Here is a 72,089-nt window from a genome sequence, read left to right on the forward strand (position 1 = left end):
TCATATTCAATATATCCTAAACATAAAATGAAACGGTAAATTTCGTTAAGACTTTGGCAGATTATGCATTGACAACTATCTTTTCAATGATGTTAATATTTAAAAAAAAAAAATACACGAGAGGAACATGTTGGTGTTACCAAGACCTACCCCCTTAAGATTTAAAAAAAATCCGGAAAATTAAAGAGTGATATCGTTCACTAATTTTCTGAACATTCTCCCTACTGGGAGTAAAATGAGTGACGTTTGATACCAAGAAGGCATTATTTAGTATTTGAAAGCTGAAAGAAACTGAAAACACAAGGGCAAAATGGAAAGACGATGAAACGCCAAAAAGTGAACAAAACACTACAACGATAATCACTCAAGAAAAGTAAGGGAATACAGATTCCTCTGAAAAAAAGACATCTGTAGTGTTTCTCATTAAAAGTGCAACTTCGTTGCTGAGTATCAGTGCTAACATGAATATTGGACAAAAATAACAAATTCAGCTTCGTTTTTTGTCGATATGCGTGTGATGCATTTTGAGATGATAAAATGAGTTTTGATTGAGAATGAGAATGTGGGGAAAATTGTTGATTAACTGAACTTAAAATAGAGTTGATATTGATTATATAGAAAAAAACTAACATAAAAATGCGTGCACCAATAGTTATCAAAGGTACCCGGATTATAGGTTAGCTCGCCAGACGCTCGTTTCGTCTACATAAGACTCATCAGTGACGCTCAGATCAATAGTTAAAAGGTTACATACACTGTTGAAGAGCATTGAGGACACACAATTCCAAAAAAGTTGTGCCAAATACGACTAAGGTTATCTTTATCTTAGATTTTCGAAAGATTCAAAGTTTTGTAACAGGAAAGGAGTAGGTCCAGTAAGATCCATTGTTTGCCCCAAAATTTAGCAGTTTTATAATGTAAACTTTTAGTTATTTATTGGTCAGTAGAATACTTCTGCTACACAAATATGGGCTGTTTTTTACAATACAATGCACATATAATGGGAACTATCACCATTAAGTCATGATAAATTACTAAAATCTACAAAATTCGAGCATTTTAGTTAAATTTAAACGGTTATCGGTCATTGATGACAAAAACCATCTAAAACAGTTACATTTTTCGGTTTATTCAGTATATTTTTTTATACTTGAGTCTGAATCGGATCGTTTTTAATGACTAAATCCGTTAAAATCTTCTACATAAACTAATTGATTCAAATGAAATACAAACGCAAGTGGTCAGATGAACCTGAAATTTGAGGCCAAAATCGGTCCTTACTCCTTTATAAAAATTACCACATAATTGATATTCATGTCAACACCGAAGTGCTGAATACTTTGCTTGTGATACCCTCAGGGACGAAACACGTCCACCAGCAGTGGTATCGACCCAGTGGTGTAAATAGTTCAATGTAAAAAGGTACAAGGATTTTAGTTTAGTACGTTAGACGCTCGCTACATAAGACTCATCAGTGACGATCACATCGAAATAGTCAAAAAGCACACCAAGTAAAATGTTGAAAGCATTGAGCACCCAAAATTCCAAAAACCACTAAGGTAATCTATTCCTGGGATAAGAAAATCCTTAGTTTTTCGAAAAATCCAAAGGTTTGTAACAGGAAATTTTAAAAAATGAACACATAATTGGTAAACATGTCAACACCGAAGTGCTGAGTACTGGGCTGTAGATAACCTCGGGTACGAAATGTCCAGCAGTGGCATAGACCCAGTGGTTTAAATGGTAACCATAGGTACAAGGATTATAATTAAGTACGCCAGTCGGGTGTTTCGTCTACATAAGACTCATCAGTGACACTCAGCATTGAGGACCCAAAATTCCAAAAACGGCTAAGGTTATGTATTCCTGGTGATATGACGAAACGTCCACCATCAGTGGCTAGTCAGACTTGTGAGAGTTAAAATCTAAGCTGTTCGTTTGATATGTTGTTAGCTTTTTATTCTTTCATTTGGTGGACTTTCCGTTTTTCGTTTTTCTCGAAGTTGGTTATATTTGTTATTTTATGTTTACTTGAAGACAAGAAAACATGTTAAATATTACGTAATTTTACAGTTGTTTACTGTTTTAGCAGTTGGAATTTATATGTTACGGTATGAAATAAGTATAAGATACACATTAATGTTTCAAATCGTCAAACAAATATCTTGGTAATCGTTGCTCAAATGGTCGTCATTTTTGTATATGTAACAGGCATTTTCTTAATTCAGGCATTTTTAAAAATGACTGATTTTATGGCAATTTAGAAAATGCCTAACCTTCACAGGCATTATACAAAATGACTAAAAATACCTAATAATTTTGTAAAATAACTGAAATTTGGAAACTAAATTCACAAATTGCCTGTTGAGTTCAGACAATTTGTAGAAGAAGGATATCATTGAGATGCGTATGGAAAACGTTGACAAAAACACAATATCTTGCAAAGAAAATAACTAATAGTTAGGTAGAACTAAGTTATTCTCCAAAAAACAGATCGGATTTTTTTTATGCCTTATGATATGTTCTTTTTAGTGAAACTACGTGTTAAATACGTTCATGAGCTCCTTCTGTATTTATGATACCAACAGTGAATATATGAGTATTTTGTCAAAATAGCAAAAAAGACAAATTATTCTGTCAGTATAACAACATTTACGATCACACGTTAAGAAAATATAGATTCAAAACAGTAGAGTGAAACATATGAAGTAGAAACAAAGTTTTTAATTGACGGATTGCTGTTTTTTTATACAAGATACTCTAATGATGATTGTGGCCAAGTTTGTTTAAATTCAACCTAGTAGTTCCATATGATAGCATGCTTTTCAAAGTTAACAGACGAAGACGGAAGACAGCCGCCCAGATGGGAATAGCTCACTTGACTCCTTTGGCTAGGATGCAAAAAACTTGACATTTTTGTTTATTTCTCAAAATGCTTGCACGACAGAACTGTACACAATATTTGACCTGTTTTTAGGCAAATACATTGTTTGGCGTAAAATCTGTATCAGCACTCTGACCACATAAGAAAAATCGGGATCATCACACTTTTAATTCTTTCAATACCTTTACTGATATTATAACACTTAACGTTAGGCAACATAAGGTTTCGCAATAAGTACACACGTCACCAATGCCTATCTTCTTTTTCATATGTTCCCAAAAAAATCAAACTATATTATCCGCATCTTTAGACTTATAGCTTTAGACGGACTCAAACAGATCTAACAATGTAATACATGTAAATGCAAAAATAAAACAGTTGAAAATTGGGGCTAAGTTAAGATATAAATACATTTTATTTTGCTGAACACTTTTGCTTGTGAGAATGTCTCTTCATATTTAACAGTGTCTGCATAAAAGCAAACATATTACATCGTTTGTATTCAAAGGGCAATAACTCATTATAGAACTAAGTTCACAATTTGTCCATTTGAACGTATCATTGTTCATTAAATTTTCTCGAAGATTTTTTCTATGAACAGATTCTCTATTTTAAAATATTTTTTCCTAAATAATGCAAAAAGGGTAAAAATCTTCATTAAGACCATCAGGTTCAAAAAGGGTCAAAAGATACCATAGGGACAGTCAAACTCGATCGTACATCGAAATAAAACTGACAACGCCATGGCTAAACATTAAAAAAAAGACTAACAGACAAATAATAATCCACAATACACAACATAGAAAATTAAAGAAAAAGCCAACACTAACCCCAACAAAAACTGGGGTTGATCTCACTGAGGTGCTCAAGGGGGTCATTTTACGGGTTCTGATACTAGACGTATTTATAGATTTTATATCCTAGTTCTGGTTAATTTTATTGGTGTATAATTCATTTAATCTGTTATAGTTTTTTCTAAAAAGAGCTAAAACTTAAACTAGCCATATTTTGACATTTCAAGGACAATAATTTCAAAATGGATTGCCTGATTTTCTGAATGTTCTGTTTGGGAGATATCTATTTCACTTGACCTGATAAACAAGTATATTTTTGTCGGATTTACTCTGGATACTTTAGTATTTGAGATATTAGCCTGAACCTGATATTTATTTCAAAAAGTGCATGAAATATAATTATACAATATAAATACAATGATTCGGAAACAAGAATTACTAATTTAAATCCGTCTCCCTTTGAAATGTACTGCTCAATGACATACCAGAGGCACGCCGTCCAATATCTCTGTATTCTGTATTAGAAAGAGTATGATCTGCTGGTCATTTTTACCTATGTTTTTTTTATGTTAAGTAACAGCGAAGTTAGTAACGGGAAAATAATATAAATAAAGGCAACAGTAGTATACCGCTGTTCAAAACTCATAAATCCATGGACAAAAAACAAAATCGGGGTAACAAACTAAAACCGAGGGAAACGCATTAGATATAAGAGGAGAACAACGACACAACACTGAAATGTAACACACACAGAAACGGACCAAGCATCAGACAAAATCCCACGAGAATAACAAATATAACATCAAAACCAAATACATGAATTTGGGATAGACAAGTACCGTGACACGTCTTATAGCAATGTGAATTTACACCCACAAATAAGAGAAAACAAACGACGCAACGTTAAAATGTAACACACACAGAAACGAACAATAATATAACAATAGCCATCTTTCTGACTTGGTACAGGACATTTTAAAGGAAAAAATGGTGGGTTGAACCTGGTTTCGTGGCATGCCAAACCTCGCACTTTAATGGCAATGCCAAATATAACTTTGAAATTGATATAAAATTATTTCTTAACCGTATGAACATGCTACGTACTTAATCATATATAGGTTTACGACAATTAACAAGCAGACGGACATACGACGACGGACGCTTAGTAATGACAAAAGTTTGGAAATTTTATTACTAATATTATCATAGCATATAATAAAAACACTACAAAGTCCATTTGCAAACATACCGAATTTCTAATGAGAACACTAATACAACTCGAGTTATCTACCTTTATAAAAGAAACGAAAGTAGAAAGTGATCACCAGTTCCTGCATATAATTCGATATAAACCCGTCTTAAAGGGATTATTGGATCCAGGAAAGTAGGTTAGTACAGTGTATTCTATTCTTAACAATAAAAGTAACTTGAAATGAAAAGACAATATACAATCTACAAGTAAGTAGATCAGTCATAAACAGTTCATTATGTAGTCTAGATCTATGGCAGGCCAAAGTGGACAAAAATAGATATTTTCTAATCACTTTCATAAATCATTTTCTTATATTCTTATGTAAGAAAATGATATTCTAATATTCAATAATTATAACCCCTCACTGTTTACAAACGGAATTAAAGAAATAAAATTCCAAATGAACTGAAACAGATTTTGCTAAATGATACAAATGACAATAAATTTAAATACCAAATAACATTGACCTAACATTAGCTGTTCTTCTCAAACTTATCTAATCACAAACTTATATACATATATATGTTAACTTATACAACAGCATAACACATACCATTGAACTACAAATGTACCACTAATGGTGTTGGGCGCTGTACATTTAAGGGAAATCTTTTAAACTAGAGGACATTTTAGTGCAGAATTAATTCTTTCCCATGTTTCATTAGCCCATTTTAGCGAAAACTTACCTGGTTGATTAATACTCGTCTCACTATAACCATGAACAGTTATTTATACTGGTTTAATGTTTAAACTGTATATTTATTCATCATGAAAAAACAATAAGAGATGTCGAATACTCCAATTATCTGACCGGGTAATATGTAACTGAAGATCCTATGTTCCCACTTAAGGTTTGGGTAGAAATTCCATGTAATTCTTAGCAAAAATTTAAAGTAACAGGGTCGTTCCATGCCCAGTATAAGCAATTTTGTAGTTGTCCCCCAGCTGTTCGTGCTTTCTTGATAATGTATCAAATTGCAAACAACAACTTATATAGAGTAACGAAGTATACTAGACGAAATTGCATGACAGGAAAAAGAGAAAGAACTGTTCCTAATACAATTTTATGTACAGTATTGTACAGGGGGTATATCCAGAGTCCTTAAAACGAACGTTTTCTAAGATATAAATTCTAGACTAGAACTTACTTTTAACATTTGTATTTTTTAATGAACATGATATATCTTACATTGTGCTGTCTTGAGTCTATTAAACCTTTTTTTCATTTTTATGCCCCTTTTATGGGCGTTATGTTTTCTGGTCTGTGTGTCTGTTCGTCATGCTTCAGGTTTAAGTTTTTGGTGGAGGTGGTTTTTGATGAAGTTGAAGTCCAATCGACTTGAAACTTGGTAAACATGTTCCCTATGATATGATCTTTCTAATTTGAATGCCAAATTGAGATTTTATCCCATTTTCACGGTCCACTGAACATAGAAAATGATAGTGCGGATGGGGCATCCGTGTACTGGGGACACTTTCTTGTTTAAATATTATTTGTTAGAATTAATTAAAAATGTTATTCTAAAATGGGCATTGACAATTTTCATTTTCTCTTGAATGGGTTTAAAATCTGGCCCTTAAATGGGTTTTACTTTAGCGCTAAAATGTCAATTTTTCGCTAAAATGTCCTCTGCCAAATGTATCCCCTAAACTGAACTAATCACAATCTAATACATGCAAAAATTTAAAGTCAGTATATATAAATGAGGGGGTAGGGCCAAATGATCTCCATTTTTGAAGGACATTTTAAACCTTAGAAATTGTATGCAATGGATGTATTAAAGTGTTGAACTATTGGCTGAAAGAAAGGAAACAACAAATTCATTTTAGTGGAAAATTATACAGTTACGCTGGTGGGAATCTGACCCAACTAGTTTTGAAGGCAGATTCAGTTTACCATAGTTGACCTTAATTGACAGGGCTTTGAGAGAGCAGAGAGCAATTTTTTATCCAGTTGATTAACAGAAAGGGGTCGTCCCGATATTTCGACACCCCTTTAGTCCGACACCCCATTGGTCCAACACCCCATTTACCCATTGGTCCGACACCCCATTTGTCCGACACCCCAATAGTCCGACTCCAGCAGGGTATGAATGGAGGTTTATAAAACAAGAGAATAATGGCAAAAGTATAAAGAATAGTAAAATGGGCCAAAAAATGAGGTGCAAAAATAGTACTATTATGGAGGGAGTAATAGACAAAAGTGCAAAGAATAGGGTAACATGGATGCAAAAGACCATGAAAAGACCACAAAAGCACTTTTCAAAGGCTTTTTTAAGCAGTTTTATACAAAAAGAACAACAACCAACAATTATGTTTCATTTCATGTGACTAAATCTGTGTTTTAATTACTTGAAAAGATCACAAAATGTCATTGACAATCACTCTGCAGAAATTCCTATTACCCCAACATCAGGATGGTTTCTTCGCCAAAACTAGACAGCCAGAACTGAAATAGAGTAGAAAGAAGTGCAAACTATGAAAAATATGACTGGGGGGGGGGGGGGTATGACCAATCTGCATTTTGAAGATTAAAGTAACAATTTAGAAGAAATTTAGAATATTTAAAAGCAATCATTTAATATAGTAATCCAAATACAAACATTTCCACACTAGTTTCATAAATGAAGGGCATGAAATTATAAAAAGTTGTCCACTACTTTTTTTCAAATAAAGAAACGCAATGCGTTATGTAAAAATAAATGAATATCTTCATATTATTCAAATTATTCGAGTGTCAAAATACTTGAAAAATGCTTATTCACAACTTGTTCTACAACTTAACACGGTGAAACAAAGCTAAAAAAAAATACACTGTCAAAAGGAGGTTATCCTGATTTTCCGTAAGATTTTACACATTATGAGGGGAAATATGTGCAGAATGTGATGTAAAATGGGGCTAGTATTTATGCCGTTCATTGATATCATAACCCTGAAGTGTAATTTCTACTATTTCTTTCAATCTGAATATACCAAAACTGGGTTTTACCATATACCCCATGCCTCCTCTCACAGTACACTTGGTGCATCTTGGATAGCCGAGTTTAACATAAAATTTGCGTAATAAACAACTTCAAATGGTTCCAAAATGATTCAATTAAATTAATGCATATTTTCCTATAGGGTAAATTCAGTAAAAAATCCCATTGACTTAAATGCTAATCTATATGTCTTGAATTAAATTTACACCTGATTTGCCTTCAGTTTTTAGAAAATTTCATATATCATTCATAAAAGTACAAATGTAGCCCTATCTTTTGCAACAATAAAAACAAACGGTCATGCGGCATTTTTGGGCATTCACATGGCCTTGTTTACAAACACTGTAGATTCACACTTAATTTCTTCACTGACCCCCATTACTTTTCAATCCTGTAGTAAAAAAGTTTAATACATTCATCATTTATTTTTCTAACTTTTTCAACTCTAGTTTTGAATCATTTATAAAAAAAAATACGTATTACAAACATTATCTTCCAATCAGAAGAGCACAAGACTTTAGTTTTGCATATTTATTTACTGAATTTACCCCTATATTTCTATGTCATATACAGTCACTGACCTGATATAACTTTTCATCATGAATATTTAAAAAGAATTTGCCGAAATTATAATTAATTATTCATACGACCTACTCAATCTGTTCTTGTTTCCAATGTATACAACGACTCCGCTCCGAATTGTCTCTTTCAACATTAAAGGCTTTCATTCCAGTAAAAACTGCTTTGGTTTTGCATATTTATTTACTGAATTTACCCCTATATTTCTATGTCATATACAGTCACTGACCTGATATAACTTTTCATCATGAATATTTAAAAAGAATTTGCCGAAATTATAATTAATTATTCATACGACCTACTCAACCTGTTCTTGTTTCCAATGTATACAACGACTCCGCTCCGAATTGTCTCTTTCAACATTAAAGGCTTTCATTCCAGTAAAAACTGCTTTGATGATTTTATAACCTTCTCAAGACAAATTGATGACAATGAACCTTTATCCCCAATCAGTAGACCAAGAGGCCATGTAGGTATTGCAATTTTGTATAGAAAGTCCATGTCAACTATGTTTTCTCACTTTCCTGATGGAGATAACAGAATACAGGCTAGCGAAATTTCAACTACAAAAGACCAAATATGTCTTATTAATGTATATCTCTCACAAGAGGTACCGATAAAGGGCATGATGCATTTAGAGCAGCTTTGGACATCTTGAAAGAATTTTTACTAAAATATCAAAGAACTCCTTCAATTATAATTGCCGGCAATTCTAATGCTTCATTTCATAGACAATACAAGGACACCCAAGATGAAATATTTAAAAACTTTTGTAAGGACAATCAAATAGTGCTACCCTCTACCTACCGTATAGACCATACATACCATCAAGGTGATTCAAAATCACAGATAGACTACATTCTAACAAAACCTAGAGAGAATGATGACGAATCAACTGAATATGCAGGTGAAAATCTTAAGAGAAGGACATAATACATCAGACCATTATCCCGTCTCTGCTGAATTTTCTGTTAGATTACAGACTACTCAAAAACAACACAGTGGGGATAGTGTGACTACGATTAATTGGAAAAAGGGTGATAAAGCAAATTATGAACAAAATTTAAAGGAGAAGCTTAAAGATAAAAAATATCTGAATATGAGAACACCTTACGGTATTGAACAAGCTACAAACCAGCTAATATCTGGTCTTACTAATGCTTTAAATGTGAGCTCTCCACGTAGGAGATTCATATCAGGTGTTCCCCACAATTTGCTAAAGCTGTAGGCGTCTCAAAAGACATTCTATCTGTGGAAAAAGGTTGGTTCACCTCCTTCAAACATAACCTTTACAACCTGACGAGACTAGCGACGAAACGTTCAGTCAGATCAATACAAAGGCAACAAAGCGCTTACAAAAGAATTAAACTTCATTAAGAGAGTATGATGGCTTTAGACAGGGACAAGGATCTGTTATATCCACTTATAAAAACTCAACGATCCTCTTCTTCTCAATTCATACACACCATTAGAACCGATGAAAAAGAAGCATCAACTCCAAATGAGATGAATAATGTCCTCAAAGAACACTTTGGTAAATTAGCTAAGACCAACTCAAACCCTTCCTTCAACATTGGTCATGATAATCTCGTCAAGTTAGACGTGGAAACCATCAATAACATCTGTGAAAACCAAGAAATAACAATTCAACCTGTTACTTCAACAGAAATCACAAAGCGTATATCTGTATTAATGAGAAAAAGGCTGGTGATGTAGAAGCCTTAACTGCAGAGCACCTAATTTGTGGTGGCACAGAATTGACTGAACCCCTGTAAACCTGGTAACTTTAATTACCAATTACTTATACACAAAACATGTACCTGAAGTCATCAAAAAAGGCCTGCTGACCCCAGTCCACAAAAAAGACAAAGACCCTACCTTGCCATCCAACTATAAATGAATCACATTTATTTCCATCATATGTAAGATTTTGGACCTTTGTTTTAGAGCTAGAATCGAAGGTACACTAAATAGACATTAAAACAAGCTTCAGAAAGGTTTCACTAAAGGTGCATCCTCGATTGATATTGCTCTTCTCATCTCTGAAGCAATTAATGAAGACAAAGATAAAAACGAGTGTCTCATTCTAATAACTCTGGATGCAGAAAAAGCATTTGACGTGGTTGACCATTTACACCTATTTTGGAAATTATATCACCAAGGAATTAATAGCGCATCATGGTTACTATTTCAGGAACCATATAACAAAACAACTACACAAGTTTCGAGGTTATTGTTTTGTGTAATTAAATCATTGATTTTGATTTTTTTGTATCAATGTTTTGATTTTTTTCTAGTTCATTTAGGTATTTTGTGTACCTAAATCTAGTATTGCTGTTCCGTTTTAGGATGGCAACATCCCTGTCACAGGAAGATATAAATTTTCTACGATTAGCTTGTTCATTAATAAGAGTTGCACCACGTGCTGTAAGACGAAGGTTTGACTATGAATTCCATCCAGAACAGCTACAAACATTTCTGAGTAAAAATCGACGTAAGATAGATGACCTTACACATAAAAAAAGAGTCATTACATTGGCACAGTATGATCTATTATTTCCAAAAGGTAATCCTCGCAGATATGTAAGCTACATTTCTTTATTTGAGTGTGACTGTCCCTCTGGGCTCTAAATCCTAAACTGTTGGGACTAAAACTACCAAAATCAATCCCAACCTTCCTTGTGTGCTCATAGACCTTATGTTAAAATATCATAGATTCCGGTTTACTAATCTTAACTTATTGTGCGAAAACCGAGGAAAATGCTTATTTGTGCCCTTTTTGGTCCCCAATTCCTCAACTGTTGAGACTCTTGATGACACGATTCGAAAAAGCTACCGGACCAAATACGGATAAATGAAAGTCATTATCTGGAGTTTCAAGTTGCGGGATATAATTTCGAGTCTGGCCAGTGAAGGTGAAACAAGGCTGATAATCCTTTCTTTCAGAATAATATGTGTATGCGTCATTTTTTTGGATAACAGGATAAGGCAGTTTTTGATATGAAAAAAAGTGGTTTTTTTTTAGAGAAAATGCGGGTCACCTGACCACCCCTTTTCAGGACACCAACCCTTTCAACACACATTGTCAGGGACGGAGGAAATAATAAGTTTTAGGAAGGTTCTTCAGAATAATATTCACAACTGTTAAAGGAAATGAACGAACAAAAATCTTAAACATTTTGTAGGATTCCTTAGCTGCTACATGAATCGTGGGAGACGTCATTACATTTGTATCAAAAATCTAGTACAGATGAAAACCATACTGGGAGGGTAATGACAAATCATCCTGATCTCTTGTGAAGATTTGTCACATTGTTTTTCGTGCCACATCTTCTTTTTTATATCGTTTTGTTCCTTTCGGTTGCACCTCTTGGAAACTAGAGTCGTGTCTGTATATTTGTTAAAATTTTCAAAAAAAATGTGAACTAATTTTCAAATAAAATTGAATATGAAAATGGGGAATGTGTCAAAGAGACAACAACCCGACCATAGAAAAAACAACAGCATGGATGCATAACGCACAGATTTCCCATAATGCTAAATACATTGTATGCATATAGCATTTTTACCCCAATCAATATAATTATGAAAATCCACATTTGTTAGAAAGGTCAAAATTTTAATTTTCTTCATTTTGAAAATGCATATCATTAATGAGTTTTGTTTTAATCTGTGTCAAAAAAGCGTATACCAGAACGTAATAGGTGTTTGCACATAACGTAATAGGTGTTTGCACCTAACGTAATAGATGTTTGGACATACTTTAATAGGCATATCCACATAACTTACATGGTGTTTGCACATAATGTAAGCGGTATTTGCACATAACGTAATAGTGTTTGCACATAACGTAATTGTGTTTGCACATAATGATGTAGTTTTTATACATAACTTAAAAGGTATTTGCACTTAACGTAATAGGTTTTTGCACATAAGGTAAACGATGTTTGCACATAGGGTGAACGATGTTTGCACATAAGGTAAACGAGGTTTGCACAAAACGTATTAGTGGTTTGCATAAGTGTAAAAGGCATTTGTACATGACATTATGAATGCTCACAGAGAGTATCAACTGTACGGCAAAACGCATATGAATTATACCATGATGTATTATGTTTTTTCACTGAAGATACACATGTATCAACACAAAATAACGCCAAAAGACTATACTATCATGATATTTACATAGAACAAAGGTGTATCAAAACAAAACGCTTAGAACATTTGACGTAACAATAACACTTGAGACAGGACGCAATTATTAACCGACTTACGTAAAAGAAGAAAAGACACAACATAGATAAAATATGAGAGCATGTAAATGTGGTTGATCATAAAGTTCCGAAGTATTCACCGAATATATAGTAGTTACAGCATAATGTAATACATATTTTACACAACAAAGTTTAGCAATGACATATCATACAATTGTTTGACCAAACAAATTACTAATTTGACATAACACAAAGATGCCATGTCCGGGTGTAAAGGCATCTGCACATAACATAACGTAAAGGCAAAGCGACAAAACACATTAAATATTTACACTATAAGACAGTTCTAACGTTCCATACACATGGGTTCTTTTCATCTTACTTTCACAGAAAGAACTCCATTTGTTGATCTAATACTTATCAATATGTCCTTTTTATTTATAAAGTTTTTCTTTTATAGTACCAATCACTTGACATGCTTTTACAATGTGAACTCTGTCTTCATTTTCGGTATGGCAAAATTAACAGTTTAGTTATGTGTTTTAATTTATTTTAAAAAAGCCAGAAACCTATTGTATAAACTAAAAGTCATGAGAATTGATGAATAAAACAAAATTATATTTGAATTTGACAGAAAAATAGTTCTAGAAGTCATCCAGGCTTTCACAATAGTTTTTCTCGAGCCGAAGCCTCGTTTGACATATTCTATGTTGTGCTGTTTTCCATTTCAAGGCGGTCTATTAAAGTTTTCAAAGACAATTTTAACGAGTATTTGGATGAGATATATTTATGACTAAAGTTAGTATCAAAAGTCGAAGCAACATGCTTACTAAGTAATATGCTGACCAAGTTAAAACGACTGAAATCGAAACTACATAATTTTACCGTGAAACGTTACAAACTCCTTGACGTGTTTTTGCAACTCTGTAGCGACGTCTTTTCGTGTTTAAGATACATTGTAGTTGAACACAAGAGTACGGACGCTTGCGAATTCGAAATAGAAGTTATTTTTTAGTGTTATAAAATATTTATTAGTGTGTTTTAAGCTGTGTCTAGTTTATAGATATAGGAAGATGTGGTGTGAGTGTCAATGAGACAACTCGCCATCCAAATTACAATTTAAAAAGTAAACCATTATAGGTTAAAGTACGGCCTTCAACACGGAGCCTTGGCTCACACCGAACAACAAGCTATAAAGAGTCCCACAATTACTAGTGTAAAACCATTCAAACGGGAAAACCAACGGTCTAATCTATATAAACAAAACGAGAAACACGTATATATTACATAGACAAACGACAACTACTGTACATCAGATTCCTGACTTAGGACAGGTGCAAACATTAATTTGCAGCGGGATTAAACGTTTTAATGGATCCAAACCTTCTCCCTTTTTCTGAAACAATAGCATAACATCACAACATAGAAAAACACACGATAAAATATTTATGTATGTATTTCATGTATTTTAATTTGTGCTTCGAAATATAATAAATCATATAATTTTTCCATTTTATTTTCCAAAACTATACTTACAAGAAAACTATACAATATGCAATAAAAATTTAAAAATTCTTTAATGAAAATCTATCATGTCTGTAACAAGTATTATTCCATATTTATAAACTATAAGTAGATTTTTCTATATGAATTGGATTTTGAATAAATAAGCATATTCACCTGCGGAAAAAAGGATATATTCACCGCGCAAAACGTCGCGCGCTTTTTCGTGTACAATTTTGGTAAAAAAAAGTTTGATTTACAATTGCTTTTGGTAAATATTTTCTATTACAGTCATTTCTTTCGGAATATGGAATAAAACATTTACTGTCTTTTGTTTCGGTAAATATGTGGTTAATTGACTTTTGAAAAACTGATATTCACTTCGGCCGTTGGCCTCAGTGAATATCAGTTTTTCAAAAGTCAATAAAACCACACAATGTCATTTACCTCATCAAAAGACAGTAATTGTATATTATTGTATAGCAATATAACATTTCTTACAGAACGTAACCAAAAGTTAGCATGCAATAAATTATAATATTACACAAGTGCAAAAAATCTTCAAAATTCATGACGTCATCAACGTTAAAATCTTAGTTTAAACCAATTTTTGTTTTCAAATATCATATTGCTATACAATAAAAGGGTTATTGCATGAATATTGGGGAAAATTGTCCCTCGTAGAACATATATTGCAATCACAAGCTCATGCAATATAAAATTCTACTTGGGACAATATTCCCCAATATTTATGCAATAACCCTATAATATCAAGTGTATTATTTTCCTTTTCAATACTATCTAATATATTATAGCTGTTATATTTTAGAATGGCGACATCCCTGTCACAAGAAGATATAAATTTTCTACGATTAGCTTGTTTGTTGATAAGAGTTGCACCACGTGCTGTAAGACGAAGGTTTGACTTTGAATTCCATCCAGGACAGCTACCAAAATTTCTGAGTAAAAATCGACGTAAGCTAGATGACCTTACACATAAAAAAAGAGTCATTACATTGGCACAGTATGATCTATTATTTCCAAAAGGTAATTCTCTCAAATATTTATGCTACATTTCTTTATTTGAGTGTGACTGTCCCTCTGGTATCTTTCGTCCCTCTTTTCTATTTAGAACATTTTTCTGATACATCAATTGTTAAAAACAACTTCTTTATTTTGATTATATATGTATTTTGTTTTTGAATCCTGTCAAAGAGATCAGCAAACCAATTCTAATGATAGAACAATTTTTGCTAGATCAGTGTATACAGATCTTATTATACAGACACAATATTGGTAAACCTGAATAATGCCTGCATTTTAATCCTTGGTATCTATGATGAGTTTATATACTATGTTCATTGCACACAGTAGCACTTCTTTGGGTATATAAACATTGATTTTATCATTTAAAACATGAAATCTGTATGACTGCACAATTCCAATATCAGGCAGTCACTTAAAAGTAAAATTTGCTTTTCTTCTGCTATGACTGGACACTAGGCTAGCACAAACAATTTATTAATTTTCGTTGTAGTGATATAAAATAAACAGATTGTCCTCAAGTGTCATGCTAGGTCATAGGGTAATTAACACAGAGTTACTCAGTTTTCAATAACTTCCTCTTTGTTTTAGACTCTTCGGAAGTATCATCGGACATGTTTGACGTATCATTGATGGCATGTTTACTCAGAAACTTAACAGATTTACAAATTCAAGATAGTCTTCCATTCGAAACTATACAAACTGTTGCTGCTGATATTTCCAGGATTAAATTTTACAGAAACTTCATTGTTCATTCTGAAAGCGGTAAAGTTAACGAAAACAAGTTTCCAGTAATTTGGAAGTGTGTAGCTGAGGTAATTAATTAAAAAAAATTCAAATAGTCTCAAAGAAATTCCAACATTTTACTGTTAGATGACATACACAGATCTTTAAAATATACATGTTTTTATAAAATAGATATCATTATTCACGCGAAAAAGTAAAAATGTTATAAAGCTGTATAGTGCACGTGGTTAAAAAAAAGAATCGAATTTAATACCTTTCTGTTTCATTGACTTACTTCAACCTGTAATAAAAGTTATGTTGTTTTGCATTGTAAAAATGATTTTATTTAATTTGATGTATTTAACATGTAGAATGAATAATTATGTGTTTTATTATTTGTCATTGTCAATGAGACAACTGTCGACAAGAGACCAACATGACACAGAACAATTATAGTTTGACGTATGACCTTCAACAATGAGCAAAGCCCATACCACATAGTCAGCTATAAAAAGCCCCGAAATGACAATGTCAAACAATTTAAACGAGAAACTAACGGCCCTTTTTATGTACAAAAAGAAAACGAAAAATAAATATGTAACACATAAACAAGCGACAACCACTGAAATGTATTCCAGCCAAGGATTATATCATCCTTATAACGTTCCGACATTGCTTAATACATTTGAGGCCTGAAATACTGATTAAAGATATGTATACTGTAATTGTACTTATTTTTGAGGTGAATTACTTTCACAAATTTCGAGTTTGGTTTTTTTATCACGAAAATAAATACACGCAAATCTAAATCCAATAATTTTATAGCTGAAAATTCACTGTTTATCTTTGCATACATCTCTGACGTGATATGACATGTTAATGCCCTGTTAATCCGATTAGAAAACAAACTAAATTAGTAATGCTCTTCAACTTCGTACTTTATTTGGTCTTTTTAACCTTTTGAATTCGAACGTCACTGATGAGTCTTTTGTAGACGAAACGCGCGTCTGGCGTATATACAAAATTTAGTCCTGGTATCTATGATGAGTTTATTTAGTATCAACAGGTGACAATTAAAAACCAAATAAAGATCAAAGAAACAATAATGACTCGAAATTACCTTGAATCATGTAACTTTCTATTGTTGTTGTTATCGATTGATTTACAAACATGTGTATATAGTAGCAGACAATGTTTTGAAAGATTTTCATTTCATAACAATTAAAACTGTAACTATAACTAAATGTTATGAAAATAAAACAAACATGAAAAATACACACGAAGATTATTTCAAATAACCAAAGTTACTACAGTTTTTCTTTTACCGAGTGCTACTCCTGCAATACCCGTCTTAACCCAACCTGTTTTCAAACTGACATGTTTTACATTCTGATATGCCTGCACTAACCACCCATTGTAATACAATATAACCGACGGCTATATATAACTATATAACTTTTTTTTTATTTTTGAAAACAAATTCCAATAGTTAAAACCCGCGAACTTGTTTGTAATACATAATAAGTACTCGCGAAAATAAGAACAAATACAGTATTTAGTGCTATGTTTAACTATCCTGCAAAGTACAAAACAAAACATAATCTTGCGTCATTTAGTCTGGGATTGAATAACCGAAACTGTCTTCATTATCAAACGAATACACAGCTGTTCTGTCTTTTTGAAGTTGTTAATCAATTTTACAATAAAACTGAGAATGGAAACGGGGAATGTATCAAAGAGACAACAACCCGACCATAGAAAATACAACAGCAGAAGGTCATCAACAGGTCTTCAATTTAACGAGAAATTCCCGCACCCGGAGGCGTTCTTCAGCTGGCCCCTAAAGAAATATATACTAGTTCAGTGATAATGAACGCCATACTAATTTCCAAATGATTATATTCCTATTAATATATTTTGATTTATAGAAATCGTCATGCCGTTGTTAAAACTCAATTATGAGTCTTTTTTAAATTTTGTTGCCAGTTTTGCATGTATCGAATTCAATGTATATGGCCAAAACTGAAGTTTCCACTTTTAATGAGATATACAAGATCATCTTATTAATGAATACATGTTTGTTCATATTTTTTTTTTGTCTGCCGTTATTTTTATTTTTGAACAAAAACATCATTTTAAACCGAAAACTACTACCCTTGTTTTTGTAAAGTTGAATATGTGTACACGAAAAACTCATTTAATGAGCGGTTTCCATTTTGTGATATGAAAAAAGTAATAAAGAAGAAACTGGATTAAAGTTTTCAACCATTGAACTATTAAAAAAGTATTCAAATTGGAATTAGACATTCAGTTTTGTTTTTCATTGAGAACGAAATGTGACCTTTGATCTTGATTTCTGAAACACTGCACCAAATGTGATCTTGACGACCAATATAATCACAAAGTTAACATATTTCCAAATCGACAGATATATGATATAGCCGTGTACTATTGTTGACGATTATTTCTTAATTCCGACTTTGCCACTGGCAGATAAAAACATGCATTGCTAAAATATCCAACAATGTTGAGAAAGCGTACGGATCTTCCATTTAACTATCCTTTATTAAATCAGTGTTATGTTGCTGTGGTCAAAAAATGTTTTGCGACCTCCGGTTCCGTAATTGTCCAATAGAAATTAGATATGATTTATTTTTTGTTTTTGTCGTCTTAGGAAAAATAGTTATTTACGTCGGAGGAACATCTACCAAAATGTCCTATAATAGTTTACTTCTGTCATGAATCATAACCTGGTTATATGTTTTATTGTTTAAACTAAAGTACTATTTTGTACAACAGGCAATACTCAGGTTAGCACCAGACATAAGGTCAGAGATTGACACGTTGATAGGTTCATTACCTAATGTCATTGATATCATAGATTTTATACGGCTTGAGAAACAGTTGGAAAAAACAAATCAGCATGTGGATACAATCAACAAGAAGTTGGAGACGTTAGAAATAGAAAAAAATAATATAACAGGTATTTCTGATTTATGTGGAAAATGTCACTTTATGGTCCCTAATTTATCTCTTGGAAATCAAATTTCCATGGTTATCAAATATTGTGATACATATTTCTATTCCTACAAACCTTATCAATAACAATAATAATAATAATATTATAATGATAACTAGATTTGTCATTGCAAGCAAAAGCAGATTGCACACTTTCCACATTGCCAAAAGAGCGGCAGCCATTTAGAAAATTCCAAAGTAGTGCATGTGCATCCACCATGTCTCACAATGCCAATTATCATTTTTATAAAGTTGCATTGAGATTGGAGCGTTTTGAAATATGGACATTTTCGCTCTTTCCATGGTTACGGTGGACTTCATAATGCAACTCTGTTCATGCTAGTTACCATTTCCGTAAAGTTTCATCCAGTTTGCAGCATTTTGTTTTAAATATTTGACCTTTTTTGCATGAAGATGGTAACAACAGCAATTTTCTTCCAATGTTGCTCGTCGTTACTGTGAAGTTATGAAAAGTTTGAAATTTTTGGTGTAGTTTCAATGGCAACATAGTAGTTCCAATGTTTGACGAAATCATCCAACACCTTTATATAGTTGGCACCTACTTTATTTTAAAATATAATGATTCTAAATCAACAAATCATTGATATCAGGACTAAATTTTGTATATACGCCAGACGCGCGTTACGTCTACAAAAGACTCATTAGTGATGCTCAAATCAAAAACCGTTATAAAGGCCAAATAAAGAACGAAGTTGAAAGGCATTAAGGCCCAAAATTCCTAAAAGTTTTGCAAAATACAGTTAAGGTGATCTATGCCTGAGGAAGAAAAGCCTTATTATTTCAAAAATCAAAATTTTGTGAACACTAAATTTATGAATATAACCATATCAATGATAATTCATGTCAGCACAGTGTTTTATAAAATTACTCGTTATATCCTTCGCATGATTTGTCCTATTTTAATCGAAGCGATATGAACACTCCATATGAGAGTTATTCCCCCTTATGCATTTGATATTAGTAATATGCATTTCTAACTGGTAAACCATAAGTAATAGAGACCTAGGGTCTTTTGATTTAAGGTCCTTGGTCCAAATAATGAAAATTAGGTCAAGGTCAAAGGTCAAGGTCATATTATAACTTTCGATTTTGGCTTTTTTTCATTTCTTTTCAAAAACCGTATACATATCAACAACTTAGTTTTACTAAATTGTTAGTTATGAGATGTCGTAACTTATAAATTTTGGTTGAATGAGTGCGTAAATAATAAATGGGAGTTTTCGCCCATCTTATATTTAGAATTATGTGTAAAGTGATATAACTCTTTAACCATACACATTATAAGACCTTGCATCTTTTGATTTGAAGTCCTTGGTTTGTGACCTTGAAATTGAGCGCAAGGTCATTGGTTAATTGGACGTTCTAGATTTTGAACTTTGCTTTAAATTCATACTTAAACATCATAAAGACATAGGAACTGACATTTTAGACTGATTTTTAATATTTTAATATCAAAATAGATTTTTACCGGTGGAAAGACCTTCAATTGTTTTTATAATTGTACTTATTTTCGCAGCTAATTACTTTCACGAATTTCGAGGTTGGTTTATTATCACGACAATCAATACACACGAATCTAAATCCATTAATTTTATAACTGCAATATCATTGTTCATCTATGCATAGATCGCTGACGTTATATGACATGTCTACAACCCTGTTAATACGATTAATAATTAAACTAAATTAGTAAATGCTCTTCAATTTCGTACTTTATTTGGTGTTTTTTAACTTTTTGGATACGAACGTAACTGATGAGTCTTTGTAGACGAAACGCGCGTATGGCGTATATACAAAAAAGGGCCATCATTTGTGTGCAATAGACGCGTTTCTCATATTTTTTGAAAAAGGGGGTTGATATTAAAAAAAAAATGGGGAGGAGTAAACAAATCATTTCATCAAAATTTAAGAAATGAAAAATAATCTTTAACCATTTTTGTTTTGGTAAATTAAGGGGTTGAAAAAAAGAATGGGAGCCATTGTCAGATTTAAAAAATTATCAGCTTTCGAAATAATAATTAGGGTCACAATTTATTTTGATAATTCTTTGTGTATAGTCTAAAACACGCAAGTATTGGGCAAGAACAAGCAATCTTCAGTTGCAAATATATTTAAATCATATAATCAATTTTATGTTCATTGACAACATTTATTCTGTCTAAGAAGCATATAATGTGTCAAATATCTAACTACCATTTTAATTCAGACCTGTAGCAAGCTTGCATAGTGCGTCCATATTTGCCTCAACTGTTCAGGGTTGGACCTTTGATGTCGTATCCAGATGCGTTTTATCAAGTCGTTTCAGTAGTAAAATCTGCGACTTTAGCAGAAGGAAGAGTTTCGCTGTTAATGAAGCTTTTATTTCATAGAGCAACTATTCAATTAAGGGAGGGTTAAAGAATGAAAGAACTCGAAGTATTAATCTACAAGATTTACGATTAACGTAATATCTATAATGATAGTATCTCAGTTTCTAATAGCACTAGCGTCAATGTAACTTATTCATAAAGCATATTCTATGTGTGTCATGACATGCTTTATCGAATTAACATTAGTGTTTTAAATTATGAAGTATTTTATACTGTTTAAATAGGAGACACTTACCGCTTACCCTGGGGTTGAAGTCATAACGTTTTGCTCAGTGCTCGTGGCACAAAAATCATGCATTTTGATTTGTTAATTTTGGAGTATTAATACAAACAACAAACTCGAAAATTTAATGACTTCAAGGCCTGATCTGGGTTTGTTTCTGGGTTTTGGCAATTAAGTTATTTTTCATCTCCAGGTTTATCTCTTTAACCTTGCAACGACTAATATATTATCATTTACTCAAACAGATTGAGTATATATCTGTCTATTCAAAGCTATTTTTGCTTACAGATATACAACAACGAACTTTTAAAGAATGGAGAAATACTGACAAAAAATACATTCCTACCTCAGCAACAACGTTTATACTACAATCAGTAAACCAAACGACGGGTGTTATCATTACTGGTTCTCCAGGCTGTGGGAAATCTGTAGCTGCTCATCACATAGCATTAGAATTAGAAAAGAAAAAATACGAAATTATTCCTTGTGATGATCCTACAGAAATCTTTAAGCATTTTACAAAAGATAAATTTCAAGTTTTTGTAATTGATGATGTTTGTGGTAAATTCGCTCTAAATCAACAAAAAGCAGAAACATGGGAGCAAAACGATCGCAATCTAAGTATGCTAATTAATGCATGTGATCAGAGCGATGATGACGACAATGATAGCAAATCAGTGCATAAGTTTATCATAACGTGCAGAGAGAACATATATGTTCACCATGCTTTCCCAAAACTTACTTTTTTATCACTTGTACAATGCAGCTTTAATACCAAATATAGAATTACTCCAGAGGAAATGAGGAATATTGCATTGTCGTATGTACCTGAGAACACAGTGAACGACATAGAAAATATTTGTCTGTACGATTTTTTCCCTCTTTTATGTTCTCTGTACTGTACAAACCTTAATCAAGATCATAGATTCTTTACCCATCCTGTTGAAATAATTGGAAATGAAATCATAAAAATGAAAAAACGATCTACATCATCTTTTCTCTGTATTTCTCTTCTTGTTCTTAGAAATAATAAATTTTGTATAGACGAATTAAGATCCGAGGATGTGCAACAGCTAGTTAATGCTATATGCTGGGAATGTAAAATAGAACCTGTATCCATTGTAACGATATTTAACAGTTTTGAGTGTCTTAAAGGTGTCTATATTACAGAATCAGATGACTTCTACACAGCAATCCACGACAAAATGTTTGACATAATATCAGCAGCTATTGCACCATTTATAATAAAATGTTTAATAGACCACGTTGATATTGCATTCCTGGCAAACCGTGCGTACATTTCATCATTTACTCAAAATAGTGTTACTTTTGTTATTCAAATACCACAAGAGTTCGAAAGCCAATTTCTTCAACGACAAATAAAAGATGCAATGAAGGGCAAATACTGGGAAGTATTTGGAAGCATTCAAACAGAAAATGAGGCATATAGAAAACTACTTCTATCGTTTCTGAAAGAACACGACACATGTCAGCAAATTTCGTTTGATTTCGATGAAGATGGGAATACGCCTTTGTATGTATCATCTCATTTGGGATACATTGATTTTGTAGAACATTTTGTAGTAAATTATCCGTATCACATAGAGGTTAAAGACAATAAGGGAAGGTCTCCCTTTTATGTCGCATGTGAAAAGGGTCAAATTGCAGTCGTTAAATATTTAATGAAATATAATGAGAACATTGATACAAAAAATATGGATAACACAACAGCATTATCGGCAACCTGCCTTAATGGTCACACTGAGGTTGCTCAACTGTTATTAGACAACAAAGCAGATATCAACAGTAGAGATACTTATGGACAAACTGCTTTACATTCAGCCTGCCAAAATGGACACACAGAAACTGTGAAAATATTGATGGAATTTGGGATGAATGCCAATCAGAAAAATAAAAATGGTAGAACACCACTGTATCTTGCCTGTGGACAAGGTCGTCATGATACAGTGAAATACTTACTTGATTTAAATGGTCAAGCATTAATTAGTCGTGTAGATACAACAATAAAAACCGAAAAAGGATCGTCACCTTTACATAGAGCATGTTTCAAAGGACATTTAGAGGTAGTAAAGTTATTGATTGACGTTGGTATGAATCTTAATGACACAACAAATGCAGGTTCTACACCACTTTATCAGGCTTGTCTGAAAGGTCATTATGAAACAGTGAAATTTTTACTTGATTTAAACGGCCAAGTATTAAATAGTCGTGTCGATACTACCATTAAACAGAAAGATGGATTGTCAATTTTACATATAGCATGTTTCAAAGGACATTTAGAGGTAGTAAAGTTATTGATTGACGTTGGTATGAATCTTAATGACACAACAAATGCAGGATATACACCACTATACATGGCTTGTCCGAATGGTCATTATGAAACAGTGAAATACTTACTTGATTTAAACGGCCAAACATTAAATAGTCGTGTTGATACTACCATTAAAGAGAAAGATGGATGGTCAGTTTTACATATAGCATGTTTCAAAGGACATTTAGAGGTAGTAAAGTTATTGATTGACGTTGGTATGAATCTTAATGATACAACAAAAATGAATTCTACACCACTACACATGGCTTGTCAGAATGGTCATTATGAAACAGTGAAATACTTACTTGATTTAAAAAACGGCAAAACATTAAATAGTCGTGTCGATACTACCATTAAAGAGACAGATGGATGGTCAGCTTTACATATAGCATGTTTCAATGGACATTTAGAGGTAGTAAAGTTATTGATTGACGTTGGTATGAATCTTAATGATACAACAACAATCAATTTTACACCACTATACATGGCTTGTCAGAATGGTCATTATGAAACAGTGAAATACTTACTTGATTTAAACGACAAAACATTAAATAGTCGTGTTGATACTACCATTAAACAGAAAGATGGATGGTCAGTTTTACATATAGCATGTTTCGAAGGACATTTAGAGGTAGTAAAGTTATTGATTGACGTTGGTATGGATCTTAATGATACGACAACAATCAATTTTACACCACTATACATGGCTTGTCAGAATGGTCATTATGAAACAGTGAAATACTTACTTGATTTAAACGACAAAACAATAAATAGTCGTGTTGATACTACCATTAAAGAGAAAGATGGATTGTCAGTTTTACATATAGCATGTTTCGAAGGACATTTAGAGGTAGTAAAGTTATTGATTGACGTTGGTATGAATCTTAATGATACAACAACAATCAATTTTACACCACTATACATGGCTTGTCAGAATGGTCATTATGAAACAGTGAAATACTTACTTGATTTAAACGACAAAACACTAAATAGTCGTGTTGATACTACCATTAAACAGAAAGATGGATGGTCAGTTTTACATATAGCATGTTTCCAAGGACATTTAGAGGTAGTAAAGTTATTGATTGACGTTGGTATGAATCTTAATGATACAACAACAATCAATTCTACACCACTACTCGAGGCTTGTCAGAATGGTCATTATGAAACAGTGAAATACTTACTTGATTTAAACGACAAAACACTAAATAGTCGTGTTGATACTACCATTAAACAGAAAGATGGATGGTCAGTTTTACATATAGCATGCTTCAAAGGACAGTTAGAGGTAGTGAAGTTATTAGTCGATGTGGGTATGAATCTTAATGACACAACAAATGCAGGATATACACCACTTTATCAGGCTTGTCGGAAAGGTCGATTTGACATAGTGAAATACTTAATACTTGATTTAAACGGCAAAACATTAAAAAGTCGTGTTGATACTACAATTAAAAACAAAGATGGATGGTCAGCTTTACATATAGCATGCTTCAAAGGACAGTTAGAGGTAGTGAAGTTATTAGTCGATGTGGGTATGAATCTTAATGACACAACAAATGCAGGATATACACCACTTTATCAGGCTTGTCGGAAAGGTCGATTTGACATAGTGAAATACTTAATACTTGATTTAAACGGCAAAACATTAAACAGTCGGGTAGATACTCTCATAAAAGATACTAATGGATGGTCAGCTTTACATACAGCTTGTTTCAATGGACATGCAGGAATACTTAAGTTATTGATTGGTGTCGGTATGGATATAAATGAAAGAGACCATTCGGGAAAAACAGCTGTTCACTTAGCTAGTATAAATGAGCATGGTGATATTGTGAAAATATTAAAGGATAACAGAACTTAAAACATATGATAGCGACAAACGAACATCACTTATGATTGCTAAAGACAATGGTTGTCTGATATTGTGAAACTTTTAATAGAATAGTTTGAACAATATAAAGAAGAACTCAATAAGAAGTGCATAAACATTGTAATTACCCATTCACTAATATTATTAGTTTCATAGTGTGTTAGTAACCTAATATGACATATACAGTGTCAGTAAATTCCATATAAGGTTGAGAACGAAGCTCGAACCCCATATGCAATTTACTTACTCTGTTTATATTATATTAGGTCACTAGCACACTATGTAACAAATTTATCTTACCGAATATCTTTATTTGTTGAATTTATACTAAAGTTGTCTTATTTGCTATCATACACATATTTCTGTATTAAAGTATTCAAGTGTTAAATTTTAAAACCCTTCTTTAATTGGTCTGCACTAAACAACTAATGTAAACGATACATATTTATTATCAACAACCTTGACATCAACAATATTAAACTGAACTTTAATAGATTTGAATAATCAAACAGTGCTGAAGACGTAAATCCACAACTAACCGTCTATTGAAATAAGCCCCGCCTCCCTACTAACCTAACATTGAATATACACGGTCTCCACGAGGTCGCTTTTAACCAATCATATTCCTAGAAATGTTTAGGAGGTAAGATAAACAGGAATATCAAGTTATTGGGATTTAGTTATGCATTTTAAGTTCGACTTTAACATTTTAAACAATCAAGATTGCTTCAAAATTTCAATATACAAAAGCTGGTTTTAATTAATGTAGATAGACGCAAATATTTGACCTGTTGTACAAGTGAAGAAAAGGCAGTGTAAGTTTGCATTTCAGTGTTATCATTGACATGACATTCAGAACTATAAAGGTTTTAAACATTGATAAGGAAAACATGGAAGTTTGTGATTCGTAAGTGCTTTAAACATAAGAGATTTAAACTTTTTATGATTGTTTTGTTGTTGGGTTTCAGCTCACCTGACCCAAAAGGGCCAAGCGAGCTTTTCTCATCAATTGACGTCCGTCGTTCGTCGTCGCCCGTTAACGTTTACAAAAAGATATATAAATAAAGAAATTTAAGTTTTGAATTGACAAATGTGTTGGTTGTCATATCTAATATTGACGGTTTTGTTAGAATAATTTACAACAGCATTTAAATTCTATTCTTTTTGTCCATAAGGGTGAATTGTTTTACGCAAATTTGAGAGCTCTATAAGTCTTTGGTTACTTATATTTATTTCGATAACATTAAAAAGTGACAAAAGTTTTCTTTTTATTGATATTTTTACACTGGCCTGATAATTAACATATAAGAAAGAAGATGGAGTATGATTGCCAATGCGACAACTTCTCTGTTTCAGCTCACCTGGCCCAGAGGGCCAAGTGAACTTGTCTTATCACTTGGCGTCCGGCGTCCAGCGTCGTCCGGCGTCCGTCGGCGTTAACTTTTACACAAATCTTCACCTTTGAAACAACTGGTCAAATAAACTAAACTTGTCAAAAATCATCATTGGGGGTATCTAGTTTAAAAATTTTGTCCGGTGACTTGCGAAAACAACCAAGATGACCGCCATGGCTAAAATAGAAGCTAGGGGTAAAATGTATATTTTGGCTTGTATCTCTTAAACCAAAGCATTAAGAACAAATCTGACATGTAGATCACAAGTATATATTTTTTGAGACAGAATTTTTTTCTAATTTGCCAAAATGAAGATTTTAATATGTTCTTTTCAAAATTTTAATAAAAAGTATGGGTCACCGTCCTATTTTTCAAGCACTGAGTCGTTGAAAATTGCCAAAATTTGGTTAGTTTGTTCATGAAAAAACACATAAGTTTGCATACAAAAAATTCTATGAGATAGAATTTTGAAATAAATTGTAAGAAAGGTTTCATAATATGTTTTAAGAAAATAAAAAGAAAACATGGTGTCATCGAAATTGTTTTCTTGCTACAAGTGAAAATAACAAAATTCTATTAGGCCAGTATAATTTTTGTACTAAAAGAGTTATCTCCCCTTAAATGGCTCATTTGAAAAAAATGATTTTAAAACCCCCAAAAAATGATATTTGTTAAAATATTTTGTATAATACCATTAATTAACAGGTTTTTTTTCGAATAGAAAAAAAAAGTCTAACTATTGAATTGTCAGGAAATTTTGCTGTTTTCGGTTATTATCTTGAATTTTTTTATAGATAGAGATAAACTGTAAACAGCAATAATGTTCAGCAAAGTAGGATCTACAAATAAGTCAACATGATCAAAGTAGTCAGTTGATCCCTTAAGAAGTTGTTGACCTAAATAGTAATTTTTAACCAATTTTTCGTAAATATTTGTAATCTTTTACAAAAATCTTCTCCTCTGAAACTACTGCACCAAATTTAATCAAAATTAGCCACAATCATAATAAGGGTATCTAGTTTTAAAAAAAATGTGCGGTGACTCTGCCAACCAACCAAGATTGCCGCCATGGCTGAAAGTAGAATATAGGGGTAAAATATAGATTTTGGCTTATTACTCTGAAACCGAAGCATTTAAAGCAAATCTTACAAGGGGTTAACTTGTTTATCTAGTAAATACCTATATGCCCTGAACTTTAAAGATGAATTGGACAACTAGTTGTTGGGTTGCTGCCCCCAATTGGTAATTTTTAAGGAAATTTGGCCGTTTTTGGTTATTATCTTGAATACTATTGTAGATAGAGATAAACTGTAAACAGCAATAATGTTCAGCAAATTGAAAACTATAAATAAATAAAACATTTTTAAGTTTTTACAAAATGTTTTTTCTCTGTAACTAAACGGCCAAGTTCATTACAGATAGAAAAAAATTGTAAGTAGCAAGAATGATCAGTAAAGTATGATATACAAACACATCACCATCACAAAAACACAATCTTGTGATGAATCCATCTGTTTCCTTTATGTAATATGCACATATACCAAGATGAGCGACACAGGCTCTTTTTTATACATCAAGAGTCCGATTTTAATCAATAAAATTGAGAATGGAAATGGGGAATGTGTCAAAGAGACAACAACCCGACCAAATAAAAAAACAACAGCAGAAGGTCACCAACAGGTCTTCAATGTAGCGAGAAATTCCCGCACCCGGAGGCGTCCTTCTACTAGCCCCTAAACAAATATATACTAGTTCAGTGATAATGAAGCATGGAACCTAAAATAACATCCGTGATATTCGCAATATATTTTTTTTCGGTTGCACTTCATAGATTGGGATTGCCAAATATTTTTCTTTTTTAAATGAAGAGAAAATTAAAATTCACCAAATTTGAATAAAGGCCCAAAGAGAGTTGAGTAATGATCTCTCTTTCTTATGTTTATTCAATCTGGAGCAAAAATTGAAGATAACATCTTTAGATTTTTTTAAATGGGAACAATTTCTCGCAACTACCGATTTCAACCATGTTGACGTTTTTGTAGATATAAATATAAAATTAATGGGTTTTCTTAAACTGGTGTATTTGTAGGCTTAATTGTATTAAAGGAGTCTCAATCAATTGACAATTCCAGCCATTTTGATGTTATTGTGAACCTTATTTTGATTAGTTTCTTTGCTCTTTCTGATTTACACGTCACTTAATGTAGAATTGTTTCTGCAAAAAATGCAAAGGGATAACTTTCTGTGTTCATCTTTTAAATCTGTAACTATTGTGCTTTTAACAATTTACGTCTATCTGCAAAAAACATAAAACAAATTTAGAATAAGTCTTTCAAGCAATAGCTCCGAAGACAATTCACAAACAGAAAAAAATTCTAAATTAAAACTTAGAAACAACTATAGTCATCTACCTTTTAAAACCAACTTCCTTGACAACACCACCTTTGTTGTATAATCTTGTTAGACGTCAAGAGGAGAGACAAAATCAGGGTTTATTTTAAATGTTAAATTTCCGTTTGATTTTTTTCAAGTAACTAATGAAACTACAATGACCAAAGTTGCTTAGTTAGATACGTCACGGATTCTGTTTTTGGACCGTATCCAAACTTGTAACCTCGTGAATTCAAGAATGATTTGAAAGAAACGAAAGTAATAAAAAGACACGAATTTGACACAAGTTTCTGTATATTTGATCGAAACCTACCTAAAAATCCTGGAAGAAGATTAGTACAGTGTTTTGTTTTCTGTGCAAATATAAAAAAAAGTAACTTTAGATGAAAAGAAACAGTACTAATAAGACAATCAGTGAAATAATGGTACAGCATTACAAGTGTAATAAATAAACATATGAGGCCTATTTGAAAAAAAAATCTAGGTGGAAATGAGTTTAATCTGTATTTGATCTTTGTTTTCTTCAAGAGTTAATGTCAGTGTTTTATAACCTTTCAGTTGACCGTTTCAGAATCTTATTTTCTTTGTCTGAGCTTCCTATCGAAGGTCTATGGAAGATCTGGGAACACATCTGATATACAAATGTGTTATCTCTGGTCAATATTAAAGTATAAAGTTAAAATCGTTTAGACAAAATACTTTGTAATCGTATTGGTTTCAGCAAACTATGTACAGCGCGTAATAAAGTATTATGTTACATTCTTTTGTATTCACAAATCAAACTCATATATACAATCGCGGCTTTTGTTTTATAGCAAATTAACAAAGCAATTGTAATTGTATATTATGGGTATTTAAATCTATAGCGGAGGTCAAAGAACAGACAATTAAAGTTGTGTGTTGATTAACAAAATGAGATAATGTTTCTTTAAATATAAATTATTTGTAAATAATGTAAGGTAGTTTACTGTAGACTTTTTACCTTCACTTGTAGCAAGAAAACAAGTTCATTACTTTATTTTAAAGCATGATAAAAAAATCTTCTCAACATTAATGTAGCATTCTACCACAGTTTTTTTTCCAATACGAAAACATTTTTTTTTCTCTCTCTGGAATTATCTACGCATTTTAACGTAATTAGTAGATCATCACTATAGCCTAATGATAAGATATATGGACAATTAGAATTTAATCTGACTTTGCCTTATTATCATGATTATAAAGATTCATATATTATAATGTTAAATTTTCTTTTGTTTAATATCATTAGCAAATCAATTTACTAAAGTTTTAAATAAGCTTAACCTTGCAATTGGGATATTTTTATAAAACATAATTGAATGTCCTCCTACTTTTTATATTCATGATTCATTTAACTAATTTAATCCTCACTTTTCAAGAAATTCAATAAAATATCTTTTAAATCAAATCGCAACAATGGCCACAATGTACATTTTGGTCATATCTTTTGATCTTATAATTTAATGTTGTTGACATTCAGTTGATATTACAGGTCTGTATTTCAATCTTCATGACGAGAATTTCTTTATGATATCTCGACATTATTTGAATTTATGGCATTCTAGTAACAAACAGTTTATTTTGAACTTGATACTACAAAATGAATGCTATTGTGTTATACCAATTAAATACAAGATGTCCTTTTTATCTATACAGTTCCTCTCTTATATTACTTAGCAAAACATGTTGGTACCATGCATGTGTGCTATGTCTTCGTATGACGCAATTGACATGTTGGTTCTGTTAGTAAAATATATCAGAATTTGTATGATCGTAAAATTATTAAGTCATTATTCTGCTTTTACAATATGTTTTGATCAAACCAAGTCTCGGTTAACATTTCATTTCAAATCCGCTGTTTGTGCAATTTGAAGGGTTTCAATGAGGTTTTTGAATGCCATTAGATCAAAATTAAGATTTTCAGAATTGGTTTATTTCACACTTAGTTTTTAAAGAAAACTTAGAACATTTTTTTTTTTATTTTATTGTCGGGGTTCTGATATAAGCCGTCTTGGCACAATGGGGACACTTTTATCTAAAACCCAAAGCGTGGTAATGTTTATGACAAGTTTGATTTTCCATTGCTAGCTCCAAAAATAATACTAGTGTTAGTCCAAATAATATTTATATTTTAAAAAGAATTTGTATATGTTATAGGTAAAATATAAAAGTTTAATATAAGTAGTTTCCTACCTTTTTTAATACTATCGCATATTATGTCGAGGCAATGTTTTTATACTCAAAGTTTAAATGTTTTGTATTTTGTATTTACAATAAATATATTTTGTGAAGATGTTATCAGTATTGCGATTGTAAACAAAAGAAGCGTGTGGCATACCCAGATTAAAGTCTGGTATATATAATGAGTTTATCAGGTTTATGGAATACATACTGCGACTGTCCCAAGTCAGGAGCCTCTGGCCTTTGTTAGTCTTGTATTATTTTAATTTTAGTTTCTTGTGTACAATTTTGAAATAAGAATGACGTTCATTATCACTAAACTAGTATATATTTGTTTAGGGGCAAGCTGAAGGACGCCTCCGGGTGCGGGAATTCTCGCTACATTGAAGACCTGTTGGTTACCTTCTGCTGTTGTTTTTTCTATGGTCGGGTTGTTGTCTTTTTGACACATTCCCCATTTCCATTCTCAATTTTATACCATTCATTTTAAATGATTTAAAGAATGAAAATAATGATTTTCATATGTTTGTCTTTGATTCTATTGATATTAATGTAACCATGTCTTATATTTGATTACCACCGTTCTAGTTCCTACTATTTATGTTCTTCCTGCTGTGGTCATATTATTTCCTATTGTAAACTCATATTTCTGAAAACCCACTTATTGTCGCTAGCGAATTTTTTTCGCGACTTTTTCAGTAGAAAAATAAATTGTCCCGAATAAATGAAACCCGTATTTTTTCTAATCAAAAATTCATCTAAAGCCAACTTTGCCTGAGGGAGTTGAAACCATTGTTTGTTAATAATTTCAAAATTTATAAACGGAAAATTTTAATTAAGTTTGTTGAATCATGTCAGTACCGAAGGACTGACTACTGCGCTGATGAGACACTCGGGAACTGATAGTCCGACAGCAGAGAAATCGACCCAGTGATATAAAAAATTGAAAACTTCTCTAGCATCCGACGCGCTTTTCTGGTATTTACCTTCATCAGAAACGCTCAAAGCCAAACATTTGAATCCAAAGATGTATAAATAGTCTATCAGCAGAGGTATCGACCCAGTGATGTATAAAATTGAAAACAACACGTTTTATAATTTCTTGCGCCCAATTGCTGGATTTACCTTCAATAGGTACGCTCAATGCCAAAACAATTGAAATCCGAAGATGTATTAGTACCGAAACCGTTGAAGAGCTATATGTAAAATAATACCTATAATAAATAGCCAAATTAATCTAAAGCCACCTTTGCCTGAGGAAGTTGAAACCTTAGTTTCTTAATTATTTCAAAATTTATAAACGGACTTCAGTCTTATGCAAAAAAAATCTCAATTTGAGTTTTGTTTATATTGATTTTGTTGATAGTCATACAATTTGAATACAAAAAAACGTTTTCGCCATTTCAAAGTTTTGACGGATACATATATTTAACATCAGATCTCACGACAACGTCGTGAAATTACGTTTTCGTGCATTAATTTTATTCTGTATCGGTCCCTTTCTCGTTATAAAAAGAGACATGAAAACATACATTTGTATACAATATTCAATTTAATTTATTATAAGATTGTTACAATGAAGCAATACATGATTCTCAAGTTTTCAATCCAACTTTGACCAGTATATGTAAAAGGTTACACCTCTGAAGCACGTAGACAAAATTCGTCACGGAAATTGAACTGAACAAAAGGACGGACTTCATTGTACAGATAACGACTTCCCTCCTCTGTCAGCCCTGTTGGCTGAATAACTTTTGGAAGTTTCGTGAGCAAATCCGGTAGCTTTGCGCTTTCCTTTAGGAGGACCAGTCTTTTCTCCGGTTGATCAAGAGTTTCTCTCGTAAATACGACTCCTACTTCGTCAGTGGTAAATCTGAAGTGATGGAATTTTCCTATAACTCTGAGTGGTTTACAATATGTATTGAAAAAAATATCCCATCTGTACCACCTTAAGCTGTTTTCGTCATCGTCATTTTCATTGTAAACTTCTGACCTATTGCATTTGGCAGAATTGTCAACAAGTTTAACCAGTTGCGATACAGTGTTTACGTCCGACTTTCTAATTTTTTTTTCAACATGCCAAAACAAGTTTACATATTGTGAAAAGTCAAAAGTGTAATGAACATTTTCAAAATTTTTTGAACATGGAGTGTTAAACTGTAATTCCTATTTGAGACTCAGCTATCTTTAATTCATCACGTGATCTTTGTGTACATAATTAATAATACTCACGCTCCGTCCGCGCAGACTGTATATGGTCAAATTATTTTTGAGTTGTCACTAATTTCGCGTCTTCTGAAATAGATCTGGAAATATCCTCCCTCAACTGAAAGTACGTTTTATATATACACAAATCCGTCTTTGGTTTCATAAATTGAATATGAGGGACACATGCATCCCAAACTTCTTTAAATACGGTTAGTTGAACATATTGTTGTTCTGAGTTAACACATGAACTTACATATTTGGAGTTTACATAATTCTTGCTCTCGCTACAAGGTAAAATAATAGGAGGGGTATTGTCGCTTGCCCGAGGCGCAGCCGGGAGAGGGAGACCAAATTCATCAGCACACAGCTTGACAAATTTTATCGTATTTTCAATCACTTGAAACGAATGTCCGTGATTCGATTTTCTTCAACTAAGACCATGTGATCGAGGGGTTACGGCATTTGCATTTAAGTGCTGTTTTAAACTTTTAAATTCGCTCCTCCCGATGTTATAAATATTTCTCCATGTGAACTCGCATATCTCAAGTCCTTGAAAATAATATCGGTATCGTTTTCGTTCTCTCTTTCCTCCTCTGAAAACCGAGCATACATCATAGGCCTGTTCTGTGAATGTGGAAAGCTTTGTAGAACATTTTTTTGTACAATTGCAGTCTTTAGCAAAGAGAGCATTTATTCGAAGCCGGGAAGGATCCTCTTATTCATCTTTTTGATTAAGAGAACATGTATTTTCCGATTAATCTTGAATTACGGAAGTGGAATAAAATTCCCGGGCCCTAGCTTGAATTGTGTCACATGTATTTTCAATATCAGATTCGTCATTTTCAATATTGGAATTGCTGTTATCAGACACATTCAGTTCATTATTGCTTGATGCTAAAACCTCTGGTATTGACCCTATGTATTGTTCAAAATAGGCAACTGCTTCTTTTTTTAGTTCTTCGCATCCTAAGTTATTGAATCGGTCCATTTCAAAAATTTACTACAATATTAAAAAGGAATGAAATTAAAGACAAATTGAACAAGGAATATTTTTCACTACGACTGGTTGTCGCGCTTTGCGCCATTAGAGTTCACCAGTGATTTGTGAAAGGTAGATCACAATCTCAAATACTATCTATTTAAATTATAGTAGTCCAAATTTCAAAATAAACGGGTGCATAGATCGGGAATTTTATTGCCAAAATACTAATTTTAAAGTTGTCGGGATATGAAAAATAAGGTTTAAAAGATTTTATTTTGGAAGTTATTAGTTTTCGAAATGCATGTACACATTTATTATGCAAATGTTTCCCTCTTTCTTTCAATTTCTAAATAAAAATGTCATTGAATATAAAATACACGCAAAACATTTCTAAATTTCTGAATAGATAAGAACAGATAAATTGCACGCAAATAGTACAAAAAATCCACCTAGAGCACGTCTTGGTCTTTGTTTAAAATTGTACATTTGTGTTGTTTTTTCTTTTTAGATTTTCCAAAATGCAACGGTACAATGATATGAATAACATTTGACTTGATTTTGTTTTTGAGTATGTCACTGTGTGTAGCAAAGTTTTGCAATACAGCACAAACTTCGTTTTAAACTACCAGAAATAGTTTTTCAGAATATTACTTTAGTAGTTTAGTACTTTCGTTAAGCTTAAGAATTGTATACAACTATTTTTAAGACAGGTGTTATGCCTCTGAACGAAATGAAAATAAATTTTACTAAAATAGATAGTACGTTCACTTTGTATAAAATGTAAAAATAGATCGTGAACGTAAAAATAGTTCAATATATATATATAGAACGTATTAGGAAATACATACCTTAGCAAAACAATGTATTCCTGTTAGCCAAAACTGATACTAAGGTTGAGAAATATGTTATTTAGGAAAGGACAGGATTGAGGAACGTTTTGTTTTATTAAAGCAGACGACACGCGACACGCAGGTGACGGATCCCAGATAATTTGGGAAATGTTTATGTCGGACCGGATAAAGCGGTTTCCGTGAAGGATTATCGGCATTTTTTACTAAACTTATCAGAAATAATATACTAGTTTTGTCGTATATGTATGGAATACGTTAGCTAAAGGCCCGATTTAATCAGATTAACAATGTATGGTTTCCCCGTATATTTTTTTTTTACAAATTTCATATAAAACCCCATTATAAAAAGAAAATTGCGAAGGCATATTATGTTGGATTTTCACAAAAACGGAGTTAAAAGATGCAGAATCGTCTAAAGTATACTAGTTGAATTTGTCATAGTTTTGTCGTCCATTACTTATGGTTCTCATGATATGAATATGTAAAACAGTTTTTCGTTGAAATACATAGGAAATTTCTGAACAAAAACAATACTGGTTATATAACCAAAAATTAAAAACGTTTTAAAACAAAAATCTATCGAAATACACAAATATGACTGTGACAATTCTGCTTCTATTGGTACCTAGTTCATTTAAATCCGACCAGAAATGTCCCCACAATATTTTTTTTTAAAATACGTAGTTTTGTAAGATAGCGACATGTTATCTTTTTTCATAACGGCAGAAACTACCTGTATGAAAACTTGTGAAACTTTACCGTAACGTTACTCAGTTTGACGTCGAGTTGCATAAGGTCGATTTCTATCCGACGCGGCTCACTTGTAATATCATGTCAACACAGAAGTACTGACTACTGAGCTGATGATACCCTCGGAACTGATAGTCCACCAGCAGAGGTCTCGACCCAGTGATGTTGAAAAATTGAAAACAATACGTTTAATGATTTCTTGCGTCGATCTGTTAAATGTCATAGTTGTATTATGCTAACGATAATTTTGACGACGGATATGGTGCCTGTTTCTTCTGTGGTATATCAGCCTCATCTAAATGGAAGTACCTTTGTAGTGAAAATATGTAGGACTCTAAAGTGCGATGGGGACGCTAAAGTGCGATGGTCACGCTAAAGTGCGATGGTATACGCTAAAGTGCGATGCCGCGACACGCTAAAGTGCTTTTTTTCCGCGAATGCGTGTTTGTTCGCGAATGTGTGAACGTTTTCATTATGACGCTTCAAGCCGTTTGAATATACAAAAATTGACATGCCGGTAAACGAGAATATTTGTGGCTCCTGATGAAGGTTTTTTGCAAGACAAAAAAGAGATAAAAATGAAACAAAACATTTTTAGTAGGCGATATAGAACAAACGTTTTTCTGTCAGACTAGTGGATAAAAGTTTTTCTCATCAACATGGAAAACTGACGACAGTGAGAGGAAGGGCAAACCGTAAAAGAGAGAAAAAAAGTCAAAATACACCATGTTTCAATAGTATTTCAATTTGTCCAAATTCAATTTAGAAACTCCTTCTATTTTTTCAATCGATCTTCCTTGAAATAAAAGATACCTTTTAACTTTCTAATTGAGTTATTCTATAACCTGAATATGTTCGTACAATATGTATTGTCATGTCTGTGAACGAGATGGATATTCGTCAACAAGATAGTGACATACCAAGCAGTTGTGTAGTATCATCATATGATTGCCGATGAGCCAAGTCTTGATCTATGACTGGAAGCTATAGTTTACCCTATGGCTAACCCAGCAAATACATAGTAGTTCTATGACTTAAGGTTATCAAAACCATTGCAAAACAATTGATACGAGAAAATAACAGACTGATTTTACAGAAAAAAAATCATTAAACAAAATAAAAAAAAACAAATAAGAAGATGTCATGAATGAAACAAATATTCACCAAACACAAAATGTTGCTGATGTGCGCACTTAATACCTTATGACCTAAGGCGTAGAGTATCGGCTCTAGTCGAATAGCTAGTTATATAAACCACACAATTACTCGTGTACAACAATTGAAAAGAGAAAAACAACGGCATAATTTATAAACATTATACCAAAAACTAATAATAACACAGCAAAAAAAAAAAAACATTGCCTGAACACCATTCCCGTTACACCATCGCATTTTGGCGTGTACACAAACGTCCTTTAGCGTGTCATCTGATTGCATTTAAAAAAACAAAAAAACATCGCACTTTAGCGTCTGACACCATCGAACTTTAGCGTAGACCATCGCACTTAAGCGTGACTATCGTACTTTAGAGCACCATCGCCCTTTAGAGTCCTACAAATATAAGATTGATTTTATAAGATATAAAAAAAAAATCAAACTATATCTGCACATTCAAAACTAGTGTATCGTCGCTAATTGACAGACGTTTTAATGCTTAAAAAATGTATACATCCCAACTGGTTTTCTTAGTTTGTATTGTATGTAGATAATTATGAAGATCTACAAAACGTAATATTGTGATGTTATGCCATTGAAAACATTGTAAATACTATCTAAGCCAGACAGCTATAAATTTATCTAAAATTGTTAACAATTGAAGACATTCTATAGACAATTTCGTAAAGAAATACAAGAGGGGTAAAGGTTGCCAGTGGGAAATTCTAACTTATAGATCGTGAATAAATTGACAACGCCATGGCTAAGAATGAGAAAAAGAAACATACGAATAGTAAAAAGACACAACATTAGAAACTAAAAACTAAGCAACACGAACCTCACAAAAACCTTGGGTGATCTCACGTGCTCCGAAATGGTCTGCAAATCCTCCTCCACATGTAAGAATCAACAACAAAATATTGTAAAAATCTGTTGAAGTTGGTTATAAATTTAAAAGAAGAAACGAATGATCAAATAACAATAACCTTTCAAATATATTATCTATATACCTCGCCAAAAGTTACGCAACACGTGATTATTTTCCAGAATCGATTTTTACTTAATTCATACCTTATCGAATTATTGATACAATGAACTGGATTTGTGTTTTTTTAAGAAAACATATAGAATGTTGATTGAAAAGTGAAAGTTTTGACTGTTTTTTATGATTGAACGTTTGACTGTTTTTGGCAAATGGTTGTGAAATGGCAAAATAACATACAAGATAAAGTTTCAATTTTAACTGAAGTTTTTTATAAAGTTTGCTCTGCACTAAATAAATTATTTTTTTTCTAAACTCGAGAGTGACAATTTGTGAATAAATTAAAGTACAATTTAGGTCAGTAGCGATTGTATTCTCCACGTTTCCGGAAAAAATCAGCCACTCGTCGTCTCGTGCTTTGAAATTAGTGTCGTAATTTTCTAACATTCATCAATCAAGGCTGCTCATGATGATTATAATAATAACAATAAATTAGAAAATATATGGAAACAAAGCAGTATCAAATTTAATTGTAAAATGAAAATTAGAAGCAAAAACATTTATGGTGTTGATTAACTTTTGGCGAAGTGTATATATAAGTAAACAATATGTACAGTTAGTATCAATTATAACCTCTCTTATAATCTGGCAGGAACTATCAGTCGTATACAATGTATCACCTTTACAACACTTCTGACAAAAACCTTGGTACCCCAACACAGTCGTGGACGTTTCACCCTTTAACAGATTATAGTTTGTATTTATTTTACTGTTGAAGGAGAATTTAAGACTTGACATAGTGTAAATGCATACATATCTATTGTTAAATACTGCATGTTAGCTAGATGACACTGTTTGTTTTTAATGTGTTCCTATAATTGTATACATTTATATCTTACCGTTGTAACCTGGAACCAATTTGGACAATTCCGAGAATATCGTTTATCCGAAAATAGTTTCATACAGTTTTAAATCAGAGCATATATTAAGACATTAGACAGTTCTAACTAAGAATAAATAATTTTGGATGTAAAGCGTCATCTTATTGGCTGACAGTGTTTGGTTTATTAGCTCATAGACATAATTTTGTCATGTGACCACTGATATGTGACTAGTAATTCCGGCATATCAGAGGATTAAACAAATAATCAAACGGCTCTGTAGAACTATAGGAGTCTCAGATACCAGGAATCAATTGACAATGCCAGCCATTTTGATATATTTGTAAACCTTATTTTGCTAAGTTCATTTTCTATTTACAACGTCACTTTAGAAAGAAGGCTTCTGCAAATAATGCAAAGGAATAATTTTATTTGGTCATCTTTTTTGCGAAATAATATAGTTTTTTACGATTACATGTCCAAGACAAAACAAGATGTCGAATCGATATTGACAAACAGATACGTCGTTAGAAAACACACTTTTGATATCGACAATATCGGTACGATATCGAATCGATATCGACGAATGAAGATAGCATGAAAATGCATACTGTTGATATCGTCAATATCGACAATAACAAGACGATATTGAATCGATATCTATAATTTCTGAATTATATATGAAGAAACGTAAAAAATATATGAACAAACAAGACGTCGATATCGTCGATATCGACAACAGCGATACGATATCGAATCGATATCAACATACAAACCTCTCCCCGATGATATATGGTATATGGATATACATTAAAGGAGAAAAAAACAAGTGTTGACAACCCAGGACCATTTAAGAAGAAGAGCAAACAGAGGACAAAAGACAAAGCCGGAAACAAATCAGACTTACAAGGAAAAACAACAACATTTGACCTTGAAACTTAAAACAATTGAAAAAACGCAGACCCCGAAATACTTTGGCGACTATACCATAAATTTTTAATGCGTTAACATCTATATATGGATGAATGTCAAGTTAAGATATTTCATATGATCTCTAAAATGCATTGCCAATGCATTGACAAAAATCGTATGTAAACTGGATTTAAAAAGAAAATTTACGGATTAACTTCAAACGGAGGAAAAAAATAAAAACGCACATAGTCCCCCTTTCAAATAATACAATCAATAATCAAATTACTCCATGCGTTGTCAAATGAAGATATTCATAGTGTTAAATATATTATACGATGTTGTTTTATTACTTAATAATGAACATAGAAATTTACACAAAACAACATCATAGACAAAGTGTCAATTGTGTCAAATTGTCAATTCATATCGACTACAGATGTTTCAGGCCGTTGTTCAAGTTACGGGATGTTTGTCGATATCGTCAACCACGACAGAGGTTTCAGGCCGTTGTTTCAGTTATGAAATGTCTGTCATATCGTCGATATCGACAACAAAGACAGAGGTTTAGGGATATGGAATGCTTACATGTATAGATATCGATTCGATATCAACATTCAAGACAGAGGATTCAGGCCTTGTGAACATAACAGCATACATACGAAAAGTAGTGTGTCGATATGGAATCAACATCGTGTCTAGGACATACCTCATTCGTCGTAGTGACATCAAAAAGTAAAATAACAAAAATACTGAACGCCAAGGAAAATTCAAAACAGAAATTTATTAATCAATTGGCAAAATTAAATGATAAATAACATCAAACGAATGGACACCAACTGCCATTTTCCTTACTGCGTACAGGCATTCTAAAATGTAGAAAATGGTTGATTGAAACAAACACAAATATAAAATAAGTCTCCCAAGCGCAATAACCCCTAGCTGCGAAACCAGAACTAATTTCAAATGTTAAATTCTTGTTTGATTTTTTTTGGCAATCAATGAAATGATAATAACCAAATTTGCTTCACTTCAGATCCGTCACGACTCACATGTTCTTGGATTGTAAATTGAAACTTGTTACCTCGTGATTTCAAAATAGAATTAAAAGAAACAAAAGTAATAAATAGACAAGAACTTATCACAAATTCGATATTCGATCGAAACCTATCTTGAAATTGCGTTTGAATCCTAAAAGAAGGTTTGTGCAGTGTTTTGTTTACTTTGCATACATTCAGAAATTGTAACTTTTAATGAAAAAATACAAAATGATTGCTCGACAAAAACTTATAAAATAAAACGACCTGTTAAATAACGTAACAGCATTAATATTGATATCAATAAACATATCAGGCCTATTAGACAATGGTTTACTTGTTGGAAATGAGTTGAATATATTTTTGTTTTATCTAAAAGTTTTTGCTAGTTTTCTTATAACCTTTCAGTTTGCTGTTTCAGAATCAGCTCTCATATAACAATGTATTAACTTCAGTCAATATTAAAGAATAAAGTTAATTTGTTAAGACAAAAGAGTTTTTAATTGTTTGATTTTTTGCAAACTATAATATACAGTCTGTTCAGAAATAATACACATATATACAATCGCGGATTTTGTTTTATATCAAATTAACAAAGCCATTGTATTTGTATATTATGGATATTTAAATTAATAGCAGATCAGACAATTAAAGTAATGTTTCATTTACAAATTGAGATGAGGTTTCTTTAAATATCATTTTTTTTAAAATAACGTAAGGTAGTTTACTGAAGATCTAATCATATATTGTTAACGACCTATACACAATCGGTCTGGTGCTCTGCTAACATATTTTTTTTAAATTTTGAGACAGATTGGCAATTGACATGCACGACTATGGAATAAGCAGTTATTAATTGCATTATTATGACTGCTTTGACGAGATACGAAATATTATTTTTTTTCGAAACAATTTTCAGCTTTGCCATTGAAAGGAAGATAACTCAAACAGTAATACATATTCGATAGAGAAATGTCAAAGAGGTTTTTCCATTTTACTTGTAATAAAATATCAAGTTTACTATTTTTTCTTTATACTTTTTTAAAGTATATTATAAACATATAGTCTCATATTTTACTTTAAAATTCTACCGCAAATTTAATTTCAAATACCAAAACATGTTTCTTCTCTCTATAGTATGATCAACGCATTTTTACGTAATAAGAAGCTTATCACTATGGCCCAATAATATGACATGTGGACAATACCAATTTAATCTTCCTTTGCCTGATTACAATTTTTGATATATAACAACATTACATTTTCTTTGATTTATTATCATTATTAAATTAACATGATAAATATACTAACAAGGTACATTTTTTTAAATGTTTTTGCGAAAGTGTTTCTAATAATAATGTACTTTCTTCTATCTCAAAATCTTGCTCTACCTCCGATTTTCTTGAAAGTCTTGTTATAGCACTATCATGGCCTGGTCTTACCGCTTTCAGTATTTTGAGTTATGTTACTTTTGTTCTCAAAATCTTTATCGAAGGCCCCATATAAAGGTACAAAGTAACGTCAAAAACATAAGACGCAAATACTGGAAACATAACGTTAACACATGAACATATTTAGTTAAAATAATTAACTGCCATTGGTGCCTTTACCACACCATTCTGCCCTTAAAGCAAGATATTGCACCCCCTCCCTTTAAAAAAAAATATTTTATTATCGACATTTTTGGTAAAATTGTTACCTTATTGTGTAAAGTAATTGGCAATCACAAAGGCATACAGTTAACTACCTTTGACAATTTCATCAACTCTGTTAATGAGTGTTTAATAACTGCGCAGAAAAAGGTAACCATCAAAACCTTCTGCAATGAACGCATATATAAGATGTTACAATATTCTGTATCATCTCTTGTTCATCCTTTTTTATTGAAAAATTCGTTATATAGCAACACTTTTGTATGCACTTGAAATACTGTTTTGTAACAACGTAATTCAGAATAAGGAAAACGTACAAGAAATCCGAGGAAAATATATAATAATAATAATAATAATAAGATGCGGTATGATTGCCAATGGGGCAACACTCAATTAAGACCCGAAATGTCGCCAGAAATTTAAAAAAAGAAAACTTTATATTCTTGTGATTCACGTTTGGAAAGCATGTTTTTACAACAAACAGTCGGATTTCCCACGTCAATCCAATTTTATCCTCCTCTTGCTTACATGTTATTTTATTCAGATGAGGCTCACTTAAAACAGAAAGAATGAAAAGAAGCTCGTATTATCCTTTTTAACTTCACGTTCTGTTCAATAGATAATGTCTCCTTAATGAATGATATATCGTTTGCTGATTATGTTGACTACGTCTATTATATTTTGTATGAAAATAAAGTATTGAGAATAATAAAGGCAACAGAAGTATACCGCTGTTCAAAAAAATAAAAATTGGTTGAGAGAAAACAGATCCGGATTACAAAACTTTACGGAAAAAAAGAGGTGTGTAACTTCCGCATGGCACACTTTCCATTTCAATTTAGCAAAATCCGAGCAGCACTTGCGTATTTAGTATAAATGTCCTAGAATGTGACTTTCAGAATTATTTAATTACTAGTTTTTTACATACCTGAGCAACACGACGGTAACACAAGTAGACACAATATGCGTACCCCTCCGAAAAACCTGACGTTACCCAAGTTCATATGTCTTGATTTTGCTCAGTCTTTAGTTTTATAAAGGCCAAACATTCAAAAAGTGTAAAACAATTGACATTTTATGAAAAACAACATTTTCGCCATTGAACTATTACCTAGATCTATTATAATATTTGTTCTTCTACTAGGTTTTCACTTTCTTATTTTGTGCTGTTGAAAACGTCAAAATGATGAAATGTACATTGAAGGTCAATATACCATGCACTTAGTCGACTGAAGATTTTTGCCTATTTGCAGACTGCTTCCTTGTGTTCTCTTTGATAACATGTTTCATATCGTCTATTGTTCTTATTTGGCTCTTCGGTACAAGTATGCAAAAAGGTGTAATTTGCTGTTATCAAACATGATTTTTGTCACAGCCTTGTTCCTATTTGTTGAATTTTGTAAAGTGGATGAAGGTACTTTGTGTTAAAAGTTAACATCAATCATATCCTTCCTTTCATAATCTTTCAATCACATCTACAGATTTTATTCTCCCAAAAAGTACCAGATCTGCAATAAAAATGTATTTCCTTTTCAACACAATTCAATATTGCTGTTCTATTTTAGGATGGAGACATCCCTGTCACCGAACGATATACCGACTTCTCTTTCACAGGAAGATATATATTTTCTACGATTAGCTGGTTTGTTAATAAGAGTCGCACCACGTGCTGTGAGACGAAGGTTTGACTATGAATTCCATCCAGAACATCTACAACAATTTCTACGCACAAATCGAGGCAAGATAGATAACCTAACACATAAAAAGAGGATTATCACAGTGACACAGTATGACTTATTATTTCCAAAAGGTGATCTTCTCAGATATTTAAGCTACATTTCTAAATAAAACAATCTGCTGAAACATTGATTGTTAGAAAACATTCTTTATTTTGATTATCTATGTATTTTTTTTTCTTGTCAAAGAGATAAACAAACCAAAGCGAAATGATAGAACAATCATTGCTAGATCAGTGTATACCGATCGCATTTTACAGACACTATATTTGTTAAGCTGCATGACGCTGCTTTTTGATCCTGGTATCTATGATTATTTTCTATACTATGCTCATTGAAAATAGTTTCACTTCTTTGTGTATACAAAAATCGATTTTACCATTTGCAATATGAGATCTGTATGACTGCACAATTCCATCTCAAGCAGTCACTTATGTGTAGAAATAGGGTAATATAAAACGCTGCTGAAACACAAAAGCCGTGGGCATACGACCTAACCTCCATGCTATCCATATGGTGGTGAAACATGTGTTATCACCAGCTACGTCTTATAAAAAGTGTGAAAAGAACTTCCATGTAAGGGAATGTAATACTTGCACACGATAAGGTCCTTATTCCAACTTTTTGAAGAGTCTATAAGTATTCTATTACAAGGCTTGCTATCAGCTTTTCCTTGGAATACCCCTCATGACAGATTCTTATGCAGGCAGCAGTCATTCATCCCTGTATTTCACATTGTAGAGCCCCTTTCGAGTGTTATGACATGATACTAGGCTAACACAAACAGTTAATCAGTTTTTGTTGTAGTGATATAAAATAAACAGATTGTCCTCAGGTGTCAATATCAGTCATAGGGTTATTAACACAGAGTAACTCAGTTTTTAATCACTTCCTCTTTTCTTTAGGTTCTTCAAAAGTATCATCAGACATGTTTGATGTATCATTGATGGTATACCTACTTAAAAACTTCACAGACCTTGACATCCAAGATAGTCTTCCACTGGAAACTATTCATACAAATGCTGCAGATATTTCCAGGATTAAATTTTACAGAAACTCCATTGTTCATTCTGACAGCGGTAAAGTTAATGTAAAGAAGTTTTGGGAAATTTGGAACTGTGTGACTGAGGTAATTTCTCAAATAATTAAATGTAAATAGAAATAAAAAAAAGAACATTTTTTATCTCGATGACTGATGACTCAGCATTGAAAACTGTACACTTTTTCTTCTTTGATTTAATAAATATAATCAAGGTGATGTCAAAGACATGTGTGTGATGGGATTCGTCCATTCTATGTAGGTTAATTGAATCCAAGTGAACTATAATTGATAACCCCTTGTTTTTTATGAGAAGTTGTTTAATATCAAGGCAGTGGTATTTTGTGTAAATGAAGTTTCCTTATTCAATTGATTGTTAACAACGAGCATTTCTAAAATATCTCACAATTCTAACATATCGTACTGGGCTTTCATTCTAACTATCGTTTATTGGATCAGTGTCTCTTTTGATGTGATAATTATTTATCGTTGGAGGATCATGTACCAAATAGTAATATTATAATTAACTTCTTTAGAATCTTGAATATGTAACGTTGTGTTTTTCATTGTTTACATCAAGTACTACATTGTGTTACAGGCAATACTCAGGCTAGCACCAGAAATGAAGTCAGAGATTGATGCGTTGATAAGTTCATCGTTAACTAATGTCACAGATATCATAGATTTTATACGGCTTGAGAAACAGTTGGAAAAAACAAATCAGCATATGGTTACAATCAACCAGAAGTTGGCGACGCTAGACATAGAAAAAAATAATATAACAGGTATTTCTGATCTATATGGAAAATCAATACTATTGATAGTGAAATTAAGCACAAAGTTATTATTGTTTTTGAAATAATCGTTGGTGTTTTTTTTTGACATCACAATTAAATAAATTGTATAACTTTAAATGATAGTGTTAGGTGGGGGCATCATATATGTGCCATAGACGCGTTCCTTATATGTTTATTTTTTTTGGAAAAGGGGGTTGAGTAAAATAAAATTGGGGGGAGAAGTTTAAAATCCTTTTTCTCAAAATTTAAGAAATTAAAAAGTAAATGTCCTCGAACATTTTATATTTTAGAAAATTAAGAGAGAAAAGGGGGGGGGGGGAACAATAATTCTGGAGTCATTTTATTTTATATAAAAGAAAAATTGGGTTTCACAACGTATTTTGATAATTCGGTGTATATAGTCTGAAAACTGATTTAGTAAGTTTTGCGCAACAGCAAGACATCTTCAATTGAAAATAAATTCAAATCGTACATGTATATTAAATTTCGTGTTTTTTGACAACATTTATTCTGTGTCAAAAGCCTATAATGTGTCAAAAATTTAAATCAAATCCAGACCTGCATCAAGCTTGAATGTTGTGTCCATTTTTTCCCCAACTGTTCGAGGTTGGACATTTGCTGTCATATCCAGACGCGCGTGACAAAGTAATTTTAGTACAATCTGCGTCTTTAGGACAAGGAAGAGTTTAGCTGATAATGAAGCTTTTTTTTTTTTTAAAGAGCATTGATTTTATTAAGCGAGGATATAAGAAAGAAAGAACTAAAAGTATTACTATACAAGATTTACGATTAACATCATATCTATTTTGGCAGTATTTCAGTTTCCCATAGCACTAGTGAAAATGTAACTAATTTATAAAGCATATGTTGTGTGTTTCATAATGAAATGCTTTTTCGATTTTTTGTTTTTGAACACCATACATTTAGTGAGTTCGGAATTATGAAATATGTTTTTGAATAGGAGAAACTTACCACTTACCATGATTTGAGTTTGTTTCTGGGTTCTGGCAATTAAGTTATTTTGCATCTCCATTTTTGTCTCTTATACCTTGCTACGATTAATCTTTTATCATTTACTGAAACATGATTGAATACATATCGGTCTATCTAAAACTAATTTTGTTTACAGAAATACCACAACGAACTTTGAAAGAATGGAGAAATAATGGCAAAAAATACATTCCTACCTCAGCAACAACGTTTATACTAGAATCATTAAACAAAACGACGGGTGTTATCATTACTGGTTCTCCAGGCTGTGGAAAATCAGTAGTTGCTCATCACATAGCATTATAATTAGAAAAGGAGAAATACGAAATTATTCCTTGTGAAGATCCTTCAGACATTATTAAGAATTTTATAACAGATAAATTACAAGTTTTTGTAATTGATGATATTTGCGGTAAATTTGCTTTTAATCAACAAAAAGCAGAAACATGGGAGCAAAATGATTGCAAACTAAGTATGCTAATTAAATCTTGTAATCAGAACGATGATAATGACGAAAATGATGATAGCATATCAGCGCCTCAATTTATCATTACATGCAGGGAAAATATATTTGCTCACAATGCATTCCCAAAACTTACTTGTTTTTCACTTGTACAATGCAGCTTTAGTACCGAATACAAAATAACTCCAGAAGAAAGAAGGACTATTGCATTGTCGTATTTACCTGAGAAAACAGTGAATAACATAGAAAATATCTGTTTGTACGATTTTTCCCTCTTTTATGTTCTTTGTGTTGTACAAACCTTAATCAAGATCATAGATTCTTTACCCATCCTGTTGACATAATTGGAAATGAAATCATAAAAATGAAAAAACGATCTACATCATCTTTTCTCTGTATTTCCCTTCTTGTCCTTAGAAATAATATTTTTTTTATAAACGAATTAAGATCCGAGGACGTGCAACAGCTAGTTAAGGATATATGCTGGGACAGTAAAATCGAACCAGTATCCATTGTATCGATATTTAACAATTTTGAGTGTCTTAAAGGTATTTATATTACAGAATCAGATGACTTCTACACAGCAATTCACGACAAAATGTTTGACATCATAGCAGCAGCTATTGCACCATCTATAATGAAATGTTTAATAGAACACGTTGATATTGCATTTCTTGCAAACCGTACGTACATTTCATCATTTACTCAAAATAGTGTTCCTTTTATTATTCAAATACCACAAGAGTTCGAAAGCCAATTTCTACAACGACAAATAAAAGATGCAATGAAAGGGAAATACTGAGAAGTATTTGGAAGCATACACACAGAGAATGAAGCATACAGAAAACAACTTCTATCGTGTTTAAAAGAACAAGACACATGTCAGCAAATTTCCTATGTTTCCGTTAAAGATGGGAATACGCCTTTGTATGTATCGTCTCATTTGGGATACTTAGACTTTGTAGAATATTTTATAGTTAAAAGTCCTAATCACATTGAGGTTAAAGATAAGGAAGGTAGATCTCCATTTTATGTCGCATGTGAAAAGGTTCACATTGCAGTCGTTAGATATTTAATGAAATATAATCAAGACATTAATGCCGAAAACTTGGATAAAACCACAGCATTAAATGGGAATGAAAAATTGGCGAAACTGTTATTATTTGGAAAATATAATGTAGATATTTCTAATAGAGATACTTTTGGACTAACTGCTTTACATTCAGCCTGCAAAAATGGGCACACAGAAATCGTTAAAGCAATTCTGGAATTTGATAGTAATGTCAATGAAAAAGATGAAAATGGTAGCACACCACTGTTTCTTGCTTGTTTACATGGTTGTTATGATACAGTTAAATTCTTACTTGATTTAAATGGCAAAAAATTTAATAGTCGTGTAGATACAACAATAAAAGATGAAAAGGGATGTTCAGCTTTACATGCAGCATGTTTAAATCCAGATATAGAGGTAGCTAAGTTATTAATCGATGTTGGTATGAATATTAATGACACAACAAATAGCGGTTCTACACCACTACATAATGCTTGTCAGCAAGGTCATTATGAAACAGTGAAATTATTAGTTGATTTAAACGGTCAAGCGCTAAATAGTCGTGTACATACAACGGTTAAAGACGACAAAGGATTGGCAGCTTTACATTTAGCGTGTCAAAACGGACATAAAGAGGTAATTAAGTTATTAATCGATGTTGGTATGAATATTAATGACACAACAAATAGAGGTTCTACACCACTACTTAAGACTTGTCAGCGAGGTCATTATGAAACAGTGAAATTCTTACTTGACTTAAATCGCCAAGTATTAAATAGTCGTGTCGATACTACCATAAAAACATTTTCGGAAGGTCAGGGTTACATTTAGCGTCAGGAAACGGACATATAGAGGTAGTAAAGTTATTAATCGATGTGGGTATGAATCTTAATGATACAACAAATGCAGGATATACACCACTATATAAGGCTTGTCAGAATTGTCATTTTGATACAGTAAAATTCTTACTAGATTTAAACGGCCAAACACTAAAATAGTCGTGTCGATACTACCATTAAAGAGAAATATGGATGGTCAGCTTTACATGTAGCATGTTTCAAAGGACATTTAGAAGTAGTAAAGTTATTGATTGACGTTGGTATGAATCTTAATGATAGAAAAAAAAAAAATTCTACACCACCACACATGGCTTGTCATGATGGTCATTATGAAACAGTGAAATTCTTACTTGACTTAAACTGCCAAGTATTAAATAGTCGTGTCGATACTACCATAAAAAACATTTTCGGAGAATCAGGTTTACATTTAGTGTCAAAAAACGGACATATAGAGGTAGTAAAGTTATTCGTCGATGTGGGTATGAATCTTAATGACACAACAAATGCAGGATATACACCACTTTATCAGGCTTGTCGGAAAGGTCGATTTGACATAGTGAAATACTTACTTGATGTAAACGGCAAAACATTAAACAGTCGGGTAGATACTCTCATAAAAGGTACTAATGGATGGTCAGCTTTACATACAGCTTGTTTCAATGGACATGCAGGAATACTTAAGTTATTGATTTGTGTCGGTATGGATATTAATGAAAGAGACCATTCGGGAAAAACAGCTGTTCACTTAGCTAGGATAAATGGGCATGGTGATATTGTGAAAAAATTAAAGGATAATTGTGCAGAACTTAAAACATATGATAGCGACAAACGAACATCACTTATGAGAGCTAAAGGCAATGGTTGTCTGATATTATGAAACTTTTAATAGAATAGTTTGAACAATATTACGAAGAACTCAATAAGAAGTGAGTGACCATTGTAATTACCCATTCACTTATATTATTAGTTTCATAGTGTGTTAGTAACCTAATATGATATATACAGTGTCAGTACATTCCATATAAGGTTGAGAACAAAGCTCCAACCCCATATGCAATTTACTTAACCTGTTTATATTATATTAGGTAACTAGAACACTTTGTAACGAATTTATCTTACCGACTATCTTTATTTGTTCAATTGTTGAAATAAAGTTGTCTTATTTGCTATCATACACATCTTCTTATTGCTGTATTAAAGTATTCAAATGTTCAATTTTAAAAACCTTCTTCAATTGGTCTGCACTAAACAACTTATGTAAACGATAAATATATATTATCAACAACCTTGAGATCAACAATATTAAACAGAACTTTAATATATTTGAATAATTAAAAAGTGCTCAAGACGTAAATCCACAACTAACCGTGAATTGAAATCAGTCCCGCCTCCCTACTAACATAATATTGAAAATACACGGTCTTCACGAGGTCGCTTTAAACCAATCATATTCCTAGAAATCTTTAGGAGGTAAGATAAACAGGAATATCAAGTTATTGGGATTTAGTTGTGCATTTTATATTCGGCTTTAACATTTTAACAATCAAGATTGCTTCAAAATTTCAATATACAAAAGCTGTTTTTAATTAATGTAGATAAACGCAAATATTTGACCTGATGTACAAGTGAATAAAAGGCAGTGTAAGTTTGCATTTCAGTGTTATCATTGACATGACATTCAGAACTATAAAGGTTTTACAAATGATAAGGAACACATGGAAGTTTGTGATTCGTTAGTGCTTTAATCATAAGAGATTTAAACTTTTTATGATAGTTTTTTTGTTGGTTTTCAGCTCACCTGACCAAAAAGGGCCAAGCGATCTTTTCTCATCACTTGGCGTCCGTCGTTTGTCGTCGCCCGTTAACGTTTACAAAAAGCTTCTCCTCTGAAACTACTGGGCCAAATGAAACCAAACTTGGCCTAGGTCCTTCTTACGGTATTTAGTATAAAAAAAATAATTAAAACATGGGGCAGGGGGTAAAATGCATGTTTAAGCTTATAGCTCTGACACTTAAGCATTTAGAGCAAATTCGTCAGCCTGAAAATGCCATATGCATCAGAAAATTCGTTGATTGGTTGCTGCCCCTTAATTTGTTATTTTAAGAATATTTTGCAGTTTTTGGCTATAATCTTGAATAATAATAGATAAAGATAACTGTTAACAGCAAAATCGTTCAGGAAAATAAGATCAACAAAAAGGGTCAAATGAATAAGTGTCAGTTGAGCTCATAAAGAGTTATTACCATAATGATTTAAAGTCAATTTTTTTATAATTTTTTGTGAGGTTTACAAAAATCTTCTCCTCTCAAACAACTGACCCAAATTGAATCAAACTTGGACCAAAAGATCCCTAGGGTATCTTGCTAAAAAAAAACGTACCCGTTGACCTTGTCCAATAATCAAGGTGGTCACCATGGTTAAACATATAACATGGGGGTAAATGCATTTTTGGTTTATATCTGTGAAACTAAAGCATTTCTGATGGGATAAAAACTTTCATCAGGTCAAGATCTGTCTACCATGAAATTTTCGTAAATTTATAAGTATGAAGATTTTTTTTTTTTTGTGGTATTTAGATAAAGTGAAACTCTTCAATAAAAAGACATGTTTATTGCACTTGGAGTTTTACCAGGTGAAAAAAACATGAAATACTATTTTGGAACAAAAACAACTGTTCAGCATTTCAAGGAAATACAATTTGAATGAAATGTTTCAGAATGGAAACAATTAAAAATCATAAGCAAGACAATACCTACTAACAGGTCAAATTTTTCATATGTAATCAGTAGAATGTTACTCTTTATAGGAGTTTTCACCTTTAGTGTTGGGAGTAAAAGCTAAAAAAGATCACTAAGAGAGAAAGAAACTAAACAGACTTCAATGATCAACAAAATTAGATACCCAAACAAATCCGAAATTTTCGTCATTAATTCTATTCTCGTCTACAATATGTTGGAGAGTGAGTTCCCTTCGTTGAAATTGCATATACACCCAGGTGAGCGACACGGGCTCCTGAGAGCCTCTAGTTTTCCTTGCGGCTTATCTGCAATGAAGGTCGCAATATGCGAGACATAGAGATCTTTTTTCATTGATATCATTTTAATGGTTCAGCGATTGCTAGAAAAAAACCTCCAGTTTTTATTATGTGAATTTCTCTCATATCACAAGTATTAGTAATACATTGTAATAGGATTACTATATCTTGTATATGGGTTTTTTGTTACGCTTTCATGTCCGTCAAGCAGGGTACACCTGACCTCGAACTAATGGATGAGTAACTAAGGTTAAAGTCATGTGATTATGTCCGTTTTTCAAAAAGGTTAACATTGTCTCATACATGTATATGGAAACAAGAAAATATACATTGCTCACTACCTAGTTATGATTTCAGTTTTAACAGTAGTCAAAGGGAGATACAACCGAGAGTAAAACTAACCCTTTTCTAAACAAATTGTTAAGTACTTGTGCAGATGATATCTGCTATTGTTTGTGTTCAAACTAAGAGATGGAAAACTACTGATAAAAAGTGTAAACCACTTGTAAACGTACACGCGAAAGGAAATTGAAACACAAATTCATTCAATATTTGTTTTTATATATTATAATTATATTTCCCAGAAGTCTAATGAGTGTTGCTTATTTTTCTCCTGGTACATATTTCTTTTTCAAGTAGGTGTTTTATTGGTCTAATCAGTTATGTAAACATAATAACAAAGAGACAAGGTATGATCGCCAAAATGACATTTGTCCTAGAGAAACGGTGAACATTCGAGCTACTGTAGGTACTTGTATTAATTTGACAATATTTTGAGCAGAACCAATCCTGTAAAGTGAGCTAAGAAGGACCCCGGTATGAATAAATGTAACGCCATGTAAAATTTAAAATCAATGTTCGTGAAATATGTTACAACAACAAAGACGACAATGAATATAAAGAAAGCTTCTACTGTTACTCTCTGTGTAAGACGCTGCATGTTACAAACACAAAAACCAATCTACAAAAATAAAAACAATTTTAGTTATGTACGCAAATATATATTATAAATCAAATAAAGATTCTGTTCTTATTCACATTGTTGTTATAATTTATCCACAATAACACAAGAAAATACATTAAGGCGGTTGAGAGGGTGGGAAACTTTTCTGCACAAAAAGCGAACCTCGTGTGATAATATCTCTAATTTACAAAATCGCCAAAAGTATAGCACGACATATTTGAATTGACCTTATTCAAATATTATGGTCAATAACTTGACCAATGAAAAAAATATTGAACATATTATATACGTTCAACACGTGTTAATTTATAAACAAATTCACGTGTTAATGTATATATATATAATGTGTACCATATGAGAATCATATGTCGTATATTACTTTAAACTCTTGACACAACTTTGTACATAGATAATGGCAAGTGGTGAAATCATCCTTTCCTTTATTTTACGGACGCCAACACGAATTTGCTGACCCTGATGGAAAATCCGTTTTAACGGATTTGTTCCCAGTGAATCGTAACTACAATCCCGCTTCCTTTTTCCTAATTAGACTTATAACTGGATTTGTACTAACATTATCAACACGACTTGTGTCCCCTGTGAAACAGAATCTGTTTACCATACCGGAGCACCTGTGAACACCCCAAATTTTTCGTGGGGTTCGAGTTGCTTGTATATCTTTTTTTCTTAAAATTTTGGTTATTTGGTTAAGCATACGTTTCCTTGAATGATAAGCTAGTGATTCGTAACGTTTAAATCAGCAAAAGTGTGCAAATTTCGATGAGTTGGGACAATACAGTTTAAAAATGTTATGCGTCTGATGCGCTTATCTAAATTAAATTTCATCAGTTAAGATGTGATAATAAACCTCTTTTTATGAGCTTCCTGACGAAAAGAAACGTAACCTATTTTCGTAAATTGATAGAGGGTTACTGATTAGAAAGCCAAAAGTTCCAAGTGGTGAAGTTGACGTCACCACTTAGAAATTATATGATGGCATTATGATTTGGTGACCGATATATGATATTTAATGCTTAGATAACGACGGATATATTCAAATATTTCTAGGCGTATTATTACGCTTGTGTCGTCTACATAAGACTCATCATCATTTCGTTCTCTTTTTCTCGAAAGTGACCTTCAGATGTAGGAACAATACGTCGGGTGCAATATATGAAGCAGCATGTGTTTACCCCTCCGGAGCATCTGAAATTATTCCAAGTAATAATCGGATAAAAGTCTTTTCTTTTTTGTTTCATTAAAATGAACAGTTTTTAGAATTGATTACATTCCTAACTAGCTAATGATTTGAATATTTCGTTGAAGATCTAGACCGATTGTTGTCTGTTATTTTAGTATATGTGATTACCGCAAACATCCGATGTACTCGAATTGTTATTCTTTATTTCTCATTATATGATACATATGTTGGTAGTTTCGAGTTTCGAGTTAGGAGGGGCGAAATATACCAAAGGGACAGTCAAACTCATAGATCGAAAATAAACTGACGACGTCATGGCGAAAAAAGAAAAAAAAAAACAGACAAATCATAGTACACAACACACAACGAAGCAAACTAAAGACTAGGCAACACGAACCCCACCAAAACCTTGGGGTGATCTCAGGTGCTCCGGAAGTGTTCGTAGATCCTGCTCCTTAATTGGCACCCAGAAAGAGAAACACCTATTTTTTATATACGAAATGCAATCGTGCTATTTCTCAAATTAATAGTTAACACTAAGGGAAAACATTCTATCTTACCCGGACACATTATTTTGACTCATAGCCGACCAGTATGTGTCCTTACTACTTAATGCCGCGTGATTATCAGAGATAAGCGCGTCTTCTAATTTTGTTCGGAATATATGAGCATATACTTACGCGTTGACGTAAAACAAAAACTCGTCTTCTAATCCTTTTAAAGTGTTACTACTGCAAATTGTTGGTTCAATAACGACTGGACTTAAGAAAAGGCAATGACTAATTACCACAATAAAAATGCCAAGAACTTTTTTTCATCTTAGAATTTATCCCAAAAATAAAATATAATAAGCCTGATAATTGAATAATTTGTATACCTCAGGATGAATTGTAAGATATATAAATAAAGTAATTTAAGTTTTGAATTGGACAAATTTGTTGGTTGTTATATCCAATATTTACGATTTTGTTGGAATATTATACAACAGCATTAAAATCCTATTCTTTTTGTCCGTAAGGGTTAATAGTTTTACGCAAATTGAGAGCTCTATAAGTCTTTGGTTACTTAGATGTATGCGGATAACAATGAAAAGTGACAATTTTTTCTGTTATTGATCTTCCTTTACCATGTTTACTGGCATGATAACTAACATATAAGAAAGAAGATGAAGTATGATTGCCAATGAGACAACTCTTTGTATCACTCAGTGTGGAATGTTAGACATAAACGAGTTGAAATTTAAGTATATAATTGCTAAACTTGTTGTCTCATTAATAAAAAATGCCAATATTATAAAATTCTATAGAAAATTATACAATGCATGGCATTAAAAATCTATTCCTTTGTGTCTAAGGATGAATAGTTGCATAACAATTGAGAGCTATTAAGTCTGCTGTTACTGATATAACATTGAGAAAGGAAATGGTGAATGTGTCAAAGCGACAACAACCCGACCATAGATCAGACAACAATATGTTGATAACAATAAAAAGTGGCAATAGATTAACACAAATTGGTTGTTAAACATATAAGGGAAATTAAGGTTTAAAATTACAGTAAAAGGTGTCAGTATTGTTTACTTATGTAAGAGTATTATGATAAGGAATTAAAATACTTTTCTTTTGGTACATAATGAGCGACATTTATACACACAATGAGACTTCTCTAAGTCTACGGTTAATTATATGCATAACGATGATTTTAATATCTATTTTTTATAATATTAAGCTAGTAACATCGTATTGGCGGGATGAAAACTCTTTTTATAGTTATCAAAGGTACCAGGATTATAATTTTATGCGCCAGACGCGCGTTTCTTCTACATCGACTCATCAGTGACGCCCAGATCAAAATAGTTATAAAACCAAACAAGTACAAAATTGAAGAGTATTGAGATTCTAAAACTACCAAAAGGCTGTGCCAAATACTTGGTTGGGATAACATAAATCCTTAGTTCTTCCAAAAAATTATAGTTTTGAAAGCAGGAAATTATAAAAATGACCATATATTTGATATTCATATCAAAACCGATGTGCTGACTATTGGGCTGGTGATATTCTGTGTCTTCATCTCAAATCTCAAAGCGTGCATATTCAATCGAGCATTGAACATAAAATAACATCCGTGAGATTTGAAATGTGTTATTTTCAGTTGCAAAGAGAAAATTAAAATCCACGAAATATCCAAACTACAATAAAACAAATGAGACATGTTCCCATTTTCTTATGTTCATTAAATCCAAAATAATGCCGTAAAAGTGAACGTACTTTTTTTTATTGAAAGGATTAACATATAAAATTGTAGGATTATGGGTTGTAGTCAAATAAATTTTAAAATATAATTTTCTCTATTTGTTTCTTTTTATGTCGTCCTATTAATTTTTAAAAGCACATGCTAATGTAAATAAACAAATGTGGCTTATATCGCATTTAATTGCTTCACTTGTTAAGGATTATCAATTAAACAGTTAGGGACAATATGTATATGTATGAAATAATTAAGTACAAGAAGGTTCAAGTTAAATTACAACATATGTTTTTCATTTATCTACATGAATGAGTAAGATATTCATATATGAATGTAATATATATACTTTATACCATGGAAGTAATATATATAAATATCACTTCCATGGTTGTACTAAAGGTTTTCTCAAAATTGAAAAATGTTTTCAAAAATCAGTTTCATCAGCTTCAAAACAAAGAATACGGAAGTTCATGATTAACGACGACGACGTACATTTATTAGTATTTTGTTTACGACTCCATACTAAGAAGAAACAGCGAAGTCAAATGAAAACAGAAGACTTTTCTAATATTAAGCATGCATTTAACCTATTTAATACAAACCCAGTTAATATGAGGAAGGCGCTACCTTAAATGCCAGATTTATACTAAGACAATGTCCTATATATGGGAGCATACAATATATACAGTAGTAAGTTCTAAATGTACTACTCAGACTCAAGTCTCCTTTTATGATTGAACTTGAAGAGAGAAAACAAAACAGTTTCCATCTCCTGGGACTGTATAAGGTGTGACATAATCAATGAAAAGATTTGTTGAGAGTTTGCCAAAGGGAGATTGTGAATTATTTGAATTTTTTTTTATGTTTTAAACTTTTGTTAAGTTTTGAATTAGTCTGTGGACTACCATAGGATCCAGAGAGGGACAGTCCCCTTCTCTTGGGAAAAAATGTTAATTATATAGGAAATCACTAAAGCATGACTAGAGCACCCCGTCAGCGGGCCCTCCTCATGAAAAATGCTGGATTCGTCATTGACTACATGAAAAACCGTGATCACATTCAACAGTATAATAATTTATCAGTGTTCCTTGATGTGGGGAATAATGTGGCAGATGAACATAAGTAGTCATGGTAAACCAGTGCATCGGAGTTTACCCCGCATGCCGCATGGCCATTATAAAAAAAAATCCGATATGTATTGCCTGAATAGGTTTTTTCTGTGTTCCCATGGCTAGACGGAACTTTTACGCTAAATATGTTATCCTTAACTATAATGTTGTGACTTTTAAATGAAGTACCTGTGATAATTTAGATAATTTGTTTTGACCTCACTGATAATGGAATGTTGAAGCAGACGAAACATGGCGTCAGATGTTGTCCTTACTTCGGTAATTTCCGTGGAACAATAACATTTAAATAAGCTACACAAGTTACCAAAATTTCTGAATTCTTTTTTTATCAAACAAATAAAATTTAAAGTCTTATTTAACATCAAATTTATTCCGATCTGTCCCGTTTTTTCAAGATCGCGTTGAAACGTTAAATTCGGCCGCCATTAAAAAAAATTATCGTACGAGATTTTACAAAAGTGACGAAACTTTTCATATGGGTCGTGTAGAGAGAGTTATCGTTCTTTATTCCAAAACTATGCTTCTACCATAAGTGCCAGCTGAAGCTGGCATATCAACCATTATGATATAAACAAAAATAAGAAATTGACAAGAAATTAGTCATCAACTCTAACCTGAAGAATTCAGTCGTTATATTTCTTTGAACTACTATAACTTCACCTTGCCAGAAGGATAGATCGATTATGGGGAGTGAATGAATTATCCGGGGTTACACGAGCTTCTGTATTACTTATATGTATCAAAACCTATCTTACCGTTGCAAATATCTCGCAAAAGCTGGTACATTGGTAAGTATACATGGTAAAGCTGGTACATTGGTAAGTATACATGGTAAAGCTGGTACATTGGTAAGTATACATGGTAAAGTTTATTATGAAGTCCTTCGATATACAAATAAATGACTTGAAATGAAAATAAATAACTGATTTGTAAATCTTAGTTGGCTGAACAGTTTTGTTTTGTTATTGCTTATTTGTTATCCATCAAATTTGGAGCAAAAATCATCTTTAAGTGGCTACAACTTTTCTCAACTAAAGATTTCAAACATGTTTACGTATTTGTAGATTATAGTTTGCGCTCTGATTAATTTTATTATATATATTGCTGCTGTTACTTTATATATATAAGATGAGTAAAAATTGTTTTTCATGGGTACTCATACATACTGAGACTACTATCAACGAGAGAGATTGGTCACGTCCTGTACTGCTCAGTCAACTTGTGCATACGGTCACGTGACTCTGCACGTGACGCGAAAAGATCGTCAAGTAGTGATCGATCCGCCATTGTGTATTGCAAAACAGAAAATACTAACTAATTTGATATTTGATGCGACTGATTGAAGAGTGTTATGTTTATTTTAAAAATAGTATCAAAATATAATTTGCATATTTAAAATACTGGTTAGGGAGCTACCATTTGATTTTTATGGGGGGGGGGCTAGGATGAAAAATTTTGTCCTGCCTTTTTTTTTAGCTGTTATCTCTGTCCTGCCTTTTTATTTTTCACTTTGTTCGGTCCTGCCTTTTTTTTTTAGTTTATCCTGACTTTTTTAACCTAAATTGTTGTCCTGACTTTTTTTTTTTTGCAAGTGTCTCATCCTGCCTTTTTTTTTTACTCAAAACTCCTGTCCTGCCTATTTTTTTCAAATTTCATCCTAGCCCCCCCCCCCCCCCCCCCCCCCATAAAAATCAAATGGTAGCTCCCTTAAGAATAGAACAACATACAGGAAATTTCTTATCGCCTACACAAACAGAATATTATATAGATAAGAAATGGTTGCCATTACAATCTGTCCTAGGTGATTTAAATATTTTATAACTGGTACGAAAATTATAGTTATATTTTGTTTATGTCTTGCTATTTAGAGTTGTCATATAATAATAATATCTTTAAGACTATACTTGAAACTGTACATGTGTGTAGTTCTGCTTGATTGTTTTCTCTCTTGATGTCAAAAAATAAACAAATTACAAACAAAAATTAATATGATTTGTAATGTTAATTAATGTTTGTTGTTTAACACTCTGAATAAAACCATTCATATGTAAGAACGTCAAACGTCAGGGTACCCAAATTGCACCTATTTTGACAGTTTTTTAACCTTCGTTTATTTATACTTCAGACAAAAGTTATCATTATATGTTTATTTTGTAGATGTATCATTATTTATTATATGGTTTCACCAATTTAGTTTTGAATCCATATGGAATCATAGAAAAATTGGTCTAAACTGACCTCCAAACCATCAATGATTCTGAAATGAAGAGTACCCAAATTGCATCCATGCTTAAATTCGCATCTTTAAAAGTCTAATAACAGAGCTTGTGTTTATTTTTTTCAAATATTTTGAACAATTGGATATTAGTCCATGCTTACTCTTCATTTTTTAAGAAAAAGATGCTTGTAACATATCGTATTTGCTCATTTTAAAAAGATGACGTTTTCATGACGTCGCATGGTGACGTTTCAGTACAATTTGCTTTTTCAGTAAACACTTCATCTGTTGATAAATACTGTGAACGTTTTGTGCATATCTAAATATTTTACCTATGTTGGAAGATGTGCATAGCATCAAATCATAAAAATATAAATTGTTTAGTCTCTAGGAATTAGGGGTTCGACAAGGTGATAACCTAAGTCCTAATCTTTTCAAAATTTTTATAAATGACTTTCCATCATATATTGATAATGTTGATGATGATCTGATTTTGGGTGATACTAATAGTAATTGTTTAATGTATGCTGATGATATTGTTTTGCTCTCTACCACATCATATGGTCTTCAATCTAAGTTAAAAAAAAAGTTTTGCTCTGACTGGTGCTTAAACATAAACACCAATAAAACAAAAATTTTAGTATTTAATAAGCAAGGTAGACTTATCAATGAAAAATTTACTCTTCAGCAAGTTGAACTGGAATATGTACAGCACTACAAGTATTTAGGCCTTATATTTTCGGCTTCAGGAGTCTTCTCTCATGCAAGACAGGAATTGTACAAAAAGAGTCAAAAAGGCTATTATAAATTATGCAAAGATGTTATTCGTTCACATCCAAAAATTACTACCAGTCTACATCTATTTGATCACATGATCAAACTTATTTCTTTATATTCCTCTGAAATTTGGGGTACATTTAACCCAAAGAGTAGTAAATTTAGAAATGATATAGTCTTAGATAAAATTTATTCAGATCTTGAACCAGATAAATTACACATGAAAATAACAAAATTTATTTTGGGTGTAAACAGAAAGAGCAGCAATTTTGCTGTACTCTCTGAACTAGGTAGATTTCCTATTTATATTAGTATTGTGAAAAGTTTACTGAATTATTATTTTAGAATTGAAAATATGCCTGAGGACTCTTTATTATATAAAGCCTTACAAACCTCTAAAGATTTAGATGATAAAAATCACAATAGTTGGTATAGCAGTGTCAGACACTTATGTAAAATTATTGACCTGCCTAGTAACTTCATTAATTTTAGTAAATACAAATTCAGAAAATGTTTACTTAATTGTTTAAAAGTATCCTATGTTAAATCTTGGGAAAATGCTTATAGCCAAAATAGCCAAGGAAAACTAAGAACATATTGTCAGTTTAAAACATCATTTTGTAAAGAAAATTATTTAAATATCTTGAAAAATTTTGATTTGAGAAAAGCTATCACAAAATTCAGGATTTCATCTCATAGACTTAAAATTGAAACTGGGAGATATTCCGAATTAGAAGTTCATCAAAGAATTTGTGATAAATGCGATTTAAATAAAGTGGAATATGAACTTCATTTTCTTATAGAATGCCCTGTATACGCTAAGGATAGAGATATGTTATTTGATCTGATATTTAAAGAATGTAAAAATTTTTACTCCTTGGATATGGTCAATAAATTTATTTGGCTTTTAAACTGTGAGTCTATTAATATTTTAAAACAACTTGGCTATTTCTTATCAAAATACCTGCCTTGAGTAAACATTTATATCATATATTTAAAATGTCTAACTTTTTAAAGCATACTGTTTTGTTGTTTTGCTTTATTGTATTTGTAATTGTTTGAAACTATATATTGTCATGAATGTATATGCACTATGCCCCTTGTGGGTACCTCTTATGGAAATAAAAGATATTATATTCTATTCTATTCTATTCTGTAAGATTTCCGCTGCTATTTTTGCTAAATAGGTGCAATTTGGGTACCGTTACGTTACAAAAATAAAATAACCTAAAAGTCCATTTGCAAAGAGAATAAATTTCAATTTAAAACAAAATACAACTCCAGTTATCTACCTTTTAAAATCAACCTCCTTTAGGTGGCAGAAACCAGTTATTTTACAATAAATCTTTAGAATTTCATGGATTTATGATTTTATTTTCTTGAAAATTCATTCAAGCTTATATACAAATAAAATGTATGGTTTCAAGGAACCAAGATGTGTGCGTGCTTATGTAAATATATAGAAAACCTTTAAATGTGGGTGTCTGTCCAGCATGGAGATTTAAAAATTTATAAATGCATTGTAAATAAGGCAAAAAATGTGATGCTCTGATACCAATCTATTGCTCACCTGCAGAATCCTGCTAAAAGCCGACAAGAATTTTAGGCAAAATTCAAGAGATAAAGGATATTTAGTGAATTAGAGCCTTGTCCGAACCTATCCTTACCATCAAAATCTCAAGATATTTTTGTTTACAAAAAAATGAATATTTTCACTACTTTGATTGGATGCCGTCAAGTGAGGAGACCACAATTTTGACATCTGATTGGACCCATGTGTGAAGGAAATCCCCAACCTGTGTATGCAACTACTTACTTGTGTAGTATACTAGCCTAGAATTTACATTCAATTATTTTTTTAGTCCACATGATGCGATTATATACCTCAATGCTTTACTATAACAAAATTTCTGCGTGGGACACATGTTCTGGTACACCAAAACTGGTACCTGCTACCTTTAACCACTCATTGAAAACAATTTATTTACATTTTTTTAGTCTGATTGAGTTCTTGAGTTATTAACCATTAAAAATACATGCATTTCATATGGTTACAGCAAAAAAAAAAACATTTATAGGTTTTGTAAGACCAAATTTATTATAGCAATATTTGTGTCTTTTGCCGTCATACTGCTTTGAATGCCAAAAAATTAGAAAAAAATGATTGTGTTCATATTTAATAACTTTTATTGTGTCAGTTTTCTGGTACAGTGTACAAATTATCCAACAGTGTTTAAAACTACTTTAGTTTATTGTTTCATGCATGATATAAAACCACTTACAACTGATCTCAAGAAGTATTTTCCCATAGTTTGAGGTATGAAATAGTCTCAATTCTTGTCACTATCAGTGTTCTATTGACTGCAGTGCTGAAAAAGGCTTAGTTATGAATAAACTAATATTTTTGGTACATATATTTCACTTTGTAGATCCATGATGCACTTAACTAAGTGTACATTTATTCGCAACCAGTCTCATATCTCTTCTCCACATGAGCTAGCTGTGTAGGCCGCATGTTGAAATTTTAGAATTGCCACACTATTGCTGATGAGAAAAGCCAGTTTTCTTAGTTCTGTAATCTGTCCTACTGTATCAACTTTGTAGTAGAGCTATAAAAAAAGAAGAATTCATATATTCATGGTTAAAAAGTCAATAAATAAGAAAATGTACATATCATATGAAATAAATCATTATAACAGGCAATATACAGTAGAATCAGCATTTTCTAGTACTATGCTGAGGCTTGTTTTACTGTTTTCTCTCTTTGTAATTGCTATTTCTATATAATTTATGATATAAAACCATAGTGTGGTGAACATAATCATTTCAAAACAAATCAATTGAATGTCATTGTTTGTATTGGAATACAGAGTTATCTGTCTTGATATTTGATAATTCTTAAAATCCATGTAAAAACTATTTGCTTGCAAACAGACCTATACATTGACTATGAATAAAACAAATATAATACCACCCACATGTAGAACTTTTAAAAAGGCACATTTTGTGATATTATAAAATCATGTTAAGGCTTAAGGTGGCAGAAACCAGTTATTTTACAATAAATCTTTAGAATTTCATGGATTTATGATTTTATTTTCTTGAAAATTCATTCAAGCTTATATACAAATAAAATGTATGGTTTCAAGGAACCAAGATGTGTGCGTGCTTATGTAAATATATAGAAAACCTTTAAATGTGGGTGTCTGTCCAGCATGGAGATTTAAAAATTTATAAATGCATTGTAAATAAGGCAAAAAATGTGATGCTCTGATACCAATCTATTGCTCACCTGCAGAATCCTGCTAAAAGCCGACAAGAATTTTAGGCAAAATTCAAGAGATAAAGGATATTTAGTGAATTAGAGCCTTGTCCGAACCTATCCTTACCATCAAAATCTCAAGATATTTTTGTTTACAAAAAAATGAATATTTTCACTACTTTGATTGGATGCCGTCAAGTGAGGAGACCACAATTTTGACATCTGATTGGACCCATGTGTGAAGGAAATCCCCAACCTGTGTATGCAACTACTTACTTGTGTAGTATACTAGCCTAGAATTTACATTCAATTATTTTTTTAGTCCACATGATGCGATTATATACCTCAATGCTTTACTATAACAAAATTTCTGCGTGGGACACATGTTCTGGTACACCAAAACTGGTACCTGCTACCTTACAACAACTTTGTTGTTTTGTATAAACATGATAAAGAGTTGAGAAAATCAAGATTAATTTCACACGTAAGCTTTTGGTTTTATTTGTCTAGGTAACCTACAGATGGGTGCGGTCCTAACCTTGACAAAAGTTAACTTAGAGTTAACTTGTTGACTGCTTTCTAAGTTAACTTGAGAATTTTTAAGCAGTCAAGCAAGTTAACTTCGTCGTTGGTGGACCAGACCTACGGTCTGCTTTTTTAGGACTGCTCCAGACCAGACCTGTGGACAAGTCTGCTCCAGACCAGTCCTGAGGACAGGTCTGCCCCAGACCAGACCTGTAGACAAGTCTGCTTTTGACCAGTCCTGATGACAGGTCTGCCTCAGACCAGACCTGTGGACAGGTCTGCTCCTGACCAGACCTGAGGACAGGTCTGCTTTTGACCAGACCTGTGGACAAGTCTGCTATTGACCAGACCTGAGGATAGATCTGCTTATGACAGATTATCGTTATAAGAGTTTTCATATCAGACTTGAGCTTTCATTAAAATATGTAAACAACATTCGCATTGTTTTTCCACAGATATCATTTATTATTTACTCGCTAGACTCTACTAGATATTATACAAATGCTTTCTTTTATTTTATATACATGTATTCTTATATAAATAAAAAATTATGGCAAGCCGTTGTGGAATTTATTCCCTATTTATTAATATTAAAAATTGGCTATACGATCACACAGAGGTTTTTTTTATTAGAAGGCGGATAGAAAGGTTATCCAACGCATCGGAACAATATTCTTATATCACGGGATATCGGCAACATTGTCTACGTTACTTCGTTCCCCGTTGTTTACCTGTCCCTTCCTAAATTTTACTTTATGCATAAATTTATACTTGCATGGATATTTCATTGATATTCAACTTGTTTGCATTGGATTTACTATTCTATTTCCCGCAGAATATTCTAACAGAAATTGTACAGTGTCCGTATTAAAGCATACGGTGTGGTAAAACTATCAACAATCTCGTCAAATTTGTCAGATTTATCGAGAGATTTGTCATTGCCGATATTTATATGGGACGTCCTAAAATTATACTCAATGCGCACTTTAATGAAATAGTTGCCACTTGACGTTAAACAAAATCAATCAACGGACATAATAGATTCCAAGAAGAGAACCTCGTATACTTTTTTTTATCAAATCATTGTAAATAGTACAAAGGAATTCAGACATGTCAGTGTTGGTACTTTGATGATGTGGCCTGAGACTACTATGTTATAGTAGTCTCAGATGTGGCATAATAGTTTTGTTTTACACGTACACCATCATGAACTCCTATATATGATGTGACTGTTATTATGAATAAAGAGATGAAATTCTGACATACTCAATTTATTCAGAATATTTTTTGCATTAACAGTTTTCCAATATTGTTGATTACGTGTACATTTACGATCCTACTAAAATGTGAACAGGAGCACCAGGAGAAGACATTAAGGCGCTCAGTACAATGGTATGCGGGTATAAAGATTTGCAAATAAAAGTGCACATATGATCAGTTTTGGTCAAATAGTTTTGTTTTCCAAGTCAGCATGAGGTATTAAAACTACTGAAATTTTGTTACGTATCAATATTTTGAATAAAAGGAGGACACGCTGGTATCCTAAATTTATGCGAACAAAAATTTGTTGTTATTAAATTGCAATATTGCTGTCCATTGTCATGATTATAATATACATTGATTCCTGACATAAAAAATATGGCTGATTAATACTATGCGGGTACGTCATGGTGTATATAGATTTACAAATGAAAGTGCACATATGGTCAGTTTTGGTAATGCGGTAAAATAATTTTGTTGTACAAGTCAGCTGGAGGTATTAAAACTACTGAAATTTTGTTACGTATCAATATTTTGAATAAAATGAGGACATGCTGGTATCCTAAATTTATGCGAACAAAAATTTGTTGTTATTATATTGCAATATTGCTGTCCATTGTCATGATTGTATTATACATTGAATCCTGACATTAAAAATAAGGCTGATTTACTATGCTGGTATATAGATTTACTATTTAAAGTTCACATATGGTCAGTTTTGGTAATGTGGTCAAATAATTTTGTTGTACAAGTCAGCTGGAGGTATCAAAACTACTAAATTTTGTTACGTATTAATATTTTGAATATAATTAGGACATGCTGGTATCCTAAATTTATGCGAACCAAAATTTTTTGTTATTATATTGCAATTTTGCTGTCCATTGTCATGATTGTATTATACATTGAATCCTGACATAAAAAATTTGGCTGATTAACTATGTGGGTATATAGATTTACAAATTAAAGTGCATATATGGTCAGTTTTGGTGGATGCGGTCAAATAATTTTGTTGTACAAGTCAACTGGAGGCATCAAAACTACTTAAATTTTGTTACGTATCAGTATTTTAAGTAAGAAGAGTACTTGCTGGCACCCTTAATTTAGGCGAACAAAAATTTGTTGTTATTATATTGCAATATTGCTGTCCATTGTCATGATTGTATTATACATTGAATCCTGACATTAAAAATAAGGCTGATTTACTATGCTGGTATATAGATTTACAATTTAAAGTTCACATATGGTCAGTTTTGGTAATGCGGTCAAATAATTTTGTTGTACAAGTCAGCTGGAGGTATTAAAACTACTGAAATTTTGTTACGTATCAATATTTTGAATAAAATGAGGACATGCTGGTATCCTAAATTTATGTGAACAAAAATTTGTTGTTATTATATTGCAATATTGCTGTCCATTGTCATGATTGTATTATACATTGAATCCTGACATTAAAAATAAGGCTGATTTACTATGCTGGTATATAGATTTACTATTTAAAGTTCACATATGGTCAGTTTTGGTAATGCGGTCAAATAATTTTGTTGTACAAGTCAGCTGGAGGTATCAAAACTACTAAATTTTGTTACGTATTAATATTTTGAATATAATTAGGACATGCTGGTATCCTAAATTTATGCGAACCAAAATTTTTTGTTATTATATTGCAATTTTGCTGTCCATTGTCATGATTGTATTATACATTGAATCCTGACATAAAAAATATGGCTGATTAACTATGTGGGTATATAGATTTACAAATTAAAGTGCATATATGGTCAGTTTTGGTGGATGCGGTCAAATAATTTTGTTGTACAAGTCAACTGGAGGCATCAAAACTACTTAAATTTTGTTACGTATCAGTATTTTAAGTAAAAAGAGTACTTGCTGGCACCCTTAATTTAGGCGAACAAAAATTTGTTGTTATTATATTGCAATATTGCTGTCCATTGTCATGATTGTATTATACATTGAATCCTGACATTAAAAATAAGGCTGATTTACTATGCTGGTATATAGATTTACAATTTAAAGTTCACATATGGTCAGTTTTGGTAATGCGGTCAAATAATTTTGTTGTACAAGTCAGCTGGAGGTATCAAAACTACTGAAATTTTCTTACGTATCAATATTTTGAATAAAATGAGGACATGCTGGTATCCTAAATTTATGCGAACAAAAATTTTTTGTTCTTATATTGCAATTTTGCTGTCCATTGTCATGATTGTATTATACATTGAATCCTGACATAAAAAATATGGCTGATTTACTATGCGGGTATATAGATTTACAAATTAAAGTTCACATCTGGTCAGTTTTGGTGGATGCGGTCAAACAATTTTGTTGTACAAGTCAGCTGGAGGTATCAATACTACTGAAATTTTGTTACGTATCAATATTATGAATAAAATGAGGACATGCTGGTATCCTTAATTTATGCGAACTAAAATTTTTTGTTATTATATTGCAATTTTGCTGTCCATTGTCATGATTGTATTATACATTGAATCCTGACATTAAAAATAAGTCTGATTTACTATGCTGGTATATAGATTTACTATTTAAAGTTCACATATGGTCAGTTTTGGTAATGCGGTCAAATAATTTTGTTGTACAAGTCAGCTGGAGGTATCAAAACTACTGAAATTTTGTTCGTATCAATATTTTGAATAAAATTAGGACATGCTGGTATCCTAAATTTATGCAAACCAAAATTTTTTGTTATTATATTGCAATTTTGCTGTCCATTGTCATGATTGTAATATACATTAAATCCTGACATAAAAAATATGGCTGATTAACTATGCGGGTATATAGATTTACAAATTAAAGTGCATATATGGTCAGTTTTGGTGGATACGGTCAAATAATTTAGTTGTACAAGTCAACTGGAGGCATCAAAACTACTTAAATTTTGTTACCTATCAGTATTTTAAGTAAAAAGAGTACTTGCTGGCACCCTTAATTTAGGCGAACAAAAATTTGTTGTTATTATATTGCAATATTGCTGTCCATTGTCATGATTGCATTATACATTGAATCCTGACATTAAAAATAAGGCTGATTTACTATGCTGGTATATAGATTTACTATTTAAAGTTCACATATGGTCAGTTTTGGTAATGTGGTCAAATAATTTTGTTGTACAAGTCAGCTGGAGGTATCAAAACTACTGAAATTTTGTTACGTATCAATATTTTGAATAAAATGAGGACATGCTGGTATCCTAAATTTATGCGAACCAAACTTTTGTGATTATATTGCAATTTTGCTGTCCATTGTCATGATTGTATTATACATTGAATCCTGACATAAAAAAATATGGCTGATTAACTATGCGGGTATATAGATTTACAAATTAAAGTGCATATATGGTCAGTTTTGGTGGATGCGGTCAAATAATTTTGTTGTACAAGTCAACTGGAGGCATCAAAACTACTGAAATTTTGTTACGTATCAGTATTTTGAGTAAAAAGAGGACATGCTGGCACCCTTAATTTAGGCAAACAAAAATTTGTAGTCATTTTTAAAATGAATTAAACTATTGCTGATTGTGGCTGCATAGTTCAAGGATGTAAAACTAACAAAGACGTATACACCTAACATCAAATATACTTCTTTTCAAAAATATACATAATATGATTGAATTTGATCTCGGAATATATGTATATTCAGTGCCTGTTATCATTGTAACCGAGATCGTTTTTATAATAGATAGATTGTCAGATCACAGATAAATTTGTGTTACGTTCTGTGCGTACTTATTTTCAAATATTTGTGATTAATCCTGTTCATAAAACGGGAGTATTAATTTTCAAATTACTTTATTTTCGATGTTTATACTACGAAACAAAGATATTAAAAATATATTTTTTAAATCAACGAAGAGCAGTCCTGGTTACAAGTTAACTTAGTGTTGAGCAGACCATTCAAAAGTTAACTTGGGAACAGGTTTGGTTTTGATCGGATTTGTCCAAGCAGAAGTTAACTTTGTGGCAGGACCGGTTTCCAAGTTAACTTATGTTAACTTTATGACAGGACTGGTTCCGAAGTTAACTTATGTTAACTTATGACAGGACTGGTTCGAAGTTAACTTATATCAATAGCGGACCTGTTTCCAAGTTAACTTTTTGGCAGACATAAAAGCAGTCCTAGGACCAAGTCCGCTTTTCAAGTTAACTAGATTTTGGTCCTAGGACTGGTCAGAGCAGTCCTATATTCGGTCACAGGTTAACTTTGACCAGTCCAAATGACTGGTTATCAAGTTAACTTGCTGTACAGGTTAGGAGTGCACCCATCTGTATACAAAAATCAAACAAAATGTTAAATAACCTAAAAGTCCATTTGCAAACAGAATCAATTTCTAATTTAAAACATAACACAATCGCAGTTATCTACCTTTTAAAAACAACTTCCTTGACAACACTTTGTTGTTTGGTATAAGAGTAGAGGATATCAAGATTAATTTCACACGTAGGATTTTGGTTTTATTTGTCTAGGTAACCTATGTAATGACAATAACGTTGCTTTACTTCAGATGCGTCACATGTTATGGGACTGTACCTAAACCCGTTACCTCATGAACCATTGAAAGAAACGAAAGTAATACATAGGCAAGAATTTGTCACAAATTCCTTATATTCGATCGAAATCATTCTTAAAATTGCAATTGGATCAGTGAACAAGGTTAGTGCAGTGTATTGTTTTGTCTGCCAATTAAAAAATGTAACTTTAAATGAAAAGACAAATTTAAATCTCATTGATCATGTTGATTGCACATTGGAAATGAGTCAAAACTGTTTTATTTAAGAGTTTTTCTATTCATAATAATCATTACCTTTCAGTTCGCTGATTTTGAATCTACTGTTCTTTGTCTGAGCTTGTTATAGAATGCATGGGAACACTTCTCATATACAAATGTGTTAACGTTGGTCAATATTAAAGAATTAAGTTATTTTGTTAAAAAAAGTACTTTTTAATTGTATGTTTTTAACAATCTATGTACACCCCGTTATGAACTCTTATTTTTTCATTCATTTCTTTTAATTCTATGCAGTCTTGGCATTTGTTTTGTTTCAAAAAAACAAAGCCATTGTATTTTTATGTTCTGGATGTTTAAACAAATAGCGGAGATCAAAGAAGAGAAAATTAAAGTTATGTTTGATTTACAAAATGAGATAATGTATCTTTATATAAACATTCTTTTAAATAAGGTAGATTAAATGAAGACTTCACTTTAGATGTAAATGAGCTATACGCAATCGGAATTATTTTGGCTTAAATCTGTTAATTTTCAGATATATTGGCAATTACTGTGCACTACTGATTTTTATTTGATTTTAGAAAAAAAT

The 72,089-nt window shown here is 32.0% G+C and overlaps 5 protein-coding genes across 7 annotated transcripts in view; all 5 read left to right on the plus strand.

Moving 5' to 3' along the window:
- The first annotated feature begins 4,963 nt into the window (after window positions 1-4,963).
- On the plus strand, window positions 4,964-26,632 carry LOC134690858 (ankyrin-1-like). 2 transcript variants are annotated; one of them, XM_063550978.1, is made up of 5 exons: window positions 4,964-5,066; window positions 15,037-15,254; window positions 15,843-16,066; window positions 18,777-18,960; window positions 21,897-26,632. In XM_063550978.1, exons 2-5 carry the CDS (start codon window positions 15,038-15,040, stop codon window positions 25,802-25,804), a joined length of 4,533 nt encoding a protein of 1,510 aa, XP_063407048.1. In that variant the 5' UTR covers window positions 4,964-5,066; window position 15,037; the 3' UTR covers window positions 25,805-26,632. The 2 variants fall into 2 exon arrangements, with proteins under 2 accessions (XP_063407048.1, XP_063407049.1); XM_063550979.1 differs by having other exon boundaries at window positions 4,966-5,066; window positions 15,023-15,254.
- Window positions 26,633-44,773: 18,141 nt separating this feature from the next.
- LOC134689837 (uncharacterized) lies at window positions 44,774-48,085 on the plus strand. The gene is made up of 4 exons (XM_063549804.1): window positions 44,774-45,017; window positions 45,849-46,072; window positions 46,581-46,767; window positions 47,909-48,085. The coding sequence occupies exons 1-4, from the start codon at window positions 44,774-44,776 to the stop codon at window positions 48,073-48,075; spliced, it is 822 nt and encodes a 273-aa protein (XP_063405874.1). The 3' UTR covers window positions 48,076-48,085.
- A 158-nt stretch (window positions 48,086-48,243) lies between these two features.
- Window positions 48,244-50,114, plus strand: LOC134689838 (serine/threonine-protein phosphatase 6 regulatory ankyrin repeat subunit A-like). The gene is made up of 2 exons (XM_063549805.1): window positions 48,244-48,487; window positions 49,144-50,114. Exons 1-2 carry the CDS (start codon window positions 48,244-48,246, stop codon window positions 50,112-50,114), a joined length of 1,215 nt encoding a protein of 404 aa, XP_063405875.1.
- A 315-nt stretch (window positions 50,115-50,429) lies between these two features.
- LOC134689839 (protein fem-1 homolog C-like) lies at window positions 50,430-50,999 on the plus strand. The gene has a single exon (XM_063549807.1). The coding sequence runs from the start codon at window positions 50,430-50,432 to the stop codon at window positions 50,997-50,999; it is 570 nt and encodes a 189-aa protein (XP_063405877.1).
- A 20,145-nt stretch (window positions 51,000-71,144) lies between these two features.
- The window catches only part of LOC134690859 (uncharacterized), a 24,078-nt gene continuing 23,133 nt past the window's right edge, over window positions 71,145-72,089 (plus strand). Inside the window, exon 1 of one of the 2 annotated variants that reach the window (XM_063550981.1) lies at window positions 71,145-71,424. The gene's annotated coding sequence lies outside the window, so the exon portion shown is untranslated. The remainder of the gene's footprint in view (window positions 71,425-72,089) is intronic. The other variant, XM_063550982.1, reaches the window with a different exon arrangement.

The sequence above is a fragment of the Mytilus trossulus genome, chromosome 11 (genome assembly GCF_036588685.1).
Source record: "Mytilus trossulus isolate FHL-02 chromosome 11, PNRI_Mtr1.1.1.hap1, whole genome shotgun sequence".
Classification (NCBI taxonomy): domain Eukaryota; kingdom Metazoa; phylum Mollusca; class Bivalvia; order Mytilida; family Mytilidae; genus Mytilus; species Mytilus trossulus.

Coding starts and splice junctions, on each gene's coding strand:
- LOC134690858 (XM_063550978.1), top strand. CDS start 15,038: ATGGCGACATCCCTGTCACAAGAAGATATAAATTTTCTACGATTAGCT. Junction 16,067..18,776: donor TTTGGAAGTGTGTAGCTGAG/GTAATTAATTAA, acceptor TTTGTACAACAG/GCAATACTCAGGTTAGCACC. Junction 18,961..21,896: donor AGAAAAAAATAATATAACAG/GTATTTCTGATT, acceptor TTTTGCTTACAG/ATATACAACAACGAACTTTT.
- LOC134689837 (XM_063549804.1), top strand. CDS start 44,774: ATGGAGACATCCCTGTCACCGAACGATATACCGACTTCTCTTTCACAG. Junction 45,018..45,848: donor TGACTTATTATTTCCAAAAG/GTGATCTTCTCA, acceptor TCTTTTCTTTAG/GTTCTTCAAAAGTATCATCA. Junction 46,073..46,580: donor TTTGGAACTGTGTGACTGAG/GTAATTTCTCAA, acceptor ATTGTGTTACAG/GCAATACTCAGGCTAGCACC.
- LOC134689838 (XM_063549805.1), top strand. CDS start 48,244: ATGCTAATTAAATCTTGTAATCAGAACGATGATAATGACGAAAATGAT. Junction 48,488..49,143: donor GAATAACATAGAAAATATCT/GTTTGTACGATT, acceptor TTTCCGTTAAAG/ATGGGAATACGCCTTTGTAT.
- LOC134689839 (XM_063549807.1), top strand. CDS start 50,430: ATGGCTTGTCATGATGGTCATTATGAAACAGTGAAATTCTTACTTGAC.